Below are 71743 nucleotides of genomic sequence, written 5' to 3'. Positions count from 1 at the left end.
ACAATGATGTAGAGGCCGGAAGTTTTAACACCCTGTTCGAAAAAAGGGAGTTACCAAAATCCTCCTGTGAATCAAGGAGCTGGATCATTGGTAATAAAATGAAGCATACTTTTCCTTGCATAAAAACGAAGAAAATCATACTTTCCAAACTAGCAAGCAACTGACAGGGACATGAAATATCTCACAGAAATGACATATGAAAGAGCAATAAAGCTGCTTGAAAAAATCTCAGGATTGCCTGCCAAACCTGCTTTCAGTTTTGTCATACTAAATTCTGTTGCTCGCGCTGCTACCCCAAAGAATCTTCTTTGGTCGATGTTCTGTCATGTGTAATGACTATATCTTATGACTAAAGGGCAGCCCGGTGCATGTAGCTCCCGCTTGCGCAGGGTCGGGGAAGGGTCCGACCACTTTGGGTCTATAGTACGCAGCCTTTCCCTACATTTCTGTAAGAGGCTGTTTCCAGGACTTGAACCCGTGACCTCATGGTCACAAGGCAGCAGCTTTACCACTGCGCCAATGACTATATCTTATGACTGTAGCACTAAAATCTCCATTTATTATGGATCATCTGAGTTATTGCTTGTAAATGTCTGTTTAATTTTACACTTTGGGTTCATTTAATTAATCCAGGTTTCATCCTTTTGAGGAGTATGCTTGCTCTGTTTCTGTGCTCCAGTCTATTGATTTCTGTCATCATTACTGATGCTCCTGTCGGTCTTTGGGTTGTACAGGTACAATTTCCACTTGTTTCCCAGAGATGAACTACAGCTTGGAATGCCTTCTTATAGTTTCTCCTGCCAATCATCTTACTTTTCATTGATGGCCCGTGATGGTTTTGATTTTAATATGTGCATTTATGATGGTGAGTCCTACATCATGCACCCAAACAAATGGCAAATTTGGTTATTTGATAGAGGGCTTAATTTTTATATTGGCAGGTATATCTTATCTATCAAGGGTGCAAGAATCCTTGGCTAGGCAAAAGACTTTCACCCCTCATCTTCAGCAGCCATCTCCATCAGCAAGTGCATCCGTTGCTGATTCAGTTTTTACAACTAGAATTAAGTTGAGAATTCAGCATTGGCGTAAAGGATGTGCAGAACCCAGTAAAACAGCTGATGGTAGGGCACTTTCGATAAATAATACTAAAGCTACTCTGTGTATTATTTAGATAGTTAGATGTCTCCTAACATGAAGTCTTACCGTGCAGGATCTTTAGTTAGTTCTCTCAGGGAACTAATCATGGGCAGTGAATCATATGGTTCAAGGCCCAGTATGACCATCGATGTTTGCAGTGATCGCCAAGTTCAACTTGTTTTGGAGGTGTGGTTTCTCCACTTTACATTTCATGGTTTGTCCAAAAAAAATGTCATTTTCTTAACACTATTAGACTCTTTTTTTTTGGTGCGAATGTGACACTATTACACTCCTCCAAGGAAAAACATAATATATTCACTTTCTCACGCTCTTTAGTATTTTTACTGTTGTTTTGGCTACAAGAGCTAGGTGCTGTGATAAAGAACTGACAAATGTGAAATAGATGACATGCTTTTAGCAGGGTCTGATTTGTATGTGCTCACCCGTAGGGCGCAATCTGTATAAAATATAACTCCAAATCATTGATGATGTTGAGCTATACTGCAGACAGTAAATGGTACCTCTGGTGATCTTGTACCTCTTGTTGTTCCGGATAAAGGTGGGGTGCCTAGGGCTGTGCGTGTGATCTTTACTAGTTCTGCAGAGGATAAAAATCTTCTCCTGGTTTGTATCCCTAAAACTTGGCAACACCATTTAAATGTAACTAAATGGCGTAATCTTAATCTTGTTTCATTTTTTTTCCTTTGGGAACTCTTTTTTTCAGATGGACATCCAAAAATTGGAAGATGAGCAGAATTTGAAGTTTCGCGGATTTCGGGAAGTTATTGATCTAGTAGCATCTTCAGAGAAACCAATCATATCATACAATTGCTTGAATGGTATGTTAATGCATCACTAATTTTTTATCGACCTGTCATTTCTAAAATAGTATAACTTATTTTTTTCTTCTCAGACCTAACAATGATGCACACACAATTTATTGCGCCTCTTTCGCCGAACTTGCATGAATTTATGTGTTCTTCGAGGCTGGTTTTCTCTAGTGTTGTTGATATTGGCCACTTGTGGCGAGAAATTAGCCCTTTGAGAAAAGCGAAGAATATACAAGCGGCTCTGAGTTACTTACAGAGACAGTACTTTGTGCCAATGGAAATAGAAATACCACTGCAAGGTACAGTTCCAGCTAACTTAATTAACACACCATGCTGCTAATAAACTAGGGAAAACTTTGTTTTTGCCACTCTAGTTCTTGCCCACTTCACTTATGCCACTCTAGAATTCAACATCTCATTTTTGCCATTCTTAAATTTTGACAATATATCACAAATGCCATTCTATTAGGTCAATGGACGTTTTGACCAAACGGACCAGGGAAAAGACCATATTGCCCTTCATTATTTGTTTTGCTTTTGCCACTCCTGTTTTTGCCGAATATTACTATTGCCATTAAAGTAACGTTTAGGTTCACCATATAGCTGATGTGTTACAAATTTTGGCATGACCTATTTGAAAATATAACAACACACATAAATACACTATTTTGACCAGAAGTAAGCAAAGTAATAACATCATGACCAGTAGCATAGTAAAGAGGTTAAGACATTTTAAATATCAACAAATTATTTCTTAGGAGTACAAATCCACAACTAATCTAAACAGCAAGGTTCACATGCATATGAACCACCCAAAAGTCAAGCTCCACACAAGTTGAACATAGCACAGTAGTTGCATCAGCTACAGCTACACAACAAGGCATGGTGCTTCACAATATGTAATTGCATTAGCTACACAACAAGCTACACAACAAGGTTCAAATATGCATGGTGCTCCACAAAATTACATGCAGTTGCATCAGCTACACAACTACACAGCAAGGTTCCATATGGCATGGTGTTCCACAAAATAACATGTAGTTGCACAGGAAGGTTCACAACTTTTTGCTTCTTGTGCTCTTCGATGGAGGACATTGTTTACTTCTTGTGTTCTTTGCTGGACTATCATGTGTAGCAGAAGTCTTCTTAGATGCTTCAAAAACTGGGCTAGGCTTTGCCCTTTTACCACCTCCTTTTCTTTAGAACTGAGAATGAATGAAAATAAGAGTGTTGAAATGCAAATTTACAATAGGAAATATTAGACCATTATGGATTGTTTAAAGCCAAACAAGCATGTTTACCTGCTAGTACCCATAGTTTCAGCATCTATGGCATTGGCTTGTATATCTGCTGGCTCAACATTTTTTCTTTTCCTAGCAGTTTACAGATAGAGAATTAAGTTAGACTATGCATGTCATTGCATTTAGATTAGATGATGGATTTGCACAGCAAGGTTCACATGTATATGTACAATTCTAGGTCAGTGGATTCTTGTAAGAACGCGCCCCGTATGTCACAATCTGCTTATAAGGCGGCAGCTCTAACCTACATTGACACAAATTGGACATCCGTAAAGTGTGGAATTAGGCTAGCTAGCTAAGTCATCAACATATATGACATGGAAAATACTGAACAAAATAATCTTTTTTTTGCACTGTTCCATTATCTTGTTTCTATATTACCAGGGATCCCATATTGCAATCAGCATGTATGTATGACATATATGTACCAATGCCATGACTTTTTACTGAAAAAAAAATGCAAATGAGATAACAGGTTACTCCATTGATCTAACTAGTAGTGAATGAACTAGTGTAGGTTACTCCATTGATCTTTTCTTCCTCTTTATTTCTTTTTCTCTTTTCTCACGATTACAAAGTATACACGGCTGGTGTATATATATACACGCAGCCAGCACCAGCGGATACAGGTCCTAGTCGAATCGAATTCACCTATTAACAGACTTGGACTACAAATTCCTAATCCTAGTACTACTTCTACCAACGCAGCTAGATAGCTAGGCACAAGTCGTAGCCAGACTCAACTTAGTATTTTTCCTAATCTAATTATACGGCCACGTTGATCACACCTTACTAATTCTGGCTGAACACTAGTAACACAAGAAAAGAAAACCAACTCAAGCTAGCTTTCCTATACTACTACACCGATGTAGATTTGTAGACTAACAAGTTTGGATTAAGCTAACAATGTTTACTGTTACTGTACGCAGCCTGGGTAATGACCAGACTAGCATGTGCTTGCAATACTTTTTCTAGGAACTCTGCTTGCAGATATCCCCTACTAGCAACTTCCATAAGAAATCAAATGAACCATTTGCTTGCATCTGACAGGAATTATTAAACTAGTTGCTTCACCATCATATCTCACGAATCCCTAATTGCTCCTGTTATGCACACACGAATCAGGGCATGTGTACAACTAGACAAAGCAGCATCCCCATGAACAGATCAAACTCCAACGAACCAGCAGGAGCATAAAAAGAAATTTACTCTAACAGATAAAATGCTACACATCAGGGAGAGGAACCCGCAGGGTTGAGGTCTTCTCGGCCGTCCCTGCCGACGGCGCGACTCCCTCATCCCGTGTGAGCTGCTCGGGGAGGGGGTGGAGGCCACTGGTGTGGACTGCATCGGCGAGGGAGGCCGACGAAGGGAGCCGCGGAGGGGAGGCCGCAGATGTGTGAAGCGTCGGCGAGTCCAAAGCAGGGCGCCGCGGCGGGGAGACCGGACATGCGGATTGCGTCGGCGAGGCAAGATCAGGGCGCTGCGGAGGTGAGGTTGTAGGGGACGTGGATGCGGCGGCGGACGCCGGGGTGTGGACGCGGCGGCGGCGCGCCGGGGCATGCGGACGCGGCGGCATAGATGGATGTGGCTAGGTCATTCCTGGGATGGGGATTGGGACGGGTGTGTGTACAAATTTTCTTTTACTTTGTGTGGAGTGTGTATGGGTCACTTACAAAGTGGCCCCACAAGTCAGTAGGGGCAACTAATGTCATTTTTGCAAATACTGACAGGTCTTTTCTTGGTCAACTAGCAAGAATAAACGGTCAACTAACGGATGTGTAACAGAATGGCATTTGTGATATATTGTCAGAATCTAAGAATGGCAAAAATGAGATGTTGAATTCTAGAGTGGCATAAGTGAAGTGGGCAAAAACTAGAGTGGCAAAAACAAAGTTTTCCCAATAAACTATGGAGTTTCTCCTTGCTCATCATATTTTAAAAATGGAGTATATTATTTGTAACTAGTAGTAGGTGTGAGCCTTAAATTGTTGCATACATCATTATAATGCTTTCTTAGTGGCATTTTGAATTGAACCCCCGTTCTCTCTTTCTCGGTTTGCACAGATGGTACCAAGGGTGTCACAAAAAGTGGAGAAAATGTTCTGAGAATAACAAAATTATTTGCTAAGCTAAGCAAGTTACTTAAAATCAGTCCCAATTGTCAACCTCAGTCTGGTGAGCAGCATTACACAGTTGAAGATCACCGTAACATTCTTTATCCCGGTTGCATGGTGGAAGAATCTGATGGTGTTGACTGCACTAGTGAGCCAGATACCACAAGGACAGTGAGCACCCAGAGTGTTGTTTTCTTGTGGGGCTTTAGGGAGACATCTGCAGAAGAGCTGAGATCCCGCCTTGCAAGATTGCATCATGTCTTCTCAAAGGATTTTGATCTAAGATTGTTGGATAAGACATGCTCAGCTCTGATATTTCGTAGTTCTGATACTGCAAGTGAATTGCTAAGAGACATAAGCTTGGAGAGTCCCTCACTAAATAATTTCTTCTCAGAAGGTCTGAAAGCTGCAGGTTTTGATGTCTACAGGAAGGCTTGCAGTTCAGGGCTTTGGGATTCAGCTTTAGCTGAGGCCCTGGAGAGCGCTTCATTGGAGCCAGCTACTTCAACAATTTCTGAGCATGGTAGCTCTGAGATATACTGGAATAGTTCATTGAAGCTGGATCTAAAGGAGTATCTGGAATGCTAGAACGTCATGTAGCCTTCTGCTCAGGTAATCTTAAATTAGTGAGTGCACACCTCTAGATAGCATTCATAGCAGGCAAGTAAAATCAAGAAAGGAAGGGGAAGCTTGCTTCTTTGAACTACTTTCTCCCTGGACATAAGTTTCACTCTAGGTGAAATGTTATTTTGGTTTGCCTCAGAAATCACCATGTGCATATTTGAGCCGAGCTTCTGGACCTGATCTACCAGTCGGCATTTCCTGGGATTTCTTAGTTTCCATCTTTCATCTTGCTGTGATGGTAACTTGACAAATCAGTGACACCTTAGGGTGGGTCTGTTTGCGATGCAATAGGGTAGAATAACGGCATGGTTTTCAACCCAAATTGTTAGCCGGGCCATGAAATTGTAGGTACGTCAATTTCAAGGAGGATTCCGTTTACTATTTTTTCATTACTAGAGTCTTTCTTAAAAAATGATACTGAAAGGGCATCTTGTATATTATAATTATCAAGAAAAAGAATAGCTAGTACAATGGAAAGACAATGAAAAATAAAATTACATCAATGACTATGTTTATCTCCTGACTTACTCCTCCTAAATTAGTTATCTTTTACATGTCAATCTGAACCGTTCATTGCTGTTATTTGTTGTTGCTTAATCTAAGCCATTCCTTTTCTTCTGCCTTAATAACAATTCCCTTATTTTAGAAGATAGATAGATAGATAGATGTTATATTCCAGAGACAATTCCTCTCTGTAGTTGTGCGGTATTCAGCTCTCACTTCCTAATCGCAGGTACCTTTTAGACACATCGTATGCTGACCCGGGACAGGCCAATCCGCTAAATCCAAGTCCCCGCCTGCCCAGCGATCCTGGCGCACCCGGCATACCCAAGCCGTAAAATGCCGACTCAACGCACAATGAGTGCCCCCTCCATAGCGATCATCTCAACGCAATGGCCATAAACGGAGTACCCCGACACGGAAACTAGACGGTCTCACTGCAGCCCACACTCTCTGGGCTGTCGAGCTTAGGAGTTTACTCTTCATGGGAGTAGCCATTATCGTCGCTCAGGTCCAGTACACTTCTTCATCTAGAGTCAATATCGTCGCTCCCGACTGGAATGGATGTTCTTTTTTTTTTTTGATAGAGAACTCCCTCTCCGATTTCTATTAACAGAAACCAGAGTGTCTTATAAACCACCAGGAACTAAAGCGAAACTGCCATACATAACAGCAGCAAAAGACATGATGCGCAAACCCACATGGTGCAGAACTGGGCTATCCCCATCTGCCCATCAGGATTGCAGGGAACTGGGACTACGCGAGCCTACACGCGGCCGGAATGGATGTAGATTGCTTTCCTCTTAGGTTGAGCAGATCAGCATCTTCTATTGCTGCTGAACCGCTAACGCAAATCGAGGCCGCTCCTCTTGTTGAAGGGGGATTCCCTCATCTTTCGTACCTTCTTCGCAGGAGAAGGAGCACTGCAGTTGCTTCCTCTTTTGCTTGGCTCGTTCCTTCTTTTCTTTTCCCTTTTCTGCTGTCCTTCTGTATTCTCAGTTTCCGCGCCTGCACAAGTGGTCACACCATCAGCTTAAGCTTTTGTAAGAGATGGATATTTCATGTGCACACACAAGATTGTACATGGGCATTACCACTACGTTCTGGAGAGGATTCATCAAGATTATAAGCAAGCAGACGATTTTTTAGTTCGAAAGCTTCGTCCTCATCATCTCTCACCGGTGCACTTGCCTATGAAATTGTTAAATTGAGTTACAAAAGCAGCAAATAAACCATGACTCGAATATGTTTTATTTTTTAGCAAAGAGCAACATGTACTGCCTAGTACTCTCTAACTTAAGAACTTTATCAGTTGTGTTACTCTGTACCTTCTGAGATTTGACCAGAGTATTCCAACGCTGTTCCTTGTGTAGTGCTGCTTTTTTCCGCACCTGTTCTTCAGCTTCAAATTTGGCATCAATCACCTGTATCAAAATCAGCGAGTGAGAAGAGGTGAAACACATTACAGGAAAAACATTAGAGAGAAACACTGCTTAATTACATCCAATTCCTTTTCAAGAGCATCAAGGTCTCTCAGCCAAAGAGTCTCTGGAGTTGTTTTGCAGAGACTTTCAACTTTGTCCTCTAAATTCTTCTGCAGTGCGATGAGCTCCTGTATCTTCTCCGGAGTCAAGGTACCATCTGTCATTGCGAGAAGATACTCATATTCACTCGCATTAACTCCTGCTGCAGCTTCATCTACTGCTGTAACTCCTACAGCAACCGGCTCGGCCGTGATTTTTTTCCTCTGGGAAAGGCTCATACCCCTTCTGCTTAAGCTCCAGGAATAGCTCTGCCCTCTTCCTGTTATTGACTATGATGTCCCCAGAAATAACAGCAAGAATAAACCTCACTTTGTTCTTCGGCATCAACAACTCTTTTCTGATGTTTTCTAACATTACTTCCTGCACAACATAAATCAGTCAATGTGGCAGTTTGCATTTGAAAGACATCATCGCTAAGGAAAAGGTTTAACATGTACTCCCTCCGTTCACAAATATAAGATATTTTGAATATTTCAATATGGAATACATCTAAAACGTGTCTATATACACCCGATTCAGGAAAAAGTTAAAACATCTTATATTTGTGAACGGAGGAGTACCTTTCTTCTGCCATAGAATTTGCGCCTCAGTTTGAAGAACTCTTTAAGTACTGAAAAGGTAACACTATTTCAGATTCAAATCTACAAGAAGAGAAGGGGTTTGTAGTTGCAATCCATGTCCATATTAGATAGAGATACTCACTGTCCTCTGGGGTGTCATATTTTCGAATCTTCCCATCCGAGTCAAGCAAGTGCATGTTTGTTGTTCCTACTCTTCTTATCAACTTGAATTTCTTCTCAAGGCCTTCTTGCTTAGCTATATTCATGTTTTGCTCACTCAAGATGACATCAAACTCCACATTTGCATCATCATCATCACATTGTGACGATATTCCCTATACATTGGTTGCGGTCGAATAAAGTCAAATCATCTGAAACCCAGAGAACGAACTATTTGTATGACTATTACCTACCTCTAGGGGACGGGGCTAGTTTCAAGCTGCCTCCCGGGTCGCTCGTGGCGACTCCGGAGGCCCCTCGCCGCCACCACCAAACCAACCCCCCACCACCGCTCCCTTCCCTGGCCGTCGCCGGAGGATGTCGCCGGGCTAAGCCCTGTGCGACGGACGGCGGCGGCGGGGCCTTGCTTGGGCTGCTCTCACGCCCGCAGGCTTCCCCCTCCCCAAGATCCAAAAGCTTCATCACTGTGCGCCGCCTCGATCTGCTCGGCTCCTGCCGGCGCTAGTCGCTGCTCGGCGCGATGGGCTCCGCCGGTCTTCCCCATCCTTCCTCGACCTCCATCCGACTGGGCCGGGAGCGCAGCTTTGATCTGCTCTGCCGCGGACGGTCCTCGCCGCCGCTCGCCGTGCTAGCATCCAACGGGCTCCCTCGACCTCCCTCCAGCTCGCCTGCCGCGCTCCGCCTTCACCGCAGCTCCCCCGCGCCTCGACTCCAAGCCTCTGCTCCACGACCCCGAGCACCGAGCTGTGTGCCTCGGCTCTAGATCTGCATCCGCTGCTCTGGGATTCAACCTTCCCCTCTTGCGCATGGCCTGCACCAGCGCGGCTTGGCTCCATGCCGGGTCTTGCTCCTCCATGCCCCGACCAGCTCTTGCCTCGCTCCATCTCGCACCGCCGCGCGGAGTCCACTTCCATCATGCCCATCGGCGTCCTCCACCGTTCAGATCAGGCCGGGGCTCGCCGCTCTCGACCTGCGCCACCATCCTCCGCGTCGACCCTCCTATGCTCCCCCACCCTCTGTCCACCTCCGACGACGCACCACCTCGTCTCCACCCTCCCCACCGGCGGCCTGCTCCACTCGTCCTTCCCCGGTTCACCATCCGCCTCATATGTCCGTCTCGGTCCTGTCCTCTGTCGCCCTTCGACTCCACTTGGATGGCGGCCCACCATTGACAGATGTGCTACGGGAGAAATCCCCGCTGACCTTGTCAGCTGACCACGGCGGCGCTACTCCAGCGTCGCTTACCCTCTTGGGGCGTGGCTCATGTGCCACTCTTGTCTCTCGGTCCGGATTCGCAGCTCTCGGCTCTGCCCTCTGGGAATTTAACCGGTTATGCTCCAGGCGAAAGCTATGTGACGGCGTCATCCTCGGATGTCGTCCACCTTCTTGAAGGCGTCACTAGGGAGCTCCTTGCCGCCATTCATCCTTCGTTGCCCTTGGGGATTGGTCATCCTCTGCTCTGCTAGCTCAAGACCCTCTCATGCCTGTCGTCCGTTTTGGTGAGCTTCGTGCTCTTCGTGCTATCTCGGTTCATCTTTGCTCAACAACGACGCAACGATGCCTCCCCACCTTGCTAATCGTGTCGGCTTGCTGTGGCGGAGTTTCCAGTCAAGGTTCGTGATGGGTCACTCGTTGATTGGTGTTGCTCCTCTGTTGTGCCAAGGGGTTGGTATGCATGCAGGTGTGGTGCGTTAGGATAGTTGTTTAGTGTTGGTATTGTGTTTCCTCGATGACACACCACTTCCTCTCGACTTTTATGGTGGTGGTCTCTTGGCTTGCTGGCTAGGTAGTGCTTTCTTCGGGGCGTCCATATGCTCTCACCCTATGTAATCTTTCCCCCCTGTGTGGTTTTTCGGCACGGTTTCCCTTATAAACCGGGTCAACCTGTTAAGGTTTTCGATCCGGTTTTTCTTATAAACTGGATCAAACACTTGGCATTTTGGCCACTTTGAGCAATATATTCAGGTGGGGAATCTCTCCCCCCCCGGTGACCGTTCAAAAAAAATTACCTACCTCTAGAAATGGTGGTTCCTTGTCCTTGTCCTCATCATGCCACCAAGGACACATGGATTCAAGGAACTCTTGGTAATCTTCAGTCCAGCAGCGGATGGGAAGCTCCGTAATTCTAAGCTTGGTGTCATCAACTTCCTCTATAACACCAGTGATGGTATATGTGACACCACCTTCTTTTGAACTTGTCTCCTTCAAAGAGCCCTGTCAGGTTATGAACAGAAAATTTGCATGAAAAATCAATGTTTAATTAAGGAGCCAAATTTGCATAAAAAAATGTGACAGGACTAGCTGACCTTGAACCCCTTGTACCAAGGGTCCATTGGTATCACAGTCTCTCCATCTAGTAACCTTTTCAGATTAGCAATAATGTCTCTAGGATTATAGTTTGGAACATAGCTGCTCCATCCAGTGCCAATGCCTTCACTTCCATTGACCAAAACCATGGGCATGATCGGCATATACCTGAAGAAAAGGTGGCATATTTTAGGCGCACAAAAATCAGTCCATTTGCAATCATGCAGGGTGAATGTTCAAGGAGATAACATTACCAACTGGGTTCAACCGACTTTCCATCTTCATTCAAATAATAGAGAAGAACATCATCATCCTTTGGAAAAATTAAACGGGTGATAGGTGCTAATCTGGTGTAGATATATGCGGCATCAGCAGCATCTTCGCCCCCTCGGCACCTGGTGCCGAACTGGCCGCGGGGCTCCAAAAGGATGATATTGTTGCTGCCAACAAAATCTTGAGCCATTCCTATGATTATGTTGGCCAGACTCTGATCGCCATGGCGGTATGCTGCGTGTTCTGACACATAAGCAGCCAAGTGCGACACCTGTAGCCAACGAAGGTATAACGAATTCAGGAATATGCCATGATTGATGACTCTAAACGCGCAAATTCAACAACTCTTTTCTCCCACAAAATAAATTCATGAACACTTTGGCGCGCGCACACACCTTAGTTTCTTCAATCAAGTTCCTCTTGAACGAGCCGAACAAAACCTTCCTTTGCCCTGGTTTAAGGCCGTCCACCATTGATGAAGGTGTTGACCGTTCAAGGCCTGCCTCTGCCATCGAGAACGGGGCCGAGGTATGCCGGCACCTGCGAGGATCGCGGGAACTCCGGCGAATGGGAAGAAGCTGTTTCCGGCCGGTCTCGCCTTCGCTGCCCGAAGATGAAGTGCCGGGGGTGGAGTGCTTGGCGTCCGTGGCGACGGCTGGCGGTGAGCGCGTGGTGGTCGTGAATACTCTCTATATCAGAATCCAGAGTCGAACACGGTGGCAGTGTTCGTTTCCATTCCAGGACGTCCATTGACTCCATTCCATTCCATTCCAGGATACGCGGTTAGGACGGATACGTATCAATCACGATTTCCTCGCCATGGCAACAAGCCAACAAGTCCGTTCCGGCGTACGGCGGGTCCACCAAGTCTCGAAGCGCTACGGGTGATAGGAGGCGATCGCCGAGGCGACCGCGTTCTCTCGCTAGGGTTAGGGTTTCGGAGGACTGGGGTGGTTGGAATCTGGCAAGCTAGGGGCGGCGACGGCGTCTCCCTTGAGTCAGGCCAGTCTACCTGATCCTCCGCGCGTTGGAGCGGCGCTCATTGCGGGGGGAGAAGGAGGGAAAGATGCAGCTGCGGTGAAAAAAACCTACACCGATCCCATCTGTGGCGGCGGCGGCTACGCCGGCGCGGAGGGGAGCCGGATCTGCTGGCAGGGAGACGAGCAAGTCTCCTGTGGAGAGCAAAACGCCGGATGCGGCGGCAAGCCTTTCAGCGAGATTAGGAGGCATGGTGCTTATGGACAAGGAGGAAGAGGGCTTTGTCTTTGAAGATCCACAACCGCAAGTCCGTAAAGATCACCGATGGTCTGCTGTAGGTAAAGTGTGCTCCCCGCGTCCGATGAAGATGTCCGTTGTGGAGAAGACGATGCCTAGGGCTTGGGGTTTGCACAAAGAAGCTAAGTTTGCTGAGATTGGGCCTAATATCTTCGAAGTACACTTCGGTTCTGAAGGGGACTATAGGCATGTCATTCAAAACGGACCGTGGCAGTTTGATTTCAGTGTCCTGGTGATGAAGCAATATGAGGGAGACAAGAGACCGTCTGAGATGATATTTGATAAAATTGATGTGTGGGTAAGGATCTCGGACTTGCCACCAGATAGAAGGACATAAGCCTTCGGGAGGGCTTTGGGAGATTGGTTAGGGGAGACGGTGAAGGTTGATGTGGATAAAGATGGAGTGGCTCAAGGACAGAGCTTCAGGATCCGGACTAAGATCTTTGTGTTTGAACCACTAATGCGTGGAATTTACTTGAGGAAGAAGGATGATGATGAGAAGACATGGTTTGATTTTTACTACGAAAAGATACCGCATTTCTGTTTTGATTGTGGCAGGCTGGTACATAAGGAGGGTGAATGTGAACCACCAGTTGACTCGACGTCACAATGGGGAGGCTGGTTGCGGGCATCCCCAGGAAGGAACAATGGGAGCAAGGACGGGTCAAGGGCTGGTGGGATGAGTAGCTATAATAGCTATGGTAGCTCTCACACTGGTGAGATGGCTAATAACAATAACATGCACCCGAGGGTAAGAGATATTCCTACAAAGAGGAACCTGCAAGCTGATTTTTCGCGCACGTCCGACGGTCGCACTGGTGACCGCCGGGTGCATGAGGGTGGGGAAGTTTCCAGTCCAAACAAGGGTAGAGAGAAGATTGACACAACACAAGGGAGAGACCTCAGGGACAGCCTTGAGGCAAGGAGGGAGAAGGAGATGAGGAGCAAACTGATGGAGCAACGTGTGGAGAGTCAAAGGGGTGATCACAGGGAGGTGGAGCGGGCAGTGCAAACCAATGAAGGAAGCAGGGGGTACAGCAAAAACTATGGCTCGGGGGGCCATAACGGGCGCCATGCAGATCTGGAGCGGGTCGACCCACTAGGGGGATCCGGCATGCATGGGAACCGAGAGCGCCAGAGGGGCTATTACGTAAGAAAGGATAGAGAAGTTGATCGGGATAGACGCCGCTCGGAACCAACACCTTGGAGAGAGGCAGAAAGTGGGAAGAGGAGGCCGAAGCAGGTGTGGGTGCCAAAAGGAGATGCAGAAGGGAGAAGTAGGGAGGATGAGTTCATTCGCGAGACGAGGAGGAAGACCACCTCGGTGTTTGACCGAATCCAAGAAAGAGATGATAAAGCGGCGGACCCTGGAGCCCAGGGCCGCCGAGAGCAATGAATCTCCTCGCCTGGAACTGCCGAGGATTGGGGTTGGACTCGGCGGTGGGTGAACTACGGGACCTCATTAGGTCACACAACCCAGCGGTGGTTTTCTTATCTGAAACTAAAAAAAGGTCGGGGGCAATGGAGAGACTCAAGTGGAGTTTGGGGTTCAGCAAGGGGGTCGCGGTGGATTGCAAAGGAAAAAGTGGAGGCCTTGCGCTTTGGTTCGGCCATGGTGCCAATACTATATAGATGCCAAGATAGTACACGAGGGAGTTACCTTTAGATTCACTGGAATCTATGGGGAGCCAAGTGTTGAAAAGAGGTCGAAGACATGGGAAATCCTCCGCTACCTCCGGGCACAAGATAGGTTGCCATGGCTTTGCGTGGGCGACTTTAATGAAGCACTCAGACAAAGCGAGCAACAGGGAGGCAACCCGAGATCACTGCAACAGATGGCACTATTCGAGGACTGCTTATCCGACTGCGGATTAGCGGACTTGGGTTTCTCGGGCTATCCGTTTACATGGGATAATAAACGAGATGCGGGGGAAAACATTCAGGTGCGGCTAGACAAAGCGACGTGCGATGCGGAGTTTGCGCAGATTTTCTCAGCGGTCGATGTGCAGCACATTATGACGGAGGAGTCCGACCACCAAGCGCTTCTTGTCCGAGTGAGGACGACGCAGGCTGAGAAGAGGACAGTGAGCCAGCGCCCTTTCATTTATGAAGCTACGTGGGTCCGGCATGAGGGCTACGACGATATGGTGGCCTCTGCATGGGGGGAGGCCCATGCAGCCAATCAGGAGGGAGGGCCACTCCGGGCGGCATGCAGCAGGTTGAGGGCCACGACGGGAGCCATGCACGTATGGAGTCGTAGGGTTTTCGGGTCAATTAAAAAACAAATCGCTCATTTGAAGAACCAATTAGTAGATGCCAAGGAGCGAGCTGCGCGGTCAGGTTACAGGCATGAGGTAAAGGAGATAGAGGACCAATTGCATGAACTGTTTGAGAGGGAGGAGGTATACTATAAACAGAGGTCTCGGGTCGACTGGCTCACAGAAGGAGACCAGAACACCTGGTATTTCCAAAATCGCGCCTCGCATCGTAGAAGGAAAAACATGGTCAAGGCTCTAAGGAGGGAGGATGGTTCCAAATGCACTGATTATGAAGGAATGCGGACTATGGCAGCACAATTCTACGCTCATCTGTTTGCTACAGAGGGATCAACAAATGGTGAAAGAGTACTGCAACATATTGAAAAGGCCGTAAATGATGAAATGAATGCGAAGCTTGTAGCACCATTCACAGATGAGGAGATTGAAGCGGCCCTCTTCCAAATGGGACCCACGAAGGCTCCTGGTCCGGATGGGCTACCAGCTATGTTCTACCAACGGCACTGGCAGTTGGTTAAGAACGATGTTTGTGCTGCGGTTCGGGAGTTTTTGGCAGGACGGGAGGCTCCTAATGGCTTTAATGATACGGTCATCGTAATGATACCAAAAGTAAACTCACCGAAGTTGCTTTCACAATTTCGCCCAATTAGTCTCTGTAATGTCTTATACAAAGTGGCGGCAAAGGCACTGGCCAACCGTCTTAAACTTGTTCTTCCTTTTTTGATAGCTAACGAACAGAGCGCGTTTGTGCCAGGTCGCCTGATTACGGATAATGTTCTGGTAGCCTACGAGTGTGTACACGCAATCAGAAAGAGGAAAAGGAAAAAGCCTATGTGCGCGGTGAAGTTGGACATGATGAAGGCTTACGATAGAGTGGAATGGGATTTCCTGGAGAAGATGCTGCTGAAAATCGGCTTCTCTTGTCACTGGACAGAGATGGTTATGAGATGTGTAAGATCAGCAAGTTTCTCCGTCAAGTTGAATGGCGGCCTCTCTCATAGGTTTGACCCGACAAGAGGGCTAAGGCAGGGTGATCCCCTCTCGCCGTACCTATTTTTATTCTGCGTAGAGGGATTCTCGGCGCTCTTGAACCATGCACAGAAAGAAAAGAACATAAAGGGGCTGGGTTTTGGGAGCACCGGGCCAACAGTGACTCATCTTCTCTTTGCGGACGATAGTGTGGTCTTTGTTGAAGGATCACGGCAGAACTTTGAAGCCCTTCGCTCTGTTTTACAGGAGTATGAGGCTGCATCGGGTCAAAGAGTTAACCTCCAGAAATCTGCGATATTTTTTGGGAGAGGTACCTCTGAAGAAAGCAAGGAGGAGCTCAAGCAAGTGCTTGGGGTGGCGGAGGAGGCGTTGAGTGAAAGATATCTTGGGTTACCTACGGTGGTGGGGAGATCAAAAGATGGCACTTTCAAATATGTCAAGGAGTGTGCAAAGGGGAAAGTCTCGGGGTGGAAGGGGCAAGGACTCTCCAAAACTGCGAGGGAAGTACTTGTCAAATCCGGGCTGCAATCTACACCAACTTTTACCATGAGCTGCTTCCAACTCACAAAGAAAATGTGCGGGAATCTGTCAACTATATCTTCGAACTTCTGGTGGGGGGAGGCAAATGGTAAAAAGAATGTGCATTGGATAGCTTGGGACAAAATGTGTACTAGAAAGCGAGAAGGGGGGATGGGTTTTAGGGACCCCGAGGCGTTTAATCAAGCTATGTTGGCTAAGCAAGCGTGGAGATTATATCAGGAGCCAAACTCGCTGCGTGTGAGAGTGTTGAAGGCTAGATATTATGTGGACGGAAGTGTGCTCAATGCAACTTGCCCAGCTGGAGGCTCTTATACCTTCAGGAGCATATTACACGGGCGAGATCTACTGCTAGATGGCTTGATATGGAGGATCGGCGATGGCTCGAAGATTAAGATACACATGACAACTGGATACCTAGGGATGGATGCTTGAAACCACTGGGCCAAAGCTACATCGCTGGGGTTATGAGAGTAAGTGATCTTTTTTCAGCAAACATCTATGTGTGGGATGTTGACAAAGTGCAGACTATGTTCTCCCCTGATGAGGCCCGGGAGGTGCTGCAAATCCCGATTGGGGGGCCGGAGACGGAGGACTATCAAGCGTGGAATTACACGAAGAATGGAATATTTACGGTCCGGGCGGCTTACCACTTACGCATGACCCAGAAAAGGTTGCGATCGGGGCGAGCAGAGTCTTCCTTCTTCGGTGCAAGACCACAAGGCGTGGCTAAGCCTGTGGGATACGGTCGCTCCGGGCAAGGCCAAAACACATATGTGGAGGATGATCCGAAACGGGCTAGGTGTGGGCTCGGAACTTCTAAGGAGGAGGATAAAAGCGGGTGTTTTCTGCACGGCTTGTGGATGGGAGGAGACAAATTATCACATGTTCTGGGGTTGTTGCCATTCAGCAAGATTCTGGAAGATAATGCATTCAGAATTGGGGGTACCGGTGGCGATCCCACCGGAGACAGTTAGCTCTCAGAATGTTTTATCGAGATGGCTACTTTCCTGGTTTGCAGAAGCTTCTGATGATGCGCGCGCTGTCCTGGTACAAGGAGCATACGCGCTATGGTTAGCAAGGAACAACGCTCGAGATGGGCAGAGGATAGAGGAAGCGGATGCAATCGCAAGGAGGGTCTTCAATCTCATGGGTGAGTGGCAGGCTATCCACGGGAGAAAGGCTAAACCAGCAAAATCTGTGATAAAGGAGAAGTGGAAACCCCCGGAGGTAGGATGGGTAAAGGTGAACGTAGATGGTGCGACGATGAAGGGAGGCGAAGGGGGAGGCACTGGAGTGATTTTCCGGAATCATGAGGGCGCCTACATGAGCGCAGCGTGTCACTTCATCCCACTGTGCAACAACCCAGAAAGAATGGAGCTCTTGGCGTGTAGAGATGCTGCGGCCATGGCGGCAGACCTGGACATTCCAAAGCTATACATCGAAACGGATTGCAGAGAGATAGTGGGAAAGCTTCAGAGTAGAAACAGGGATCTATCAGTGCTGGGACCGATCATAGAGGAAGTGAAGCTGCTGCTCGCATCGAGGGAGAGCTGGAAGGTGGCATGGATTAGGCGTGAGGCTAATAAAGCAGCTCATTTGGTAGCTAGGGAAGCTGTAGTAAGTAAATTAGACTTTGTTTGGCGTCATACGCCCCCAGACTTTATTGCCTGTAGTGTCGGACGAGATCCCCATGTGGGATGACTGAATGAATAAAGTTTGCTGAGTTTCAAAAAAAAAAAAACAAGTCCGTTCCGATTTCTAATCTCGCGGGCCCAAATGCTAAGGAATGTGCGTCACCGTCACACCTGGTGCTACGATAAGCCTGAAGAACGATGCGGTTTACATTCAGTTAACGAAGGGCTGAGATCGCTCCAAGTCACCTCATCGTCCACGGTCGTGATGCGTCATGACAAACCAGTTACTATTTACGGTTAAGTGGTTGTCTTGGACGTTTTACGTCTGCCTTTTACTTACCCAAATGATAAGTGCCACACGTGTGGCACGATGCACTCCGGCACTGACGTTTTTTACAACTAAAGTTGCCGGCTGAAAAGAAAAAAAAGCTGAACTTGTTGTCTAAAAAGAAGTTTTCATGGTTGATAACTAACGTTGCCATCCTCGTGTCACTAAATTTTCCATCAAAAAAATTGGAGTTGGCATGTGTTCGTGCCACACATGTGGTATATTAGGTTCCTATACTTAAGCTTCTCTCTCAAGTTTGATTCTAAAAACCCAAAAGACAGATAAACCCCGTGTGCTTGCTTCGTGGCCTGCATCGTATTTTGCATATTTGCATCTGTGGCTCATCTTGGACACGTTGAGCAAATAGACTAAAAACTATATCGTGCACATGGTTTGGTAGCCTGCATTTCATGTCGGCTGTTTGGTAGCCTGCATTATGCTTCAGGGGTGAGCAAATTTTTTTTTTTGAAACAGAGGCAAAAGATTTGCCTCATCTATTAAATAAGGAGAGAATGGAGTTTAGAGTTTTACATAATCCCCTACATACAAGCGGCATGAAAAATTACTCGCACAAAATTACAGTCCCAAGTTTCTTTGCGCCGGCAGAAACCCATAACTTTGCTTCTTCAAGAATGGATCTAAGAAGAACAGGCGGTAGAGCAAATTTTTGACGAAACACTCTAGCATTCCGCTCATTTCAAACGGTCCACGAGATGAGCATGGCGAGGGAGGTCATTGCATGCCAGTTTGGCTGTCGGTTATCGGTTCATTTGCCCCACCACTCGTTGACGGATTCATCAAGATGCCACCCAGAGGTGTTGATGTGAGCTAGCCCAAGCTTCTCGATGATAGATCTCCATAGCCTAAGCGTGTACCGACACTTGAAGAAGAGGTGAGGCCCCGTTTCTTGTTCTCTCTTGTGTAGTTGGCAAAGGCCACAGTTAGCCCAACCGAGCCTCTCCAACCAATTTGCGGTCCAAATACGGTCTTGTAGAGCTAACCAAGCGAAGAATTTAACCTTGGGGGGGGGGGGGGCAAGCCTTCCAAACCATGCAGTCCATGGGCGACAGAGTCAAACCAAGGAACTGAGCCTTATACGCGGTGGCGGCCGAGTAGATCCCATCATTCGCATACTTCCAAATGATACCATCTTTAGCCTGCCCATCAAGGTGGAAATCGTGAACAAGCATCCAAAGAGTGAAGAATTCGCGAATGTGACCAACGGTGACAACGCTGCTGGGATTGATTTTGAGAATCCAAGCATTTCCTTTAAGAGCCTCCCGCACCTTCCAATTTTTTCTCCTTGAGGCCTCGAAGATTAACGGTGCAATATCCTTGGGCTTCCGCCCAAGCAACCAAGGAGAGTCCCAGAACGGCGTCTTAGCGCCATCACCAACGGTGATAGTTGTAGAGGTGTAGAAAAACTCCAGGTTGTCATTAGTGCAAGGGTTACCAAAACCCACCCAAAGCTTGTGGGGCGCCTTCCATTCGTACCACAGCCACCGGAGTCGTAAGGCACGCGCAAACTTGTCGGTGTTGAGTACCCCAAGACCCCCATACTCCTTGGGTCTACAAACCATTTTCCAATTCACTTTGCATTTGGCCCCCGTTGTCTTGTCCGTGCCGGACCATAGGAACACCCTCTCCAATTTATTGAGTCTGTTAAGCGTGCTTGGCGGCACGATGAGAGGCGTGATTGAGTAGATTGCTTGGGAGGAGATGACCGACTTGACAAGTGTCGTGCGACCGATAGTAGTAATGTTTTGGCCGTCCCATGTGACCAACTTGCCAGCCGCCTTGTCCTCAAGGTATTGGAAGTCCACCTTCCTAAGTTGCCACACGGAGAGTGGTAGTCCTAGATACTTCACCGGGAAAGTAGCACGAGATGCCTGCATGCTCTGAAGAATGTGCCCAAGATTAAGATGATTGCATCGAATTGGCACGACAGAGCTTTTCTGAAAGTTGGTGTTAAGGCCAGTCACGTCCCCAAAACCTCTCAAGATGGACGCAAGGTTGTCGATATCTGTTTTGATAGGAGCACAAAAAACAGCATCATCATCTGCATATAGGGAGGTTCTCACCATGGGGCCTTGCCCACGAATCTTGTGAAGAAGGCCTTTCCGGGTTGCCAAATCCAGAATCTTATGGAGCAGATCAATCACGATGACAAAAAGGAGTGGGGAAATGGGGCCACCCTACCGGAAACCACGACCGTGAATAATGGGGCGGCCGGGGATCCCATTCAAGAGAATGCGAGACGAAGGCGAGGAAAGCAGTGCGACAATCCAAGCCCGGAACTTGTCCGGGAATCCCATACGCTGGAGGAGATCCAAGATGTATTCTCACTTAACAGAGTCAAAGGCCTTTCTTATGCCCAGCTTGAAGAGCAAAGCAGGGGTCTTGCACTTGTGTAACCGCCTAGCAAAATTCCAAACGCACAGGAAGTTATCATGGATACTACGCCTCTTGATGAAGGCACTTTGTGCGTTGGAGACAAGGTCATCCATGAGAGGAGCAAGCCGAAGCGACAAGACCTTGGTAATAATTTTGGCTAGGGCATGAATGAGACTGATAGGTCTATAATCAGAGATGCCTTCCGCACCCTCCTTTTTTGGGCAATAGAACAACATTGGCGGAATTCACCCAATGAAGGTTGGAGGTTTGAAGGAAGTCGAAACGCTGGATGACCCTCATGACCGTATGCTTGATGATTCCCCAACACTTCTTGAAGAAAATACCCGTGAAGCCATCTGGACCGGGCGCCTTATCACCAGACATCTCTTTTATGGCCGCCCAAACCTCATCCTTCGTGATGGTGTTACCCAGGTCGCGCAAGTCATGGGTCTCCACCCCAAGCTCATCCCAGTTGAAGTCTTTGTTGCTACTACGCCCCTACTCATAACCTCGGAGAAATGGTCATGGATGATCTTCTCTTTTTCCTTGTGCTCAGTCACCCACCCATGCACGTGTTTAATCCGGTGAATGTGATTCTTCCTTCTTCTGGCATTGATGCAGCGGCGGAAGAATTTTGTGTTTGCATCCCCATGCCTCAAGTTTGCCAACCAAGCGCATTGGCTCTTCCTATTCGTCTCAAGCACCGCCAAACTGATCACCCTCCGCTTGAGCCTCGAGCGTATGTCACGTTCCTCTGGAGAGAGGACCCTCGCCTCCTGCGCAATGTTGAGGTGAAGAACCACAAGTAGGGCCGCATGGAGTTAGACCTTCGCCTTGGAGAACAGCTTCTTGCTCCACTCAGTAAGCCGGGTCGTGGTTTTTTTGAGCTTGTGGAATAGGACTTGCTACGGCTTCGAGAGCCCGACATGCTCGTCCCATGCCTTTTGCACCACCTCAGAGAAGCCAGGCAAAGAAGCCAAAATCACATCTGTTTGGTTGTGTTGATTGTGTTGTGCTGCTCACCGCTTTTAAATTTGATGAACTAATGCAACACACTTCACAACAACACCAGACATATCGAGTAGAAACACAATCAACAATACTCCTACACAAGTTGATCTTTGAGATGGCTCTTGCCTATTGAAAGTATGGTATCTCATAAATGTTCCACGCATTTACACAATTCACATTACCACACAATTAACATTACATCTGTTTTATGACAACAGGGCATGGGGTGCCCCTAGGGTGCTGATCTCTGGGTAAAATATACAGTTTACAGCAAAAAAATAATAACAGTCCAGACAGGAGCAAGTGTACGAGTTGGGTCACCTTGATAGTAGTGCTTGGTGCACCTGAGCCAACAAATGATGGAAGTGCCGACGCTGTAGATCTCCACCTTGAAGCCGAGACACGATAGCTTGAGGATGAGCAGGTCGTTAGGGACGATCTTGTGCTTGTTGCAGCAGTAGTTCCAGCCACTCGCCAGCACCATCTCCCCCTGAAAGATCTGCACCTGAACTCATAACTTGCACCACTTGTTTTCACATAGTCTGATGACATGTGGAGGTTTCAGGATGAGCTAGTGCTTCATCATGGTTCCCGAAGGCCTTGGGAATCACCAACATGGCAATGTCCTCGGCGTCTTTGATTTGCATGTAGAATCCGAGTGGCTCCTTGCTCCCACCTCATGGCCAAGCCTTGGCCTGAGGCCAACTTGCATAGGCTTGCTCATCTTGGCGATCTTGCCTGGCACAACCGCCCTCTTGAACCACCGGTTTCTTGGGGTGATGTCCTCAGCGTCCTTCATGCTAGCAACGACATGGACCCGTTGACCGGTGGTGTTCCACTCCGTCTTCACAACCTTGTCAGTTCAGTGGACCACAATAAGTAATCAACGCAATGCCATGATGCAATGATCATAGCGATGCCCAACTACAACTTCATGATCAATGCACCGTTGTGTATCATGACAATTGGAGTTGGGCATTGCTGTGATGCACCATTTAGCCTTTGTCTTCGGGAAGCTATAGCCATGTTACAACAGTTGGAGTATTCACCGGAAGACCAATTGTCAGATTTAGGGTTTCGGGAAAACCCTTGAGGTTCAAACACTGGGGTGCGCACGAAGATTTCCCCCTAGCGAATCACGCTCTCAGCCTCGCTGCGATCCCTAAGCTTAGCTCGATGAACTCACACTAGTGCAGAACCGGGCTATAGCACCGGTTCGTAAGGGCTTTTAGTGCCGGTTTTGTAACCGGCACTAAAGGGTGGGGACTAAAAAGGTCCCCCCCTTTAGTACCGGTTCGTCATGAACTGCCACTAAAGTGCCACCACGTGGCACGAGCCGGGGCCGGGTGCGGGGAGACCTATAGTACCGGTTGGTAACACCAACCGGTACTAAATGTTCGGCTGGTTTTTTCCCTTTAGTTTTGTGTTTTCAATTTAATTTAGAAATTGTTTTTACATTATAATGAGTTGTTAAATCATTAGGTGAAAGTACCCGCAGATTAGTTTCAACTGGATGCATGCATGATCCTAGCTAAGTGATCAAAGTATATATGCCATATCTATATATATTACTTGATCACTTATATTAGGTGAGCAAGTAATTAATATGGATATGGCATATATATACTTGATCACTTAGCTAGCTAGGATCCATCCACTTGAAACTAATATGCGGTTTCTTTCATAAATGATATAATAACTCATCATCATCATATTAATATAAAAACTATTGCATCATATATATCATCACACCAACAAGTTAACGGTATACTAGCTAGCTAAAAATCATTATAGTCGTCATTACCACTATTTAATCATCATAGTCATTACCGCTATCTAATCACCACCAATACCAGTTTAAAGAAGAAACATTCACTTTGTACCAGAAGGAAAGATATCATCAAGTTCAACATGATTACTCTTTGAGATTAAGTTCAGGACGAAGAATACGGACATGAGACGACAAGTACTAAGAGCATGCTAATCACTCCTGCTGCTCTCTCTCAGGTAAAATGGCATAGAACATGTGTAGCTCTCCTGATTCATCATATTGGAGCATGCAGATGAACCTGTATCCTAATCATGGGTTGCGCTTCTGCTTGTTGGCTCCTAGTACTTCTCTGCGATCATTCACAATTTTGCTCCTGTCTTTCACTATTAAGCATTCCTCGGTTCCAGAAATCTTGAATGCACTCGTGTGCAATGTAGGATGTCTTGGCCGTAAGCTAACAATTGACATGCGACCGTTAGTCGAGATCCAATGAGGCACAACTATCATCGGGAGTCCCTGAAGAGAACATCGTATAGTATCATACTTAGCAACATGAAGTTTAGCTTAAAAAATAATGTATGCAAAAGATGCACTGAGGACAAATAGTAAAAATCTTACCATCTTTCCTAAATACATGTGACCATAGTTCAATACGAACATTATTGATCGCACGTTTTGAGTACTAAGATTTGCAAGTCTAGGAAAATAATTTCTCTTGACAGCATCAAGATCCTCAAGCCATGAAACATATTGACTTATCTCCTCGCAGTTTAGTTCAGCCCCGGAACAGTGGACGGTCCTATCTACCAAGCGCTGGACATGTTTGCTTGAATGAAAATAAGCTATCAATAGAAATTAGTTGTCAACTATTTTGAAAAAACAATATCAACATAAATATGGCATGAGAAACTCACATAATGGTAGAATTGGAGGTGTCTGCACATCGACCCAAATGTCTCTATTACCTTCAATATCATCTTCGGGATGAATATAAAAGGTGATAAACATATCAGGCTCAAATGCATAAGCCTTGCATAGTGCTTGCCAAGTTTTGCATTCAAAATGGGTGTAGGTTTCTTGATTGTATAATTTGACGTTGAAGGTATAACCATGCTCGGTCTTCAAGTAAACTCTCTTTACCTCCATAGTTTTGTCACGACTGAAACCTATCTTATCCAAGACAAAAATTCTTGCATGGCAGGGGATACGCTAGTAGAATAGTGAAAATCTAAAATAATAAGTTGAAGCAAATGAAGCATATATAAGTCATGCTTAATTACGAAAAAAGACTTGTCGTTGTGACTTACTGTATCCACTTCGAAGGTCTCATCCAGCTTGATGCTGAAGCGCCTATCATCAACTAGGAAATTTCTGTCGCACAGGCCGCGTTGGTCTTCGCAGTCTTCGCACATAATGAAATCGTTTTCGTCATCAGACGACATTTCCTATGTTCATAGGTGAAACATTAAACACTTATTAGTTATATATTAGTTCAACTAATTAGACTAGTTCTATTAATTCAACTAGCTAGTTCAACTAATTAATTCAACTAAGCACTTACTAAAAGTATACCTAAATAAAGTATAGCTCCTAATTCAACTAATTAACTAGTTCAACTAATTCAATTAATTCAACTAAACTAGTTCTATTAATTTTCTTACTAAAAATAAAGTAGCTAGTTCTATATACTAAAATTTTAATTAGATGATCAAATCTCATATACCTAAATTTAGTATATATTAATTCATCTAACATTAATATAAATTCATCTATAACTAAAAGTATAAAAAACTAACTTTCATCTAACATTACCTAATTCTTATATAATCTAACATTTTGACATTAAACATTTGTGTGTGTGTGTGTGTGTGCAGGAGGCCGCCGGCGAGCGGCAGTCGATCTTACAGCGCGGGGGGGGGGGGGGGCGACGACGGCGATGGGGCGGCGGGCCAGGGGGCGGCGCGACGTACGGCAACGGCGGCGACGGGGGCGGCGATGACGGTGACGGGGGCGGCGCGCGCGGGGACGGGGCGCGACGAAGATGATAACTGAAAATTTTCGTAAGTGCTGGTTATATAGGGGAGGCCTTTAGTACCGGTTGGAGACAGGAACCGGTACTAAAGGTTAAATTTGGCCAGGCGAAGTGGCGGGAAGCGACCCCCTTTAGTACCGGTTCGTGGCTCCACCTGGTACTAAAGACCCATCCTTTAGTGCCGGGTTGAGCCAAGAACCGGTACTAAAGGGGGTGCGCTCCCATTCCGCGATGCTCATTGTTTAGTCCCACCTCGCCGAGCGAAGGGCAGCCACACTGGTTTATAAACCCAGCTGCGGCTGCTCCTTTGAGCTCCTCTATAATGCAGGTCTCTGGGCCTAATTTTGCCGAGCTGCCCTGTGAGCCTACTGGGCCTTATGGGCCTACATATGCACATGCAAGGCCGGGCAGGCCCACTGGGCAGCGCGGAAATAATTTTTTTCATATAGTTATTTTCTTTTGTGGTTTATATATTTTCTTCTATTTGTGAGTAGTTTTTTGCTGTATTTAGAGTTTCTTATATTTAATATTAGTATATTTTATCATTATATTCATATTTGTAGTGATTTTTCAGTTCATTTTGTACTGCTTTTCACTTTCAAGGTGATTTAGCTCTAAGAACAAATCAGTAAATGCATCGAAAATAGCAAATTGTGTCAAAAAAGTTTGAAGTTGTACGAAGTTATTAAAATATTGAATAGCCGGTGTAACAGATGAGTTTTTGTCTGAAACCCTGATACTTCCTAAGAGATTGTCCAGTTTGTACACGAAGTGCATCCAGTTTTTGCCGTAACCCTCTCTACTTTTTTGCACATGCTATGCGGGTGAAATGATGATACCTTGCCAAATTTCAACCTTTCCAGAGTTCATTTTGTACTGCTTTTCACTTTCACGGTGATTTAGCTCTGAAAACTAATCAGTAAATGCATCGAAAATAGCAAATTATGTCAGAAAGGGTTGAAAGTTGATGACGTGGATTTGAATTATGCATCTGAACGCAAAAAACGTCCGGAGTTGTACTAAGTTATTAAAATATTGAATAGCCGGTGTAACAGATGAGTTTTCGTCCAAAACCCTGATACTTGCTAAAAGATTGTCCAGTTTGTACACGAAGTGCATCCAGTTTTTGCCGTAACCCTCTCTACTTTTTTGCACATGCTATGCGAGTAAAATGATGATACCTTGCCAAGTTTCAACCTTTTCAGAGTTTATTTTGTACTGCTTTTCACTTTCACGGCGATTTAGCTCTGAAAAGTAATCAGTAAATGCATTGAAAATAGCAAATTATGTCAGAAAGGGTTGAAAGTTGATGACGTGGATTTGAATTGTGCATCTAAATGCAAAAAAGTCCGGAATTGTACTAAGTTATTAAAATATTGAATAGCCAGTGTAGCAGATGAGTTTTTGTCCGAAACTCTGATACTTCCTAAGAGATTGTCCAGTTTGTACACGAAGTGCATCCAGTTTTTGCCGTAATCCTCTCTACTTTTTTGCACATGCTATGCGGGTGAAATGATGATACCTTGCCAAGTTTCAACCTTTTATGCGTTCATTTTGTACTGCTTTTCACTTTCATGGTGATTTAGCTCTGAAAACTAATCAGTAAATGCATCGAAAATAGCAAATTATGTCAGAAAGGGTTGAAAGTTGATGACGTGGATTTGAATTGTGCATCTGAATGCAAAAAAAGTCTAGAGTTGTACTAAGTTATTAAAATATTGAATAGCCGGTGTAATAGATGAGTTTTCGTCCGAAACCCTGATACTTCCTAAGAGATTGTCTAGTTTGTACACGAAGTGCATCCAGTTTTTGCCATAACCCTCTCTACTTTTTTTGCACATGCTATGCGGGTGAAATGATGATACCTTGCCAAGTTTCAACCTTTTCAGAGTTCATTTTGTACTGCTTTTCACTTTCACGGTGATTTAGCTCTGAAAACAAATCAGTAAATGCATCAAAAATAGCAAATTATGTCAGAAAGGGTTGAAAGTTGATGACGTGGATTTGAATTGTGCATCTGAACGCAAAAAAACTCCGGAGTTGTACTAAGTTATTAAAATATTGAATAGCCGGTGTAACAGATGAGTTTTCGTCCGAAACCCTGATACTTGCTAAGAGATTGTCCAGTTTGTACACAAAGTGCATCCAGTTTTTGCCGTAACCCTCTCTACTTTTTTGCACATGCTATGCGGGTGAAATGATGATACCTTGCCAAGTTTCAACCTTTTCAGAGTTCATTTTGTACTGGTTTTCACTTTCACGGTGATTTAGCTCTAAAAACTAATCAGTAAATGCATCGAAAATAACAAATTATGTAAGAAAGGGTTGAAAGTTGATGATGTGGATTTGAATTGTGCATCTAAATGCAAAAAAAGTCCGGAGTTGTACTAAGTTATTAAAATATTGAATAGCCCGTGTAGCAGATGAGTTTTCGTCCGAAACCCTGATACTTCCTAAGAGATTGTCCAGTTTGTACACGAAGTGCATCCAGTTTTGGCCGTAACCGTCTCTACTTTTTTGCACATGCTATGCGGGTGAAATGATGATACCTTGCCAAGTTTCAACCTTTTTAGAGTTCATTTTGTACAGCTTTTCACTTTCACGGTGATTTAGCTCTGAAAACTAATCAGTAAATGCATCGAAAATAGCAAATTATGTCAGAAAGGGTTGAAAGTTGATGAGGTGGATTTGAATTGTGCATCTGAACGCAAAAAAAGTCCGGAGTTGTACTAAGTTATTAAAATATTGAATAGCCGGTGTAACAGATGAGTTTTCGTCCGAAGCCCTGATATATATACTTCCTAAGAGATTGTCCAGTTCGAACTGGCTCTTGTGTAAACATGTAAAAATATACATAAAATATATTGATCAGTACCGCCTTTCAGCCAAAACGCGCTATTACTACAGAGAAATACATCAAAAATACATTGATCATCAATGATCTTTTTGTGTACAATCTGAATTGTCAATATGAGTCCACTCCGGTAGGAACCGGAGAAGACTCATATTGCGGCCACAAAATCTACACATAGAGTTCAATGAAGATCAAGCGGTTGTGATAGTTTGAGAAGTAACATATTTAAGGTGGTAAAAACTCTATTAGCGGAGCGAGGTGGGACTAAAAAACCAATGTTAACTAGGAACCTCTAGTGCCGGTTTGTGGCATGAACCGGTACTAAAGGTGTCGGTGGGCTCCCAGCCTGACCACAGCCTGCAACAGCCACTTTAGTACCGGTTCGTGGCACGAACCGGTACTAAAGGGTCGCCACGAACCGGTACTAATGATCTCCGCCCACCTAGCCGTTTGGACCGGCACTAATGATCACATTAGTGCCGGTTTTGTTACAAACCGGGACTAATGTGCTTCACATTAGGCCCTTTTTCTACTAGTGTCACAACACAAGAGACACAAGATTTATACAGGTTTGGGCCACGGTTGTGGTTTAATACCCTACTCCTGTGCGGTGGTGGTGGATTGCCTCTTGGGCTAATGATGAACAGTACAAGGGAAGAACAGCCTCCTGAGGAGAGGTGTTCTTGAGCTGGTGTGTATTCTACTTGTTCTGGTCTCGGTCAAGATGAGATCGATCTCCCTCCTAGTGTGGTGGCTAGCCCTATTTATAGAGGCCCTGGTCCTCTTCCCAAATATTGAGCGGGAAGGGATCCAACAACGGCCAATTTGAAAGGGGACAGCTAGTACAAGCTATCCTGACTAAAGGTGGTCTTCGTCTGTCAAAGACGCTGGTGGTGACGCCGTCTTGGGCTCCACGATGACCTCCGTCCTGCCGTCCTGCTGGTCTTGGTCTTGTTGCACCGATATGGAAACCTTTGCCTGATCCCTCGGTACTCCGCGCCTGCGCTTGCCCCCTTAGCACCAAAGGGGAAATGAGGACACTGCTCGCACCGGCGTCCGCCTAGCCTTGGTCATCATGGCTTGCGCGGGAACCTCACGACGTATCCCTTGCTATGATCTCTCTGCCTCCCTCGTGAGCCTGCCTGGTGAGGCCGCTCCTGAAGAGGCCTTGTGTCGTTCGCCCCGCGAGGGTTGGCCCCTCGCGAGGGTCTTGAGTGTTGGTTGACGAAGAAGGGCCGTACTGGGCCATTGGTGGAGCCACATCGCGGGCCGCAGGCAGGCAAGTCTGGGGACCCCCGTTCCCAGAACACCGACAGAAGCCCCCGGGCCCAAGGCGGGCTGGGCTTAGCGGCGAAGCCGAAGGGCAAGTGCAGAGCGCCGCGCGCCCCAACAACCTGTGGCCTTGGTCGACGCGTGGCGACTGATTGGACGTGGGCGTCTCCGCTTCCCCACGCTGCCTCGGCAATTGCCCGACTTGACAAGTCCCTGCTGCATGCAAAAAGGGTTATCATTACCCACGACCGTGGAGGTCGACGGTTGGCCTTCCTTGGGCTATAAATGAGGAGGGGTGAGAGCCCCCGTCGCCCATCTCTTCCAATTCCGCGCACTTCTCCTCCCTTGCTCTGTTGCTTGTAGCGTCCCCTATGGCGCCTGCGAAGAGGTTTTCGGCCACGGAGAAGGGGAAGGCTTGCCAGGAAGGGCCTGGCTCTCCTCTGCCCAAGCGCAGACGCGGTCGCCCTCGCAAGCACTCTATGACCCCCGTCGTGGCTCCCCGTGGCCGCGGCGGTGGCCCTTCACGTGGTGGGGGCCGCCCATGTCGAGGCAGCCCGGTTGGTGGAGGAAGGAATGCTGTGGCCGCGCGGCCTCCCCGGTCGCGCTTCCACTCAGCGGAGGTGCTGCCGGAATTCGTCGTGTGGTCGGAAAACCCGGCCGGCAACTGGCTTCAGCTCCCGTGCTCCTTTGTCAGCGAGCTGCCGGCCGCTGGCCCAGGCGGGCTCTGGCTGCAGGCGGACTGCTGCTGCAGCAGGGCCTCCTGGGTCACGGTGGAGGTCTCCGCCGCCGGCAATGCAGCCCTGGCCCGAGGCTGGCAGACGTTTGCCCGCGCGCGCGGTCTGTCCAGGCGGTGCACCCTCCACTTCAAGTACGATGGCGACGCGATCCTCTACGTGAGGGTGTTCGGAGAAGATGGCTGCCGCGTTGGGTGCTGCCTTAAAGACAACGACAGCGACGAGGTGCTCGGTCTTGGCGACAGTCGTGATGAGGGTGAAGGCGAACTTGCTCCCGGCGGCGACCGTGGCTCGTCAAGCTACGGCGGCTCTTCCTCCAGCGACAGCTCCTCCAGTGGCGGCTACGATCAACCGCCACGCCGCTGTGCCTGCCTTGAGGGCGGCAGCGGGTCGTCCCGTCGCCGCGCTCCGGTGAAGCGCGAGGTGGGGTCTGGCTGAGCTCAGGAGGATGCTGTAGATCCCTCCTCGTGAACTGCTGCAAGGCACGTGCTGCTTTTGTTTTATTTTCCTTCCTTCCTACATTGAGAGAGACAAGTATGGGGCCCCGTGGGGGCGTGCAACAAACTATGATTTCCTAGTTAACATGCTGCATTTATTGTTCCTGTGCTGTGTCATGGCGTCGTTGCTATACGTCAGCGTGTAGGAACAACTTAGCTTTGCATGTTTGAAGTAGTTTCCGCCTCGCGAGGTGCCTGCTTCAGGCCTAGCCGGGCGCCTTAAGAGCTGCAAAAAACTCGTTAAGAGACTACCATTTTCCGAACCCTGGTCGCAAGGGCTGCAGGCCGTGGCCCGGCGCTTCGTGCCGTGGTACCCGAGGGGCACAGACTGAGAGGGGTGCTCCCGCTGCGAGTTTGAACGAGAGGGCCTCGCAAAAATCAGAAGAAAAAGGCTCACGAGGGCACCCGTACAGCCCCCTCACGAGGCTTGCGAGAGTGAGCAAGTCAGACAAAGAGTTGAAGACAGAAAACGGGGGCTGGAAGCGATTGAACAGAACTGGCAAAGAACATCAGAAGCAACTTCAATCAAAGTTCAACCAAGGAAGAGCGAGCCAACTGCAGAAAGCAAATGAAAAGCCGCGTCCGACACCTAGTCTATTCTTCAAGTCTTCTCGCCAGCGTGGAGCTAAGTGCTGCCACTGGGCGTGGGAGGGAGCCCCCGAGACCCAAGGGCGGCACTCCTGAGACTCCAGGGTGTGTACACCCCCACTCATTATTATGTGAGAGTGTCACGGGCGGCGAGCTTCACAGGCACCGGGCCTTCTTCACAGGCATCGGGCCTTTCTTCAGGCGAGCTTCACAGGCACTGGGCCTTCTTCACAGGCACCGGGCCTTTCTTCAGGGGTAGAACTTCCAGAGGTGCTGGATGTTCCAGGCGTTCGGGATGGGTACCCCGTCCTAGGTCTCCAGGCACGTGGCGCCAGGCCTGGAGACGTGATGACCTTGAACGGGCCCTCCCACATGGGTGAGAGCTTATGCAGCCCTTCAGAGCACCCGCCTCAGGACGAGGTCACCTACCTCGAGCGTTCTGGGGCGGACGCTGCGACAGTGATACCGCACAGTGCCTACTGCTATCTTGCCGCCCGTAGCGCGGCTTCACGGCGGCGTTCCTCCCCCAGCACGAGGTCCATCCCCCGCATGGCGTCATGCTGCGCCTCATCAAACGCCAGGACCCGTGCGGAGCGACGCCTGACCTCATGAGGGAGAACCGTCTCCGTTCCGTAGACGAGGAAGAACGGGGTCTCGCCCGTTGGCTTGGTGGCGGTGGTGCGGATGGACCACAACACAGACTGGAGCTCGTCATGCCAGCCCCTGCCGCAGGCCTCCAACTTCTTCTTGAAGGTCCTGGTGTTGAGGCCCTTCAGGACCTCCGCATTGGCGCGTTCGGCCTGGCCGTTGCTCTAGGGGTGCCCCACCAAAGCGTAGCAGATCTGCGTTCCAAGGTTAGCACAATACGTCTTGAAGAGATTGCTAGTGAACTGCAAACCATTGTCGGTGATGATGCGGTTAGGGACCCCAAATCAGCTCACGAGGCCCTTGATGAACTTGACCGCGGGGCCGGCTGGGATGGTGCGGACGGCTTCCACCTCCGCCCACTTGGTGAACTTGTCGATGGTGACGTAGAGGTAGCGGTAGCCCCCATGCGCTCGAGGGAATGGGCCCAAGATATCCAGCCCCCAGACCACGAACGGCCACGAGAGCGGGATGGTCTGCAGGCCCTGAGCTGGCTGATGGATCTGCTTGGCGTGGAATTGGCAGGCCTCGCAGGACTTCACCAGCTCAGTCGCGTCGTTGAGTGCCGTAGGCCAATAGAATCCGCTGCAAAATGCCTTGCCGATGAGGGTCCGTGACGACGAGTGGTGCCCGCAATCTGCACCGTGTATGTCGGCCAGCAGCTCTTTCCCCTGTTCCCTGGAGATGCAACGTAGGGAAACATCATGCGACCACTTCCGGTATAACTCACCGTACTAGATCCAGTAGGTCGTGGCCTGCCCAGCCATGCGCTCCGCGTCCTCCTCTTTCTCCAGCATCGTCCCTTGCGTCAGGTATTCCTTGAATTCCTTGGTCCAGCACCCCTCCTGAGGCTCCAGCGCCAAGAGTAGGCGCGCTCCTGAGGTCGGGCCACAGGCCGGGGCTCCTGTGGTAGGTGGCTGAGGGAGTTTTTCCCGAGGCTGTGCCGTTCTTGAAAATGGTGGTGCCGCCGATGGCTTGAAGAGTCGTTCCTCGAAAACGCCAGGCTCCTGAGGCAGCCGTTTGGACGCCCTTCTAGCGATGTCATAAGCCTCTTGGTTGGTGCCGCGGGGCACATGCTGCAACTCCAGCCCCTAGAACTGCTTCTCCATCTTGCGTACTTCCACAAGATATGCTTCCATGTGCTTGTCCTTCGGCCCATACACCTTGTTGTAGAAGTTGACGAGGAGTTGTGAATCACCCTTGATGACGAGGCGCTTCACTCCCAGTGCTGTTGCAGCTTTCAGGCCTGCTATGAGGCCGTCGTATTCTGCTATGTTGTTGGAGACCTTCTCGCCCTACCGGAAACAGAGCTGTACGGTGTAGTAGAGCTTGTCCTGAGTGGTCATATAAGCACTGCACTAGCCCGAGAATGCACCATCGAAATACATGACCCAGCCATCTGGTACCTCACATCCTGGGGAGAGAGACCGACCCTCGCCCACCTTGAGTTCTGGTGCTTCCGTCCATTCTGCCACGAAATCAGCCAGTGCGGCTCCCTTGATGACCCTAGTTGTGCTGAACTCCAATTGAAACGCCCGCAGCTCAATGTTCCATTCGGCAACTCTCCCAGCGGAGTTGGGGCTCCTGAGTACCCTTTCCAATGGGTAGGCCGAGACGACCTTGATGGGGTGACCTTGAAAGTAGTGCCGCAGCTTGCGCGAGGCCACCAAGAGCGCGAGTAAGAGCTTTTGAGGCATGGGGTACTGTGCTCTTGCATCCCGCAACACCGTGCTGACGAAGTACACCGGGTGCTCGACGAGGGTGGGGGCGCTGACGTGGCCTGCGTCTTTCGGAGGTTGAGGCGCCTCCTGAGATAATGGAGCCCCTAGCGCCTTGTCGCTTGGTGGGGCCTCTTCACCCCCGGGGGCATCGTCCTGCTGAGCTTGGTCTCTTGCTGCTGTTGTCATGGTCCTCGCGAGGCTTTCTTGGTCTTGTGCTGCCCCAGCTGAGGTCGTAGCTAGTCGGGGCATGGCCTTAGCCTGGCGCTCCTCCCGAACCGCCACCAGGGCTGCGCTGGCGGAGTAGGGAGTGGCGGCAAGGCAGAGCACCAGGGGCTCAAGAGGGCGTGGCGCCACCATCACGGGAGGGCTGGTCAGGTATTCCTTGAGGTCTTGAAATGCTTGGTCGGCCTCTTGTGTCCACTCAAACGGGCCCTTTTTCTTCATCAGCTTGAAGAACGGTAGGGCACGCTCCCCCAGCATGGAGATGAAGCATCCTAACGCGGTGACGCGATCGGCGAGCTTCTGCATTTCGCTGAGGGTTTGCGGCGGACTCATGTCTTCGATGTCCTTGACCTTCTTCGGGTTGGCCTCGATCTCCCTATGGGACACGAGGAAGCCCAACAGCTTGCCGGAAGGGACGCCGAACACGCACTTTTCCGGGTTGAGTCGCAGGTCCACCTGGCGGAGGCTCGCGAAGGTCTTCTCCAAGTCCTGGATCAAGGTGCTTGCCTCCCGAGATTTCACCACAATGTCGTCGACGTAAGCCTCGGCATTTCTCCCGAGCTGCCGGCCCAAGGCAATGTGCATCAGCCATTGGAAGGTCGCGCCCGCATTGCGTAACCCAAACGATATGCAAGTGTAGCAGTATACCCCACATGAGGTTAGGAAGGCTGTCTTCTCCACGTCTTCTACTGCCATCTTGATCTGGTGATAACCTAAGAACGCATCCAGGAAACACAGCAGGTCGCACTTTGCGGTGGAGTCGACAATCTGGTCGATGCGGGGAAGCGGGAATGGATCTTGGGGGCAGGCCTTGTTGAGGTTGGTGAAGTCGACACACATGCGCTCCTTTCCCCCCTTTTTTGGCAAGACAACGGGGTTTGCCAGCCATTCCGGGTAGCGAACCTCGCGAATAACTCATGTTGCCTCCAGGTTGCGGGTTTCTTGGACGATGAAGGCCTGCTTCTTGGTGGACTACCGCCTCGCCTTCTGCTTCACAGGGCGTACATTGGGGCACACATTCAGGTGATGCTCAATCACCTCCCTTGGGACCCTCGCTAGCTGCTTGGGTTCCCATGCGAACACCTCATTGTTCGAGCGCAAGAACCTCACCAACGCCTCCTCTTGGTCGGGGTCGAGGCCGGCACCTATGGTGAAGGTGGCTCCCGAGGACCCGTCTTCCTCAACTGGCGCCTGCTTGGTCTCCGCCTTATCCTGGGTGAACAACTGCTTCTTTTTGGTCGGTGTAGCTTCCTTGGCCTTGGAGGCGTCCGTGTCGGCGGGCTGTGCCGCCACGGCGGACTTGAGGGCAAGCTTGAGCACCATAAGAGCCTCCTTGGTATCTCCGGCTATGGCGAGGACGCCCTTGCTTCCGGGCATCTTCACGAGGTTGTAGGCCGGATGGATTGCTGCCATGAACTGAGCCAGGGCAGGGTATCCAAGGATGGCGTTGTACTGGAGGCCGATGTGAGCAATGTCGAAGTCGACCAGCTCCGTGCAGTAGTTGTCGCGAGTGTCGAAGGTCACGGGAAGGCGGATCTGCCCTAGGGAACTGGAGGAACCGCCCCCGACGCCTGAGAAGGGCTTGCTGGGTTGGAGCCGCTCCGGCGTTACGTGGAGGAGGCTGAAGGCCTCCACCGAGAGCACGTTGAGGCCGGCACCGCCGTCGATGAGGGTTTTGGTGACGGCCACCTGGAAGATGGTGGGCATGTAGAGCATCGGGAGCGCACCCGAGCAGGTGGTGGTGACGGGGTGATCTTCTGAGTCGAAGGTCAGGTCGGCCTTGGGCGCCACCCAACCCGGGGGAGCTCCTTGCCGTGCGAGGATGGTGCTGATCTGGCGAAAGAATGGCCCAGGAGAGCTGCGACGACCGGGGGCGCCGGCGCTACGTAGTGGGCGAGGAAGAGGTCGCGCAGCTCCTCCCAGGAGGCCACAGAAGATGCCGGCAGGTTGAGCAACCAAGCGCGCGGGACGCCGGTGAGGGCCATGGGAAGCCAGTTGGCCATGACCCTGTCGTCGCCCCCGGCCTTAAGGACGGCCTCCTCGTACGCCAGCAAGAAAGCCACCTCGTTTGCCGTGCCGTCATAGCGCGGTGGCATCTCTGGCTTGAACTTAGGCGGCCACCGCACCCGCCGCAAGGCGGGGGCCAAGGCTCGAAGCCCCCTGGCCCCAGCACTTGTACCGATCGCCGGGGCCAGAGGCGCGATGCCCGCCATGAGGGTGAAGCACGGTGTTGGCGGAGTGAGGGTCGGCCGAAAGAAAGTTCCGGCACACCCCTACCTGGCGCGCCAAATGTCGGATTTATGGTGCTGGGAAAACCCTTGAGGTTCGAACACTGGGGTGCGCACGAAGATTTCCCCCTAACGAATCACGCTCTCAGCCTCGCCGCGATCCCTAAGCTTAGCTCGATGAACTCACAACACAAGAGACACAAGATTTATACAAGTTCGGGCCACCGTTGTGGTGTAATACCCTACTCCTGTGTGGTGGTGGTGGATTGCCTCTTGGGCTGATGATGAATAGTACAAGGGAAGAACAGCCTCCTGAGGAGGGGTGTTCTTGAGCTGGTGTGTATTCTACTTGTTCTGGTCTCGGTCGAGATGAGATCGATCTCCCTCCTACTGTGGTGGCTAGCCCTATTTATAGAGGCCCTGGTCCTCTTCCCAAATATTGAGCGGGAAGGGATCCAACAACGGCCAATTTGAAAGGGGACAGCTAGTACAAGCTATCCTGACTAAAGGTGGTCTTCGCATGTCAAAGACACTGGTGGTGACGCCGTCTTGGGCTCCACGATGACCTCCGTCCTGTCGTCCTGCTGGTCTTGGTTTTGTTGCACCGATATGGAAACCTTTGCCTGATGCCTCGGTACTCTGCGCCTGTGTTTGCCCCCTTAGCACCAAAGGGGAAACGAGGACACTACGCGCGCTGCCGCCCGCCTAGCCTTGGTCATCATGGCTTGCGTCACGGGAACCTCACGAGGTACCCCTTGCCTTGATCTCTCTGCCTCCCTCACGAGCCTGCCTGGTCAGGCCGCTCCTGAAGAGGCCTTGTGCCGTCCGCCCCGCGAGGCTTGACCCCTCGCGAGGGTCTTGAGTATTGGTTGACGAAGACGGACCGTACTGGGCCACTGGAGGATTCACGCCGCGGGCCGCAGGCAGGCATGTCTGGGGACCCCTGTTCCTAGAACGTCGACACCAATGGCTCCACGACACTAGTACAAGGTGATGCTTTGTTATGGGTATTCACCGGAAGCTATAGGCAAAGCTGTTGGTGAGACAGAGAAGTTTGCTTCGACCTACCACACAAGGAGGATCTTCGATGCAATGAGCGACTTGATCTTCAATGTAATGAGCTACATGGGCAGCGCAATGCACATGGCACAGTGCAAGAATCTATATACTTTACTTAAACTAGATCATCAAGTATGCCTAGTTCTTGGAAAAGAAGAGTATGCCTATTTCTGTTATTTCTTTAAATATATCTAGCATCAGTGTGGTGCTTGGGACGTCGGTAGGATAATGATACTGAAGAGCCTCTTTTTTCACTTAAAAACTAGTAGAACGAAGAGCATTTAGGTGAGAATTTAAATTATAGTAACAATTTAGAGGTTGATGATGCGGATGGCTCGAGGGGGAAACAGGATATGGTTCAAACACTTGACATTTTCAATTGGTGTCCATGGGTCGGCTTCAGATCCAAGGGTTCTACAAAATGTACTTAACCGTGGTTTTGAAGTACCTCCTGGTAAATTTTATCTTGTAGATGTTGGCTATATACAATCACGCCACAATTTTTACTAGATATCAGTTACAAGAACAAGGGCTCGTCAGAAGCCCAAACGATGACCAGGAACTATTCAACCTTCGCAATCCACAACTTTGAAATTATATTTAGAGGACTATTGGTATGCTGAAAAATATTCCTATACTAAAAGTTGTTTCATGTTGCATGTATGCAACATTTCACATTACTCGGTTCACAAAAAGATTGCATATCTGTTGCTGCTTGTGTTATTCATAATTTCACGCGACTGCATAATGGAGAGATGTCCTAGCCCAAACAATGCTCCACATTCATCTACAAAGGATTGTTGCTGTACCAAACGGAGACCACAACTATAATGGAGATATTCATGCATTTAATTACTCCAGAGAAGTCAGAAATCAAAAGGGGATGCTATAGCAGATGTGGGTTCAATACATAACACAAAGTCCTCAGAAAATGTAATATGAGATGCAAGTTCATTACCATTACTTGACACATTATTTGTTGATGTAAATTATTTTCTCACGCCTTGACATGATATATGAATCTTACATATGAAGCCACCACAATGAAAGTTCCGCCATCTAGGTACTACCAAAATAAATATTTGCCATCTGGGCCACTACGACTGATTAAACAGACCAAAAGTATTGCTACCTACTGGATAAAAGCTTCACTAATGCGTGACCGCAATTGGCTGCGCACAATCTCCCTTTTAACCCAAGCCAACCGAAGAGCATCTGTAGAGAAGGATAAGAAAAGTTCCCTATTCTTCTTACTTTTGAAGATATCTGCTGCCACTAAAATATCACCTACTTGCAGACCTTGTAACTTTTCGATTGTTGTGATACACTTGGTAATGCTGCATGGATGCTCCAGCTTCCTCTCCTCAATTGCAGCAAACTGATCAATTTCTTCCAGCTTCAGTTTTAGGTATCGCTCAAGGAACACATCGTCATGGTCACGTTTCTTGGTTTCTCTATCATGTTGCATAGGAGTAGATGAATGTGGGAGAGAATCCAGATTGTCGTCCTTGCTTAGTTTAGACTCGGCCAAAAAACAGAGATTGGTGACAACACCAGAGCAAGCGACTGCAATTGTAAGAAATGAACATGAGCATTAGTGCTGCAGCCACAATAGACAAATCAAGGATACCAAATATTAACTTATCACATACCCTTCTTAAGAAAAACTTCGGAGAGCTCACACTTGGACCCAAACTTCCCCTGACGAGTGATCAAGGTCTCTTTGGTCGGTGAATCAAAGGCAGGGTCTTCAATGAGAGCATTAACAAATACCCATAGGTAGCGATTTGCAGTATCCAAATTCATGTTAGCGTGCTTGTTTTTCCTGTTTACAATGCCCCTCAAATAGTTGGCGATTTGGTCTGCAACATAGTCAACATGAGTTCCACCTCTTATGGTCGCAATTCCATTTACAAAAATGACCTGCAATCCAAACAAAATATCTGAGGTATACCTGTAACAACACGCTACAACGGAGCTGTACAGGAAACTAGCCCACACTAACCTGCTGAAACTGGCCTTCACTTAGACTCACACACACCTCCCAGTGATCATTTACCTTCTGGTAGATTCTGAAAGAAAAACAAATTTGGATGATCGGAAATAGTACTTGTCAGAGCTTTTCATGGACACACACAAACCCAGAAAAACTATGCCAAACCTTGGTAGATCGGGTCCTTCTTTGGAAGCAGGGTAAGTATAGAGTTGCACGTAGTCGGAGAAGCTTTTTGCTGCTACCTTCTGACCATTCAACTCAACCTTCACGGTTTTGCCAAGGGTGCCCGCCATATCGACTACTCTCTTCCTCATGAGTGCCACAACATCATTGTCGAGCTCGGTCATGTTGAACTTGGCAAGATCAGGCTTGAAGGTAACTCTGGTCCAGTTCTCAGACTGCTCGCACTTTTTAATCTCAGGCTCTGACTTCTTCCCCATGTTTTCATAGAAAACCTGCACAAGCATTTAAGGAGGAAAGTCATGAACTCGTGATATATCATGCACTTGGTGGAGTAAATAGCACTGGCGGTCTATGAACTTGCACTGCGGGTGCACTTTAGTCACACAACTTGCAAACCGGAAGAACCCGTCACAGAACTTGCATTGCGGGTGCAATCAAGTCACACGCGCCAGCTGAACCGCGCCGACACCTGGTTTTCTCTGATTTCAGTTCACACGCGTCGCACGTGATGGCCGCTTTTTTTGCAGATAGCCCCCTGAAGTCTCAAGCAATGCCGCATTGAAACACTCCTCTGTTTTCTCTTGCTGCCTTTGTTCGTTGCCGATGGGAGAGGAGACAGGCGGCACCGCGCCGTCATGGAGATCGTCGGCGGACAGGGTGCCGGTCCAGATGGTGTTCCATCCGACGGTGGAGTTGCCGGTTCTTCGCACTGAATGGCACGGGGGTCCGACTTATGGTTAGTTTCCCCCTCGCCCAATTTTAGTTAGGGTTTTCTCCTTCATGCAATAGATGAAATACTGGTGGTGCATCTAACTAGTTTTAGGTCTGAGATGTGCAGTACTAGGTACTTTACATGGTTGGTACCTCTTTTTGTATGTTGGGCTGCATCCTAGGGTTAGTTCATATTGCCTCCGCTCACAATCAGTCCACTTTGCAAATGTAGGATATGATACGGTGAAATTCAGTGTGGAGGTGCATCATGGTGGGTTTTTTGCGGGAAAAGGAGTGAATCTGACATATTTGGATGAGAAGATAACATGGTTTGACAACCTGGACAGGAATACACTATGTACTGATGTGATCTGCTATATGCTAGCACAACTTAATTATCCTGATGAGGAGAAAATTATGCTATGGTGCCCACCTGGTAAAACTCTTGCAGATGTGGTGGAAATTAACTTGGAAAATGACTGTTTAAAGATGGCTAGAGCATCTGTGTACTCCAAGGTACTGGTTCTGTTTGTTAAACATATCAGAGAACATGATCAAGAGGAGGAAGATGACATTGCAATTAAAGGTTCCCATGCACTACCTACAGTTATAATGAGCCCTTTTAGCACAGAGAAGATTAGGAAGATGAAATCAGAGACAGTGGCAGGTAGTTCAGAAAATGCATCTACTGTAGAGCAACAAGCAGATGCAGATGGGTCAGAGGGCCAAGAAAAATCAGATGTGTCAGAGAATTCAGAAGTTTCAGAAGAAGAGTACGATTGTGATTCAGACATTGATCCTACTTGGTACGACAGTGATTATGGAATGGAGGAGCAGGATGATAAGGACTATGATAAGAATGTAGATGATGTTGTGCATGATGCTATGGTTGAGAAGGGCAAAAACATAGGAGCTGAATATAGGCATGTTCCTAGGTCAGATGATGTTCATGAGGATGATCTGCAACTGCCAGAAGAGGATGACTTGGAGAAAAGACATAAAAGTGACTCCGATGATGAGGAGTACAAGGCAAAGAAAAAGAAGGAGAAACCTATATATAGGTTTAAAACATTTAACCCTTCTGTTGACATGGAAAACCCTCAGTTCAAGCTAGGAATGGTATTTGATTCAGTGGATCTACTTAGGAAAGTTGTAGCACAATATGCAGTAAAGAACAGGGTGCAAATTAAGAAGAAAAGAAATAACAAGCAAAGGTTTGAGGTTGTGTGTTCTGAGGGTTGCCCTTGGAAGCTTGTGGCTGTCAATGACAACAGGACACAGTCCTTCCTTGTAAAGACTTATGTTGGAGAGCATACATGTGAAAAAGTTTGGGATGTGAAGGAACTAACAGCCCCTTTTCTTGCCAATAAATATGTAGAGAAGTTCAGAGACAATGACAAGATTTCACTGTCTACCTTTTCAAGAAAAGTCAGGAAGAAATTCAACATGGAAGTTAGCAGGCACAAGCTAGGGAGAGCTAGGAAAGCAGCATTGGAAGTTGTGCGTGGGGATGAGGTGAAGCAGTACTCATTGCTTTGGAGATATGCAGAGGAAGTAAGACATAGCAATCCAGGGTCATCTTTCTATCTGAACCTAGAGAATGGCCTATTTAGTACTTGCTACTTAAGTTTGGCAGCTTGTAAAATAGGTTGGCTGAAGGGCTGCAGGCCAATCATTTGTATTGATGGCACGTTCATTTGGAGCCGGCGGTGAATGTGTGTTCTCGTCGTCGGAGTCTGGCTTCCATGGCCCCGTAGGAGGTGCAGGAACAGCCACGGTGAGCACGTTTGGCACACCTGAAGGGTTGCGCAGCCACGCGGTCACCAGCAACACCCACTTGTCGGTGGCCGGGAGCATGTCAATGAGCTCGCCGTCGACACCGGCGAGCACCAGGTTGACGGTGTGTGGATCCCAAGCCTCCTCCGGCAACCCCTCCAAACTCAGCAACGTCTTGTACTTGAGCTCCCCCGGCTTGCCACGCGAGAAGCTTGACCAGCGCTGAAAAGAAATCCTGCTGCCACAACAACGAAGCTGCTCCGACGCGTGCACCACACGAGTGCAATCATCTGTCGACTCGAAGCGAACGAAAAAATGGAATGGTGGGCAAGTGACCTCCACCTTGGTTGTCGTCCGTCGAACAGCACAGTGAGACTCCATCGCCGCCGCTAGTGCCTCCGGCGTCACCACGCTCCGCGGCTGTCCAATGATGGTGGCGTACAGGACACGGCCATAGAAATCTCCCTCGAGAGCCGCCATGCCAGCAGTGCGAGCGATGACAACCCGCCCGCACTCCGGCCGCAACTCCGGCTTGCCCCGCTGCCACACCTCTTGAGGAAACAAACATGAGTCCCGGATGCGAGGCCATGCCACAGCGGGCGCCGGAGACCTGCCATCGCGGACGCCGGCGACGACGCGGCTGGCCAGTGCCACGCTCTCCGAGCTGCCGCCTGCCATACTGTCCGCCATGATGATGGCGGCACCACGGCTACTTCCGGCGAGGGAGGAGGAACAACTCCAGCCAGGAAAGCCGCCACCGCTCGAGCTCTCGCTGCCGTCACCACCGCCGCCGCCCATCTGCCGCCGCCGTAGGTGTGAGAGGAGAGACGAGAACTAGGGATTTGGTTTCGATTTGGGAACTATGGTTCGATTCGGTTATAAATCTACAGAGATTGCAATACGGCCCTCAAACAATATCGCGAAGGACTTTTCTGCAAAAGTACTGAGAAAACCGTGCGTCGGCGCGGTTCAGCTGGCGCATGTGACTTGATTGCACCCGCAATGCAAGTTCTGTGACGGGTTCTTCCGGTTTGCAAGTTGTGTGACTAAAGTGCACCCGCAGTGCAAGTTCATAGACCGCCAGTGCTATTTACTCCACTTGGTGAATTGGGTGGCTGGGCCTCAAGAATGTACTAAACCTACAGTTGTAATGTACAAGGGAAATTAGTTAATATTGAGCGTACCCTCTACAAACCTAATACTCAGTTCAAATTAGATATGTGTCGTCATGTCAGTTTTAAATTAGATATGTGTCTTCACGGTAAAGCTAACTGAAAACTTATGCAGTCAGGTCATACAGACGAGCAATTTTGGACTGACCCTGCAATTTTTTTCATCCGTTTTGCCCGTTTAAACAGCGCAGATACTCCAATCTACTATCAGCAAGGTCCACGTATGGTCTATAAAAGAAAAGAACTACGGTCTCGCACCCCATTGTCACCAGATTCTGAACTCTGGTGTGGTCACAACCAAACGCACGTAATTGCAATCTCACATGGCACATCGAAAAGCAAAATATCAAACTGTAAAACGCTCAGTCTCACCTGCTTGTACTTCTTCTGCCGGCGCCCATCAGCGATCTCGATGACGTACTCCCTCGAGAAGATGTTGGTGAGTTTCACGCCGTAGCCATTCCGCCTGCCGGTGGTCTTCCGCTCGTTGCCATAGTAGTCCCTGCTAGAGATGAGATGGCCGAAGAACACCTCAGGCAGGTAGACGCCCTCCTCCTGGTCGATCTCAACGGGTATGCCCTCTCCGTTGTTGTAGACAGAGATACAGCCGCCCTCGACGTCGATGTCGACCCGGAGGGAGTCCATAGAGGGGTCGCGCCGCTTGTTGTCGGCGGCGTTGACGAGGATCTCGTCGAAGATCTTATAGAGGGCGGGGACGTAGGTGACACGCCGTTCCACCATGCCACCTTCCTCGTAAACACAGATCATCTGCGTGTGCTTCGCGACCGATCCGACGTGGGTGTCCGGGCGCAGCAGGATGTACTCCAGCTGCGTCTTCGCCCGGTACACCTCCTCGGTGGTCTCCTTGGCGCCGCTCGCCACGATGGAGATGGGCTTCAGCGCGGGATTCGTGGGGGCGGCGGCCATGGCGGCACAACGAGGCTGTGTGCCGCTAGGGATTTGGTGTCGGGGATTGCGGGATGGGGGAAGGAGAAGGGGCCGGGTTCCAAATTTAAATTTCGGAGTAGGGTCCTCGTGGTGGGGTCGCGGAACGGAAGGCTGAGATCCCGTGGCAATATTGCGGTTCCGGTGGAAATCAAAAAGGAACGTTGGGTTTAAGAGTTCTTTTTTCAATAAATATAAAGGGTGGATTTTACGAGTTTAAAATGATGCATCAAGAGGATACAAACACGATGAGCATACACCCGACCTCTACGGGCTTATGAGTTTTAAGCTATCAGAGTAGTACATATGAAAATGATAGTGGGTCCCTTATGTAAGCCCCCCTGATTACTTTATCATTCGCGTTATGTTCGCACATGAATACGTCATTGTGTGTGTCGGCGGGTGATCTCCAGACCCGGGGATCGAGGATGCCCCGTATTTGTTAGTTCGGCCAGGGGCTAAAACACTAAGCCAATCAACTCACGAGGATTACCGGGAAGAGCACGAACACAAAAGGGGTTTAGATAGCTTCGGGCCGCCGCCGAGGCATAAAACCCTACATTATGTTGGTATTTCATATCAGCACAAAGATACAAGTGTATGGGTATACAAATGTATGATGGTCGAGGTGTGATAGGAGGTGGTCGGGGTACTCGCTAGAGTGACCGGATGACTACCTCTCCTTTATCTTCCTATCTTTTGCTAAGTGCTTTTTGTGCGAGTGTGCTTCCAAGAAAAAATCTCCCCCTCGGTTCGACCACGACCCTCCCCTTATATAGACCCGGGGTACCACACTTGGTCTCACTAATAAATTTGACACACTAAACAGATGGAGATACTCGTCGCGCCTCGTCCACTTGCTCATGTCGACCAGTCAGGAGATAATCTGACACTGTACCAGGTCAGGCTCTCGAGTACCTTCCCCGACGTGACGCGTCACACCGCCCTCCTGTCTTTATTGATGGCCCGCATCATGTCTTGTATTGCGCCTCTCAGGTCATCACGATGATGGCCCTAAACGTAGCCCTGCGTCGGGCTACGTTTGTAGTCTGGTCGGGCATTCAAGGCCTGGTAGGTGAAGTGAGCTGCAAGGCCAGCCCTGCCTTGTCGACGCTTGTCGTTGCTAGCTCAGGAAGGTAGCCCACGTGTGCGTCACGGATGACGTTGGGGTTACCTCACCGCGTTTTATCTGTTTTTACTTTCTTTACTATGGCTTCTTCTGGGCTAAAAAACATGAAGTGTTTCTACCATCGAACGGGTGCATATATTTAGTAAATCAAGTATCCCCATGTTTAATTACTCCATCAGCAGCCCCCGGGCCCGCCCGCGGCGAGCTTTGATTCTGGTCAAAGAAAAGGGGGGAGGCGCGCCCGAGCCTCGGTGGGGGTGGGCCTAGAGTGTTGGGGAACGTAGTAATTTCAAAAAAATTCCTACGCACACGCAAGATCATGGTGATGGCATAGCAACGAGAGGGGAGAGTGTATGTCCACGTACCCTCGTAGACCGTAAGGGAAGCGTTATGACAACACGGTTGATGTAGTCGTACGTCTTCACGATCCGACCGATCCAAGTACCGAACGTACGGCACCTCCGAGTTCAGCACACGTTCAGCTCGATGACGATCCCCGGGCTCCGATCCAGCAAAGCTTCGGGGATGAGTTCCGTCAGCACAACGGCATGGTGACGATGATGATGTTCTACCGGCGCAGGGCTTCACCTAAACTCCGCGACGATATGACCAAGGTGGAATATGGTGGAGGGGGGCACCGCACACGGCTAAGGAACGATCCGTAGATCAACTTGTGTGTATGGGGTGCCCCCCGCCCCCGTATATAAAGGAGGAAGGGGGAGGTGCGGCCGGCCCCCTAGGGGTGCGCCTGGAGGAGTCCTACTCCCACCGGGAGTAGGACTCCCCCCTCTTGCCTTGGTGGAGAAGGAAAGGGGGGAGGGGAAAGAGGAAAGGGGGGCGCCGCCCCCCCTTCCTTGTCCTATTCGGACTAGGGGGGAGGGGGCGCGCGGCCTGCCCTGGCCGGCCCTCCTCTTCTCCCTCTTGGCCCACTAAGGCCCATTATCCCCCAGGAGGGTTCCGGTAAACCCCCGGTGTTCCGGTGAAATCCCGATTTCACCCGGAACCATTCCGATGTCCAAACATAGGCTTCTAATATATCAATCTTTATGTCTCAACCATTTCGAGACTCCTCGTCATGTCCGTAATCACATCCGGGACTCCAAACAAACTTTGGTACATCAAAACTTATAAACTCATAACAAAACTGTCATCGTAACGTTAAGCGTGCGGACCCTACGGGTTCGAGAACTATGTAGACATGACCTAGAATCATTCTCGGTCAATAACCAATAGCGAGACCTGGATGCCCATATTGGTTCCTACATATTCTACGAAGATCTTTATCGGTCAAACCGCATAACAACATACGTTGTTCCCTTTGTCATCGGTATGTTACTTGCCCGAGATTTGATCGTCGGTATCCAATACCTAGTTCAATCTCGTTGCCGGCAAGTCTCTTTACTCGTTCTGTAATACATCATCTTATAACTAACTCATTAGTTACAATGCTTGCAAGGCTTTAGGTGATGAGTATTACCGAGAGGGCCCAGAGATACCTCTCCGACAATCGGAGTGACAAAACCTAATCTTGAATTATGCCAACCCAACATGTACCTTCGGAAACACCTGTAGAGCACCTTTATAATCACCCAGTTACGTTGTGACATTTGGTAGCGCATAAAGTGTTCTTCCGGTAAACGGGAGTTGCACAATCTCATAGTTGCGGGAACTTTGTATAAGTCATGAAGAAAGCAATAGCAATATACTAAACGATCAAGTGCTAGGCTAACGGAATGGGTCAAGTCAATCACATCATTCTCCTAATGATGTGATCCCATTAATCAAATGACAACACATGTCTATGGTTAGGAAACATAACCATCTTTGATTAATGAGCTAGTCAAAGTAGAGGCATACTAGTGACTATCTGTTTGTCTATGTATTCACACATGTATCATGTTTCCGGTTAATACAATTCTAGCATGAATAATAAACATTTATCATGATATGAGGAAATAAATAATAACTTTATTATTGCCTCTAGGGCATATTTCCTTCAGTCTCCCACTTGCACTAGAGTCAATAATCTAGATTACATAGTAATGATTCTAACACCCATGGAGTCTTGGTGCTGATCATGTTTTGCTTGTGAGAGAGGCTTAGTCAACGCGTCTGCAACATTCAGATTCGTATGTATCTTGCAAATATTCTATGTCCACAATGCTCTGCACGGAGCTACTCTAGCTAATTGCTCCCACTTTCAATATGTATCCAGATTGAGACTTAGAGTCATCTGGATCAGTGTAAAAGTTTGCACCGATGTAACTTTTACAACGAACTCTTTTATCACCTCCATAATCGAGAAACATCTCCTTAGTCCTTACTAAGGATATTCTTGACCGCTGTCCAGTGATCTACTATTAGATCAAAATTGTATTCCTTAGCCAAACTCAAAGCAAGGTATACAATATGTCTGGTTCACAGCATAGCATACTTTATAGAACCTATGACTGAGTCATAGGGAATGACTTTTCATTCTCTTTCTATTTTCTGCCATGGTCGGGTCTTGAGTCTTACTCAATTTCACACCTTGCAACACAGGCAAGAACTCCTTCTTTGACTGTTCCATTTTGAACTATTTCAAAAATTTATCAAGGTATGTATTCATTGAAAAATCTTATCAAGCGTCTTGATCTATCTATATAGATCTTGATGCTCAATGTGTAAGCAGCTTCACCGAGGTCTTTCTTTGAAAAACTCTTATTCAAGTATCATTTATGCTTTGCAGAATAATTCTACATTATTTCCGATCAACAATATGTCATTCACATATACTTATCAGAAATGTTGTAGTGCTCCCACTCACTTTCTTGTAAATACAGGCTTCACCGCAAGTCTGTATAAAACTATATGCTTTGATCAACTTATCAAAGCGTATATTCCAACTCTGAGATGCTTGCACCAGTCCATAGATGGATCGCTGGAGCTTGCATATTTTGTTAGCACCTTTAGGATTGAAAGACCCTTCTGGTTGTATCGTATACAACTCTTCTTTAATAAATCCATTAAGGAATGTAGTTTTGACATCCATTTGCCAAATTTCATAAAATATGGCAATTGTTAACATGAGTCGAACAGACTTAAGCATCGCTACAGTTGAGAAAATCTCATTGTAGTCAACACATTGAACTTGTCGAAAACCTTTTTGCCACAAGTCGAGCTTTGTAGATAGTAATACTACTATCAGCATCTGTCTTCCTCTTGAAGATCCATTTATACAATATGGCTTGCCAATCATCGGGCAACTCCACCAAAGTCCACACTTTGTTCTCATACATGGATCCTATCTCAGATTTCATGGCCTCTAGCCATTTTGCGGAATCTGGGCTCATCATCGCGTCCTCATAGTTCGTAGGTTCATCATGGTCTAGTAACATGACTTCCAGAACAGTATTACCGTACCACTCTGGTGCAGACTGTACTTTGGAAGACCTACGAGGTTTTGTAGTAACTTAATCTGAAGTTTCATGACTATCATCATTAGCTTCCTCACTAATTGGTGTAGGAATCACTGGAACTGATTTCCGTGATGAACTACTTTCCAATTCGGGAGAAGGTACAAATTACCTTATCAAGCTCTACTTTCCTCCCACTCACTTCTTTCGAGAGAAACTCCTTCTCTAGAAAGGATCCATCTTAGCAATGAATAACTTGCCTTCGGATCTGTGATAGAAGGTGTACCCAATAGTTACCTTTGGGTATTCTATGAAGACGCACTTCTCTGATTTGGGTTTGAGCTTATCAGGTTGAAACTTTTTCACATAAGCATCGCAGCCCCAAACTTTAAGAAACGACAACTTGGGTTTCTTACTAAACTATAGTTCATATGGTGTCATCTCAACGGATTTAGATGGTGCCCTTTTGACGTGAATGCAGCTGTCTCTAATGCATAACCCCAAAACAATAGTGGTAAATTAGTAAGAGACATCATAGATCGCACCATATCCAATAAAGTGCGGTTACGACGTTCGGCACACCATAACGTTGTGGTGTTCCAGGTGGCGTGAGGTGTGAAACTATTCCACATTGTTTTAATTGAAAACCAAGCTCGTAACTCAAATATTTGTCTCCACGATCAGATCACAGAAACTTTATTTTCTTGTTACAATGATTTTTCCACTTCACTCTGAAATTCTTTGAACCTTTCAATTATTTCAGACTTATGTTTCATCAAGTAGATATACCCATATCTGCTCAAATCATCTGTGAAGGTGAGAAAATAACGATATCCGCCACGAGCCTCAACATTCATCGGACCATATACATCTGTATGTATGATTTCCAACAAATCTGTTGCTCTCTCCATAGTACCGGAGAACGGTGTTTTAGTCATCTTGCCCATGAGGCACAGTTCGCAAGTACCAAGTGATTCATAATCAAGTGATTCCAAAAGTCCATCAGTATGGAGTTTCTTCATGTGCTTTACACCGATATGACCTAAAGGCAGTGCCACAAATAAGTTGCACTATCATTATCAACTCCGCATCTTTTGGCTTCAACATTATGAATATGTGTATTACTACTATCGAGATTCAATAAAAAATAGACCACTCTTCAAGGGTGCATGACCATAAAAGATATTACTCATATAAATAGAACAACCATTATTCTCTGATTTAAATGAATAACCATCTCGCATCAAACAAGATCCAGATATAATGTTCATGCTCAACGCTGGCACCAAATAACAATTATTCTGGTCTAAAACTAATCCCAAAGGTAGATGTAGAGGTAGCGTGCCGACCGTGATCACATCGACTTTGGAACCGTTTCCCACGCGCATCGTCACCTCGACCTTGGCCAGTGCTCGCTTATTCCGTAGTCCCTGTTTCGAGTTGCAAATATTAGCAACAGAACCAGTACCAAATACCCAGGTGCTACTACGAGCTCTAGTTAGGTACACATCAATAACATGTATATCACATGTACCTTTGTTTACTTTGCCATCCTTCTTATCCGCCAAATACTTGGGGCAATTCCGCTTCCAGTGACCAGTCTGCTTGCAGTAGAAGCACTCAGTTTCAGGCTTAAGTCCAGACTTGGGTTTCTTCTCTTGAGCAGCAACTTGCTTGCTGTTCTTCTTGAAGTTCCCCTTCTTCTTCCCTTTGCCCTTTTTCTTGAAACTGGTGGTCTTATTGACCATCAACACTTGATGCTCCTTCTTGATTTCTACCTCCGCGGCTTTTAGCATTGCGAAGAGCTCGGGAATAGTCTTGTTCATCCCTTGCATATTATAGTTCATCACAAAGCTCTTGTAGCTTGGTGGCAGTGATTGGAGAATTCTGTCAATGACGCTATCATTCGGAAGATTAACTCCCAGTTGAATCAAGTGATTATTATACCCAGACATTTTGAGTATATGCTCACTGACAGAACTATTCTCCTCCATCTTGCAGTTGTAGAACTTATTGGAGACTTCATATCTCTCAATCCGGGCATTTGCTTGAAATATCAACTTCAACTCCTAGAACATCTCATATGCTCCATGACGTTCAAAACGTCGTTGAAGACCCGGTTCTAAGCCGTAAAGCATGGCACATTGAACTATAGAGTAGTCATCAGCTTTGCTCTGCCAGACGTTCTTAACGTCGTCAGTTGCATCAGCAGCAGGCCTGGCACCAGCGGTGCTTCCAGGATGTAACTTTTCTGTGCAGCAATGAGGATAATCCTCAGGTTACAGACCCAGCCGTGTAATTGCTACCATCATCTTTCAACTTTGCTTTCTCAAGGAACGCATTAAAATTCAACGGAACAACAGCACGAGCCATCTATCTACAAACAAACATAGACAAGCAAAATACTATCAGGTACTAAGTTCATGATAAATTTAAGTTCAATTAATCATATTACTTAAGAACTCCCACTTAGACAGACATCTCTCTAGTCATCTAAGTGATCACGTGATCCAAATCAACTAAATCATAACCGATCATCACGTGAGATGGAGTAGTTTTCAATGGTGAACATCACTATGTTGATCATATCTACTATATGATTCACGCTCGACCTTTCGGTCTCCGTGTTCCGAGGCCATATCTGCATATGCTAGGCTCGTCAAGTTTAACCTGAGTATTCTGCGTGTGCAAAACTGGCTTGCACCCGTTGTAGATGGACGTAGAGCTTATCACACCCGATCATCACGTGGTGTCTGGGCACGACGAACTTTGGCAACGGTCCATACTCAGGGAGAACACTTCTTGATAATTTTAGTGAGAGATCATCTTAAAATGCTACCGTCAATCAAAGCAAGATAAGATGCATAAAGGACAAACATCACATGCAATCAATATAAGTGATATGATATGGCCATCATCATCTTGTGCTTGTGATCTCCATCTCCGAAGCACCGCCGTGATCACCATCGTCACCGGCGCGACACCTTGATCTCCATCGTAGCATAGTTGTCGTTTACGCCATCTATTGCTTCTACGACTATCGCTACCGCTTAGTGATAAAGTAAAGCAATTATAGGGCGTTTGCATTTCATACAATAAAGCGACAACCATATGGCTCCTGCCAGTTGCCGATAATTTCAGTTACAAAACATGATCATCTCATACAATAAAATATAGCATCACGTCTTGACCATATCACATCACAACATGCCCTGCAAAAACAAGTTAGAAGTCCTCTACTTTGTTGTTGCAAGTTTTACGTGGCTGCTACGGGCTGAGCAAGAACCGTTCTTACCTACGCATCAAAACCACAACGATAGTTCGTCAAGTTAGTTCTGTTTTAACCTTCGCAAGGACCGGGCATAGCCACACTTGGTTCAACTAAAGTTGGAGAAACAGACACCCGCTAGTCACCTGTGTGCAAAGCACGGCGGTAAAACCAGTCTCGCGTAAGCGTACACATAATGTCGGTCCGGGCCGCTTCATCCAACAATACCGCTGAACCAAAGTATGACATGCTGGTAAGCAGTATGACTTGTATCGCCCACAACTCACTTGTGTTCTACTCGTGCATATAACATCAACGCATAAAACCTAGGCTCTAATGCCACTGTTGGGGAACGTAGTAATTTCAAAAAAATTCCTACGCACACGCAAGATCATGGTGATGGCATAGCAACGAGAGGGGAGAGTGTATGTCCACGTACCCTCGTAGACCGTAAGCGGAAGCATTATGACAACGCGGTTGATGTAGTCGTACGTCTTCACGATCCGACCGATCCAAGTACCGAACGTACGGCACCTCCGAGTTCAGCACACGTTCAGCTCGATGATGATCCCCGGGTTTCGATCCAGCAAAGCTTGGGGATGAGTTCCGTTAGCACGACGGCGTGGTGACGATGATGATGTTCTACCGGCGTAGGGCTTCGCCTAAACTCCGCGACGATATGACCAAGGTGGAATATGGTGGAGGGGGGCACCGCACACGGCTAAGGAACGATCCGTAGATCAACTTGTGTGTATGGGGTGCCCTCCCGCCCCCGTATATAAAGGAGGGATGGGGGAGGTGCGGCCGGCCCCCTAGGGGTGCGCCTGGAGGAGTCCTACTCCCACCGGGAGTAGGACTCCCCCCTCTTGCCTTGGTGGAGAAGGAAAGGGGGGAGGGGAAAGAGGAAAGGGGGGCGCCGCCCCCCCTTCCTTGTCCTATTCGGACTAGGGGGGAGGGGGCACGCGGCCTGCCCTGGCCGGCCCTCCTCTTCTCCCTCTTGGCCCACTAAGGCCCATTATCCCCCGGGAGGGTTCCGGTAAACCCCCAGTGTTCCGGTAAAATCCCGATTTCACCCGGAACCATTCCGATGTCCAAACATAGGCTTCCAATATATCAATCTTTATGTCTCGACCATTTCGAGACTCCTCGTCATGTCCGTGATCACATCCGAGACTCCAAACAAACTTTGGTACATCAAAACTTATAAACTCATAACAAAACTGTCATCGTAACGTTAAGCGTGCGGACCCTACGGGTTCGAGAACTATGTAGACATGACCTAGAATCATTCTCGGTCAATAACCAATAGCGGGACTTGGATGCCCATATTGGTTCCTACATATTCTACGAAGATCTTTATCGGTCAAACCGCATAACAAAATACGTTGTTCCCTTTGTCATCGGTATGTTACTTGCCCGAGATTTGATCGTCGGTATCCAATACCTAGTTCAATCTCGTTGCCGGCAAGTCTCTTTACTCGTTCTGTAATACATCATCTTATAACTAACTCATTAGTTACAATGCTTGCAAGGCTTTAGGTGATGAGTATTACCGAGAGGGCCCAGAGATACCTCTCCGACAATCGGAGTGACAAAACCTAATCTCGAATTATGCCAACCCAACATGTACCTTCGGAAACACCTGTAGAGCACCTTTATAATCACCGAGTTACGTTGTGACGTTTGGTAGCACACAAAGTGTTCTTCCGGTAAACAGGAGTTGCACAATCTCATAGTTGCAGGAACTTTGTATAAGTCATGAAGAAAGCAATAGCAATATACTAAACGATCAAGTGCTAGGCTAACGGAATGGGTCAAGTCAATCACATCATTCTCCTAATGATGTGATCCCATTAATCAAATGACAACACATGTCTATGGTTAGGAAACATAACCATCTTTGATTAATGAGCTAGTCAAGTAGAGGCATACTAGTGACTATCTGTTTGTCTATGTATTCACACATGTATCATGTTTCCGGTTAATACAATTCTAGCATGAATAATAAACATTTATCATGATATGAGGAAATAAATAATAACTTTATTATTGCCTCTAGGGCATATTTCCTTCATAGAGAAGCTAATGATGGTGCCTGCCTCAGGAACCGGCGACGCATGCGGGTGTTGTATGAAAGGAAAACGGCTTGTGCCCTTGATGGGATGTCGCGACGGCTCATCTTCGCAAGGACTGTGCCAGTTCATCTCTCCGGGTTTTAAGTGCAAAAGTGGGGCATAATGTCACGAAATGGAAGGAGTTTCTGCGAAGGAAGGACAAGGCTGCGCCACAACCGACTGCTCGTTGGATCCCTCCCCCTATGGATGTCATCAAGATTAATTTTGACGCATCATTTCATGTTGTGGCGAAAACGGGAGGGTGGGGTGTGCTGGCTAGGAACGCAGAGGGGGAAGCAGTTATGGCTGCGGCGGGCTCTCTCGATTTCATGCAAGATGCCATGCACGCTGAAACGTGCGCGCTGGTAAAGGCTATTCAGCTGGCAGGACAGTTTGGGATGGGCCGAGTGATTTTTCAGATAGACTGTCTGCCCCTGCAGCAAGCGATGTCCTCGTCTTCGGTTGATCGAAGCGCTATTGGGGTCCTGATCCGGGAGGCCAAGTTCCAGATGCAGCTAGGGTTCATGGAGGCTAGTGTAGTTCATCAACTTAGAAACTGTAATCAACCAGCGCATGTGCTGGCTGCCTATGACTGTCGGAACTTTTCGAATAGCCATCTTGTTTGGCTATTGGGTTTCCCCCTGGATGTAAGCCGTGCTGTGGCCTCCGATTTGATTGGTCCACCGTAATCTTGGAATGCAAGGTGTTCCAACTCAAAAAAAAAATTCCCTCGCTCCCCAAGGCCGCGCTTGATTTTCGCGGGCAGTAACTTCCCTGAATGCAAGGGGGTATGGAAGGAGGGAGGCCTGCCTATAAATTTGGTTTCTTTTCACCGTGGCGCAACTTATCATGTTCTCTCATCATGGCTTCTCCTCCTAGGCCTTCCACCGCTACTCCCCATAAGGCCGGGGTGCCTCTTCCTTGCTTCGTCCTCCTCCCCCAGGGGTCTCGTCGCCATATCCAACCTTGGCATCCATCATGTCTACAGGTGTCACATCCTAGTTAACCATGCATTAGAGTGTTGCATCATGTTTACTCTTTCATCAAAAACTTGAAATGGGGATCTGTGAAACCGTCAGCATCTTTTTGAAAATGACCCAAATAAAAATTTCTCCAAAAGGGTCCAAGAAAATGCTCATGTTGCTCTCTGAAAATATTGGACAGAGATAAAAATCAAACCAATATTTTTAAGAGCTCATAGGTATTTATTTTGGGCATTTGGAATTAATGCATAAATATTTGCATTGGAAATATATTAATTATATATATTAATATATGTCCAAATATTATGCCATTTATAAAGGAGCTCTGGAATAATATATCTAGCTCCTGCAAAAATTGGCATAAGGAAATAAAATGATTTAATATTTTATTTAAATCAAAACAAATGTCAGAAATTAGAAAACAGAAAATAATTAAAAGGGAGAAGCTTACCTGGGCTCCTCCCTGTGCAGCCCAGCCAGCTGGCCGGCCCAGCCAGCAGGCGGCCCAGCCCACCACTGCAGCCCTCCGTCGTCTTCCTCCCCTCGCCCCGAAGCTGCTGCGTGCTCGCACGCGCACGGCCGCGCGGCCACCTCCTGCTTGCCGACGAGCTCCTGGCCGCGTGGACGACTCCCGCAGGCCGTCCCGATCCCCCCTGCTCTCTCTCACTCTCCCCCGGCTCTTCCCTCCTCTCCCTCGCTCTCTCTCTCACACGGCCGAACACCACCGTCGCCGCCGTTCGCCATAGCAGCCGTCTCCGGCCACCCCTCGCTCCCCCGACTAGCTCAGGAGCTCCGCCTCGACCCCCTCTTCCTCCCCACCGCTCCACGGGTCCCCGGAAGCCCTGCATCGCCGCCACGTCGCCGTTCCCCTCTTCGGGCTCCGACCATCGTCGCCGTCGAATTCGTCGTCTCCAGCGCGTCCCCGAGCCCGCTAACCATCCCTGCAGCTCCGCGGTGAGCCCCCGGATCGTTTCCCCCTTCTCCCCTGGTCTTTTCGACCTCTAGGCCCTAGCCCCACCTTGGCCGAGAGCTCCACGCCGCCGGCGATGTCGCCGTCGTGGCCACGGTCACCGTAGCACCCAACCGAGCACACTATCGTGCTCCACACCTCACTAGGATCACGCAGCACACACTAACGCCTCCCCAAACCCTCTGCAACACCGATCCCGACCGCACCCGAACTCCGGCGGCCGCAGCCGAGCTCGCCGCCGTCGACTCCGGCCACCCCAGGCCCAGCCACAGCCACCGTTCGATGCGCGGGAGCAAGGGCTCTCCAACGAGCCCAAGCACGGCCTTGCCCGTGCCCTGTAGCGCGATCCCGCGTCGCGCCGCCGTCTCGGGCCTCGCCGGCGTCACGTCGCCGGTGGGTTTGACCCACTTTGACCACGGCAGGACACCCCCTGAGTCCCTGACAGGTGGGCCCAGCCCTGTAGCTAATTAGGATTAGTGCTAACCACTGTTAGTTAACCCCTGACACTGACCAGTGGGCCCCAGTGCCACTAATCCCTAATTAGGATTAATTTAAACCTGTTAAACCCCCCTGTCACTGACGTGTGGCCCCCACACGTCAGGTTTGACTCCAGACAGCCGCAGTTGACCACTGACGTCATGCTGACGTCATGCTGGCGCAATAATTATAATTTCTGGATTTAATTTAAATCAGGAAATTCCAGAATATTATTTAAACTTCAAAAATTCATAACTTTTATTCTGTAACTCCAAATTGGACAAATTATATATGAAAAATGATCAGAAAAATCCAATCTATCCATCTGTACTATTTTCATGCATGATCAAACAAGTTAAATTGATGTTTCAAGCAGAACAAGGAAAAGCACTTTAAGAGGCCATGTTTGAGTTTGAAATTTGAATCTTTGATTCAAATTTGTTCAAACCCTTCTGGTTTTAGTTGCATTAGCCCAACACACTCATATTGCCATGTTTCATGCATGCATCATATTGTTGCACATTGTTTGGTGATGCTTGTGTATCGATGTCCTTGCGACAGGTTCTGCCCCCGAGGAGTACCGTGATTACCCTAACGAAGAATCATATCCGTGCATCGAACCATCAGGCAAGCAACCAACCATTTGATCATATCGATACAATCCCATGTTCTCGCTCCTGCTCTCTTTTACTGCATTAAGACAACGCGTTTCAAACTGCTGTGTGCTACGGTAGTTGAACCCATTTCCTCTGCATGACCTGTCATTGCCACAGTAACTAGATGAAACCCACTAGCATGTGTAGGAGTTGATTGAGCCATATGTATGTGTTGTTCCTACCTTGCTATGCCTGCTATGCTTAGAGTCGTGTCAGGTCTGGTTCATCTGGGTGATGGGCTAGAGTGAAATGATTATGTCGGTAATGAGAGTGGTGTGGTGAACACGATTTGGTAAAGGTATCGATGAGAGGCCATGTAGGAGTACATGGTGGGTTGTTTCATTGAAGCCGACCTTAAGCACTGAGATCTGTATGTGTGATTTAAGAATCAGCTACTACCATGCATTGGGCCCGAAACCAATGGACCCTCTCGGCTTCTTATTCACCCTAGTTCTCCGTCCAGGAGTTGCAAGTAGTTTCTGGTGTTTGTAGCCTACTGGAGGCCGTGGACAGCGCTGACCGTAGGGGTGGGCTGTGATGCGGTAGGTACGTGGCCGGGTGTACCGAATACCCGTTAGGTATCTCGGGAACCCTGTTCACATCGTTCGGGGCCGTATGGGAAACCTCGGCCGGACTCCCTGCGGATGGAACCTGAATAGGCGATAAACCTGGACTGGAGGCTTAGGTGATTAGGTAGGTCGTGGCCGACACCCACGTTGGGCTTCCGCTTGAAGGTTGCCGAGTACATGTCGTGTAAACGACGGTAAGTGGTGAGAGCGTGTATGAAGAAGTACACCCCTGCAGGGTTAACATGATCTATTCGAATAGCCGCGTCCGCGGTAAAGGACTACTTGGTTGCCTATACAGTTCATAGACAAGTAAATGGAAACTACTAAAAGCCTCAAGATAAGTGTGAGTGCCGAGGATGGCTCTTCCGTAGGAAGACGGAGGTGGATCCTCGGTAGTGTATTGAAGTGGTGAGTAGTGGACTCGTGTGCGCAAAACCATTTCAAGTTGGAGTATCGTAGGATAGCCTAGCCAAGAGTCAAAGCTGGCTTGCTGCAATAACTCCACCAACCCTTCTTGATACTATGCATGTATGTAGGATCTGATGTAAGTCTTGCTGAGTACCTTTGTACTCATGTTGCTATAATCTACATTTTTACAGAAGACGCTGCAACCCCTTCTGATGGGTTCTATGTAGACGTTGACATCAACGAGTAGGCTAAGGACCCAGGTGGTGACCCTGAGCTTGTGATGGACCACGTAGTATAGCTAGGCTTTCCAAGCCTCTTTTATTTTACTAGTTGTCTGTACTCAGACAATGTACTTCCGCTGCTGGTTTGTATGACTGTATGACTTGTATGTTGGGTCGTGAGACCCGTACCTTTGTGTATGTTATGTATGGCTCCCTGAGCCTTAAATAAAGTACTTGTGTCGTAGAGTCATGTTGTGATGCTTCGTTGTATTTGCACATATCGAGCATATTGTGTGTATGATTGAAATGCTTGGTATGTGTGGGATCTGACTATCTAGTTGTTTATCTTTAGTAGCCTCTCTTACCGGGAAATGTCTCCTAGTGTTACCGCTGAGCCATGGTAGCTTGCTACTGCTCTGGAACACTTAGGCTGGCCGGCATGTGTCCTTCTTCGTTCCTGTGTCTGTCCCTTCGGGGAAATGTCACGCTTTGAGTACCGGAGTCCTGTTAGCCCGCTACAGCCCGGTTTACCGGAGTCCTGCTAGCCCAGTGCTACAGCCCGGACCCATTTGCTGATGACCGACACGTTCGGAGCTGGGTCATGGATGCCTGTCCCTGTAAGTCTGTGCCACTTTGGGTTTACGACTAGTCATGTCAGCCCGGGCTCCTTATCATATGGATGCTAGCGACACTATCATATACGTGAGCCAAAAGGCGCAAACGGTCCCGGGCAAAGGTAAGGCGACACCCGTGGGAATACCGTGCGTGAGGCCGCAAAGTGATATGAGGTGTTACCGGCTAGATCGATGTGACATCGAGTCGGGGTCCTGACAGCGTTGGCATCAGAGCCGGACTGCCTGTAGGTTCTCCAAGCCAAACTGGTCGATGTTGAGTCTAGAAATTCTTTAGTTATATGTAGGGGAATTGTTTGTGGGTTGGAACGTAAGGCTCTTTTTACTCCTTTATCTTATGACATTCTGATCTGAGTCATTCCATTCTTCCACCGGGGGTTAAGGAATTAGGATCTATTCTCTCTATCAGGATCACGTGTTACTAATCAGTAGTACCTTATAAGTGTGATGGATACAAGCCTAGTTCAGTTCTACTACCACATTATGTTGCTAGAATGGTTTCAGAACTTTGATATGATGATGTTGAGTGTGTACGAAATCCTTTGTCAAATGTCTCAAAATCCTTTTTGAGCATTTACAGCTGTTATGCTGCCGAAATTTTGCTAGAAATTCTAATGCCCTTGCATTATGATTGTGCTTTCAGATGGCCACTCGCGACCTCAATCAAGTGGTTCGCCTGACTCGATGTCTAGATGTACCCGGCCATACTGCCAAGTTGGTCAGGGTAATGACTGAGGCTGGATACCGCTGGTATCCCGAGTACACGGTCGAAGAGCAATTCCGAGACTTTAACCAAAGCCAGTATCTCTGCACTGTCAGGATATTTCCATCTTATCCTGGATCCACCGAGCCTCTTCACTGCTCCTATGGACTCGGGGTTACTATTGAGATGGCTGTGCAGGACGCCGCCTACTCTATGATGACCATTATGCGAGTCAGATCTGGTTTATTTCGGGACTCTGATTTCCGGTATATGCCAGGATCACTTCCGGGAGCACAAGGGTATCTCCAGGCTATTTATGCTGACCCCACTCAGGAGGATTCACGGACTCGCACCACTGCTGAGATGCTCGAGGATAAGGACCGTGAAAATCGGGCCTTGAGGTTAGAGCTCTTCAATACCCGTGCTGACCACTGGGCCACTTTGACTCGGTTCGCACCGGCGGTGCAAGCTGGATATTCAGATATGCGCGATCTCTATCCTGTGAGATCTGCTCTGCCGGACATGATGGTTTGGCGTGATGTAGGAGGCATCACCCCACCTCGCGGTCCCCGCAGGCCACCGTCTGTTGGTCCAAGGCCTCATCCTAGCCCCTATGGTCCACAAGCTCCGCGAGACCGTCTGTTTCCGGATGATCATGTTGAGCTTCCAGGCTATGGAGGTGACTTCTACGAGGACTACTACGGATCGGTCTGAGTTAGTGGTAGTATCACTAGTTCGCACTAGCTGTGTCTTCTATCGTCCCGCGTGACTCGTGGGATATGACCTAGTTTGTACTCTTCCGGAGGTGTAGAAAAATAATGTATAGGAGCTTGGGATGCCTCCGATGAGATGTAATCCTCTTTTCACCGTATTAGTACTTTGTTTGGTCTTGTACTAAACCCTGTATGGTGTGTATGACGATGGAATAAAAGAAGCAGTTTCTGTATCTACCATGTCATACGGATGATCATCTTGCATTCCGAATTATTCCTTACATTATGTATCCTATGTCGGAATTTTATCATCCTGACTAAATCATTGTCTTGTTTACCTAGGATGGTCAACACGCGCACTAACCCTGCTCCTCAAGAGCAGGCCGAAGGCAGTGAAGTCAGGGATGCAAATCTGCCTCATCCTCCTTCACTAGCCGAGGTTATGATGGAAGCTGAGAGAAACAAGCGGGAGACCAACCGTTTGTTGGAGCGTATTGAACAGAACACAGCACACCATCAGAGGACTAATTTGGTGTCACTCAGTGATTTTATCAAATTACATCCACCCACGTTCCACCACTCCGTCGAGCCTCTCGACGCTGATGACTGGCTTCGCAGTATCGCTCACAAACTGCGTTCCGCGCTGGTAGCGGAGGCTGACAAGGTCACCTTTGCTGCATATCATCTTGAAGGCCCCGCCAGTCTATGGTGGGAGAATTATGGAGCTATGCGCCCAGCGGGCCATGTCACTACTTGGGCTGAATTCAGCGAGGCTTTCCGTGAACATCACATTCCGGAGGGTCTCATGGACCGTAAACGTGAGGAATTCTGCAATTTCACCCAAGGCCGACTTTCTGTGGATGTTTATAGCAGGGAGTTTGGTAATCTCGCACGATATGCAACCGAGGAAGTTTCTACTGACGCCAAGAAGCAAGCAAGGTTCCGTAAGGGCCTTAGTCCTGAGCTTCGCCGCGACCTCCGTCTGCATGAGTGCACATCTTTTCAGAAACTTGTCAACAAAGCCATCAGTGCTGAAACTGGTCAGACTGACTATGACGCAACACGCAAGCATGGCCGTGATATGGGTTCCTCATCCGGTGCTGGTCCTCAGAAGCGCCGCGTGTGGGTACCCAACACCGCCCTGCCACCCAGGTTCACACCGAGGCCATCTTTCCAGGCGCCTCGCCCTGTTCAACAGTCTGCTCCAGCCAAGCCCTATGGGGGTCCAACTAACAATGCTCCTCCACGTACCAGTTCCGTGACTTGTTTCAAGTGTGGGGAATCTGGTCACTATATGCGTGAGTGTCCCCAGACCAACCCCAACCAATCTGCTAAAGCTGTTGGCCGTGGCAAGCCGACAGGAAAAATATTCCACGCCAAACCGGTCACCGCTTCACGTGGCCATGTCAACTGTATCTCTGCCGAAGAAGCTCAAGAGGATCCCAACGTCGTTCTCGGTACGCTTCTTGTTAATTGCCACCCGGCATCTGTTCTTTTCGATACAGGAGCCTCTCATTCTTTTATATCCGAAAATTATGCTCGTTTGTATAACGTTGCATTCTGTGACATGCCAACCTCTATGGTAATTTAAACTCCGGGATCCAAATGGCAAACTTCTAGAGTAAGCCATGGAAATGAAATCCAAGTCGACAGACTTGTTTTTCTCGCGTCTTTGATAGCCCTTAAATCTTCAGATATTAATATCATTCTGGGTATGGACTGGATGTCAGCTCATCATGCCCAAATTGATTGCTTCTCTAGGACTGTTCAACTCACCCATCCTTCGGGGAAGATAGTCAATGTCTTGACCCGAATAGCCAAGCGACAATTATATTCTCTTAACGCCAGCCCTTTGCCAGACCTTGAGGACATTCCGGTAGTCCGTGACTTCCCGGATGTCTTTCCAGAGGAATTGCCAGGTGTTCCACCTGACAGGGATGTTGAGTTCGTAATCGACCTCATCCCCGGAACCGTTCCGATTGCTAGAAGACCTTATAAGATGGCACCACTAGAACTAGCCGAGCTTAAGAAACAACTCGATGAATCCTTGAAAAAGGGTTTCATCCGCCCTAGTTCATCTCCGTGGGCTTGCCCCGTCCTATTCGTCAAGAAGAAGGATGGTACGGACCGGATGGTTGTAGATTACCGACCTGTCAATTTGGTCACAATCAAGAACAAATATCCACTTCCCAGGATCAACGACCTGTATGATCAGCTCGCTGGATCCTCAGTCTTCTCCAAGATGGATTTGAGGTTGGGCTACCATCAAATCAAAATCAGAAACGGGGACATTCCTAAAACGGCCTTCGTTACTCGTTATGGCCAATACGAGTACACCGTCATGTCCTTCGGTTTAACCAACGCTCCAGCCACCTTTTCTCGGTTAATGAACTCAATCTTCATGGAGTATTTGGATAAATTCGTCGTAGTTTATCTCGATGATATACTCATCTACTCCAAGAACGAGGAAGAACATGCCGAACATCTAAGGCTAGTGTTGAAGAAACTTCGAGAGCATCGCCTTTATGCCAAATTTTCTAAATGTGAATTCTGGTTGTCAGAAGTGACCTATCTAGGTCATGTAATATCTGGTAAAGGTATTGCTGTTAACCCTGAGCGAGTTCAAGCCGTCCTTAATTGGACTCCACCTGAATCGGTCAAGCAAGTTCGGAGTTTTCTAGGCTTAGCGAGCTATTGTCGTCGCTTTGTCGAGAACTTCTCCAAAGTTGCCAAACCTCTAACCGAACTCCTCAAGAAAGATAAGAAGTTCGAATGGACTCCACAATGTGAGCACAGCTTTCAGGAACTGAAAAGACGCCTGACCTCTGCTCCCGTGCTGGTACCGCCAGACTTCTCCAAGGACTTTGTTATCTACTGCGACGCCTCGCGACAAGGACTAGGTTGCATTCTCATGCAAGATCGACACGTAATTGCTTACGCTTCACGGCAATTGCACCCACATGAGGAGAATTATCCTACTCATGATCTAGAGCTTGCAGCCGTAGTCTATGCACTTAAGACCTGGCGACATTACCTCCTCGGTAATCGTTGCGAAATATTCACTGATCACCAAAGTCTGAAGTACATTTTCACCCAACCGGATCTGAATCTCAGGCAAAGACGTTGGGTTGAATTGATCACAGACTTCGACTTAGGAATAACCTACACCCCAGGGAAAGCCAACGTCATGGCTGATGCGCTAAGTCGTAAATCTTATTGTAACAACCTGATGTTACAACAAAGTCAACCGCTTCTCCATGAGGAATTTCGGAAGCTTAACCTTCACATTGTACCTCAAGGTTTTCTTTCCACCTTTGGTGGCAAAACCTACCCTTACGGATCAAATTATCAAAGCACAGAAGGTAGATCCGGGAATCTCCCGCATCAAGAGAAACATTCAGAAAGGAATTGCGAATTGCTTCTCCATTAATGATCAAGGGGTCGTATACTTCGGGGATCGACTAGTGGTTCCCAAAGTGCGCAACCTGAGGTGATTAATCCTTAAGGAAGCTCATGAATCTCCTCTCACCATTCATCCCGGTAGTACTAAGATGTATCAGGACCTTCGCCAGAGGTTCTGGTGGACTAGGATGAAGAGAGAAATTGCTCAGTATATTGCTAATTGCGACGTCTGTCGTCGTGTAAAAGCAGAGCATCAACGGCCTGCTGGCACCCTTCAACCCTTAGCTATTCCTGAATGGAAATGGGATAAAATTGGTATGGATTTCATTACCGGTTTTCCCAGGACCAAGAGAGGGAATAATGCTATCTTCGTCGTGGTCGATCGTCTTTCCAAAGTAGCCCATTTCTTACCTGTTCGTGAGAGTATAACCGCTAGCCAGCTGGCAGACTTATACATCTCCCGAATAGTGTCCCTCCATGGTGTTCCTTTGGAAATTAACTCGGATCGAGGAAGTCTTTTCACCTCTCGATTTTGGGAAAGTTTCCAAAATGCTATGGGAACCCGTCTCTCCTTTAGCACCGCTTTCCACCCTCAGTCAAGTGGTCAAGTGGAACGCGTCAATCAGATTCTAGAAGACATGCTTCGAGCCTCTGTTATCTCATTCGGAATGGACTGGGAGAAGTGCCTTCCATTTGCCGAATTCGCTTACAACAACAGCTATCAATCTAGCTTGGGTAAAGCCCCTTTTGAAGTTCTTTATGGACGACGATGTCGAACACCCCTTAACTGGTCAGAGACCGGGGAAAGACAATTCTTTGGCCCGGATATGATTCAGGAAGCAGAAGAACAAGTTCGTATCGTTCGTGAAAAGTTGAAAACAGCTCAATCTCGTCAAAAGAGTCAATATGACCGAAAACATAAGGCTATGACTTTCGAGGTTGACGAGAAGGCTTATCTTCGGGTCACCCCTCTGAAGGGAACCCATCGTTTCGGTATCAAAGGCAAATTGGCTCCTCGTTACATTGGACCGTTTCGCATTCTCGCCAAACGAGGGGAAGTTGCCTACCAATTGGAACTACCTCCGCACCTCTCCAGGGTCCACGATGTCTTCCACGTTTCTCAACTCAGGCGTTGCTTCTCGGATCCTATCCGTGGAGTGGACCACGAAACGCTTGATCTCCAAGATAATCTTACATATCGAGAGTACCCCATTCGTATCCTCGATCAAGCCGAACGTACCACCCGACGTCATAATATCAAGTTTCTCAAAGTTCAATGGTCGCACCATTCTGAGGATGAAGCAACTTGGGAAAGGGAGGATCGTCTTCGACTCGAGTATCCCGCCTTCTTCCCGGAGGAACCCAAATCTCGGGACGAGATTCTTTTGAGTGGGGGTGAGTTGTCACATCCTAGTTAACCATGCATTAGAGTGTTGCATCATGTTTACTCTTTCATCAGAAACTTGAAATGGGGATCTGTGAAACCCTCAGAATCATTTTTTGAAAATGACCCAAATAAAAATTTCTCCAAAAGGGTCCAAGAAAATGCTCATGTTGCTCTCTGAAAATATTGGACAGAGATAAAAATCAAACCAATATTTTTAAGAGCTCATAGGTATTTATTTTGGGCATTTGGAATTAATGCATAAATATTTGCATTGGAAATATATTATTATATATATTAATATATGTCCAAATATTATGCCATTTATAAAGGAGCTCTGGAATAATATATCTAGCTCCTGCAAAAATTGGCATAAGGAAATAAAATGATTTAATATTTTATTTAAATCAAAACAAATGTCAGAAATTAGAAAACAGAAAATAATTAAAAGGGAGAAGCTTACCTGGGCTCCTCCCTGTGCAGCCCAGCCAGCTGGCCGGCCCAGCCAGCAGGCGGCCCGGCCCACCACTGCAGCCCTCCGTCGTCTTCCTCCCCTCGCCCCGAAGCTGCTGCGTGCTCGCACGCGCACGGCCGCGCGGCCACCTCCTGCTTGCCGACGAGCTCCTGGCCGCGTGGACGACTCCCGCAGGCCGTCCCGATCCCCCCTGCTTTCTCTCACTCTCCCCCGGCTCTTCCCTCCTCTTCCTCGCTCTCTCTCTCACACGGCCGAACACCACCGTCGCCGCCGTTCGCCATAGCAGCCGTCTCCGGCCACCCCTCGCTCCCCCGACTAGCTCAGGAGCTCCGCCTCGACCTCCTCTTCCTCCCCACCGCTCCACGGGTCCCCGGAAGCCCTGCATCGCCGCCACGTCGCCGTTCCCCTCTTCGGGCTCCGACCATCGTCGCCGTCGAATTCGTCGTCTCCAGCGCATCCCCGAGCCCGCTAACCATCCCTGCAGCTCCGCGGTGAGCCCCCGAGTCGTTTCCCCCTTCTCCCCTGGTCTCTTTCGACCTCTAGGCCCTAGCCCCACCTTGGCCGAGAGCTCCACGCCGCCGGCGATGTCGCCGTCGTGGCCACGGTCACCGTAGCACCCAACCGAGCACACTATCGTGCTCCACACCTCACTAGGATCACGCAGCACACACTAACGCCTCCCCAAACCCTCTGCAACACCGATCCCGACAGCACCCGAACTCCGGCGGCCGCAGCCGAGCTCGCCGCCGTCGACTCCGGCCACCCCAGGCCCAGCCACAGCCACCGTTCGATGCGCGGGAGCAAGGGCTCTCCAACGAGCCCAAGCACGGCCTTGCCCGTGCCCTGTAGCGCGATCCCGCGTCGCGCCGCCGTCTCGGGCCTCGCCGGCGTCACGTCGCCGGTGGGTTTGACCCACTTTGACCACGGCAGGACACCCCCTGAGTCCCTGACAGGTGGGCCCAGCCCTGTAGCTAATTAGGATTAGTGCTAACCACTGTTAGTTAACCCCTGACACTGACCAGTGGGCCCCAGTGCCACTAATCCCTAATTAGGATTAATTTAAACCTGTTAAACCCCCCTGTCACTGACGTGTGGCCCCCACACGTCAGGTTTGACTCCAGACAGCCGCAGTTGACCACTGACGTCATGCTGACGTCATGCTGGCGCAATAATTATAATTTCTGGATTTAATTTAAATCAGGAAATTCCAGAATATTATTTAAACTTCAAAAATTCATAACTTTTATTCTGTAACTCCAAATTGGACAAATTATATATGAAAAATGATCAGAAAAATCCAATCTATCCATCTGTACTATTTTCATGCATGATCAAACAAGTTAAATTGATGTTTCAAGCAGAACAAGGAAAAGCACTTTAAGAGGCCATGTTTGAGTTTGAAATTTGAATCTTTGATTCAAATTTGTTCAAACCCTTCTGGTTTTAGTTGCATTAGCCCAACACACTCATATTGCCATGTTTCATGCATGCATCATATTGTTGCACATTGTTTGGTGATGCTTGTGTATCGATGTCCTTGCGACAGGTTCTGCCCCCGAGGAGTACCGTGATTACCCTAACGAAGAACCGTATCAGTGCATCGAACCATCAGGCAAGCAACCAACCATTTGATCATATCGATACAATCCCATGTTCTCGCTCCTGCTCTCTTTTACTGCATTAAGACAACGCGTTTCAAACTGCTGTGTGCTACGGTAGTTGAACCCATTTCCTCTGCATGACCTGTCATTGCCACAGTAACTAGATGAAACCCACTAGCATGTGTAGGAGTTGATTGAGCCATATGTATGTGTTGTTCCTACCTTGCTATGCCTGCTATGCTTAGAGTCGTGTCAGGTCTGGTTCATCTGGGTGATGGGCTAGAGTGAAATGATTATGTCGGTAATGAGAGTGGTGTGGTGAACACGATTTGGTAAAGGTATCGATGAGAGGCCATGTAGGAGTACATGGTGGGTTGTTTCATTGAAGCCGACCTTAAGCACTGAGATCTGTATGTGTGATTTAAGAATCAGCTACTACCATGCATTGGGCCCGAAACCAATGGACCCTCTCGGCTTCTTATTCACCCTAGTTCTCCGTCCAGGAGTTGCAAGTAGTTTCTGGTGTTTGTAGCCTACTGGAGGCCGTGGACAGCGCTGACCGTAGGGGTGGGCTGTGATGCGGTAGGTACGTGGCACGGTGTACCGAATACCCGTTAGGTATCTCGGGAACCCTGTTCACATCGTTCGGGGCCGTATGGGAAACCTCGGCCGGACTCCCTGCGGATGGAACCTGAATAGGCGATAAACCTGGACTGGAGGCTTAGGTGATTAGGTAGGTCGTGGCCGACACCCACGTTGGGCTTCCGCTTGAAGGTTGCCGAGTACATGTCGTGTAAACGACGGTAAGTGGTGAGAGCGTGTATGAAGAAGTACACCCCTGCAGGGTTAACATAATCTATTCGAATAGCCGCGTCCGCGGTAAAGGACTACTTGGTTGCCTATACAGTTCATAGACAAGTAAATGGAAACTACTAAAAGCCTCAAGATAAGTGTGAGTGCCGAGGATGGCTCTTCCGTAGGAAGACGGAGGTGGATCCTCGGTAGTGTATTGAAGTGGTGAGTAGTGGACTCGTGTGCGCAAAACCATTTCAAGTTGGAGTATCGTAGGATAGCCTAGCCAAGAGTCAAAGCTGGCTTGCTGCAATAACTCCACCAACCCTTCTTGATACTATGCATGTATGTAGGATCTGATGTAAGTCTTGCTGAGTACCTTTGTACTCATGTTGCTATAATCTACATTTTTACAGAAGACGCTGCAACCCCTTCTGATGGGTTCTATGTAGACGTTGACATCAACGAGTAGGCTAAAGACCCAGGTGGTGACCCTGAGCTTGTGAAGGACCACGTAGTATAGCTAGGCTTTCCAAGCCTCTTTTATTTTACTAGTTGTCTGTACTCAGACAATGTACTTCCGCTGCTGGTTTGTATGACTGTATGACTTGTATGTTGGGTCGTGAGACCCGTACCTTTGTGTATGATATGTATGGCTCCCTGAGCCTTAAATAAAGTACTTGTGTCGTAGAGTCATGTTGTGATGCTTCGTTGTATTTGCACATATCGAGCATATTGTGTGTATGATTGAAATGCTTGGTATGTGTGGGATCTGACTATCTAGTTGTTTATCTTTAGTAGCCTCTCTTACCGGGAAATGTCTCCTAGTGTTACCGCTGAGCCATGGTAGCTTGCTACTGCTCTGGAACACTTAGGCTGGCCGGCATGTGTCCTTCTTCGTTCCTATGTCTGTCCCTTCGGGGAAATGTCACGCTTTGAGTACCGGAGTCCTGTTAGCCCGCTACAGCCCGGTTTACCGGAGTCCTGCTAGCCCAGTGCTACAGCCCGGACCCATTTGCTGATGACCGACACGTTCGGAGCTGGGTCATGGATGCCTGTCCCTGTAAGTCTGTGCCACTTTGGGTTTACGACTAGTCATGTCAGCTCGGGCTCCTTATCATATGGATGCTAGCGACACTATCATATACGTGAGCCAAAAGGCGCAAACGGTCCCGAGCAAAGGTAAGGCGACACCCGTGGGAATACCGTGCGTGAGGCCGCAAAGTGATATGAGGTGTTACCGGCTAGATCGATGTGACATCAAGTCGGGGTCCTGACAACAGGGCCCTTTTCTCCCCCGTTGGCCCCGCCGGCGGATGCTTCCGCTCCTCCAAGCACCATATACCGCCCGGTGGCACGACTCGCTTCCTCTCCTTCCCTGACCCCAAGGAAGGAACTGGTGCCTTATCTCTCGACCCATCCGGAGAAGGTTGGCTTGGTCAAGGCATGGGGCTCAACTATTCGGACGCGGCGAGCCACATATCCTGAGCCGGGCTTTAGCAGATTCAGAAGTCGTTTCCTTGGAGCTGGAGGCGGCAAGGCAGCGGTGCGAGAAGATCCTAGCCTGGGCCAGATTCTTCATCGGGAACTGGCTTTTTTCCAGTGCCGCGCTGACTGTGATATTTGCCCAGCAGTTGAGTCAATCAACCATTTGGTTCTGCGTTGCATCCATGATTCTGCTATTTTGGACATGCTCAACCTGACTGATTCTGCTTGTGTTTCCTCCGATTTCCTGGATTTCATGCAACGTGCTCATCTAAGATGGCCCTCGTCAAGTAAGTTGCACATTCTGGTTGCTGTGTGTGCCATCACTCTTTGGCACGCCAGGAATTATCTTGTGTTTAATCATAAGCATTGGACGCCGTCATACACTAGCTTGTACGCAATTGAGCTGTTATCGGTTTGGAGACACACAGCACGGCGCCCAGAGGATAAAGCATTGTTGTTTTCATGGGTGCAAAAAATGGTTGGCTAGCCTAGCATAGGTCTTTTCTCCTTCTTTCTTTTGTTATTCTTCCTCTCTGGCAGCTCATGGCCTATGCTTAAGCGTGTAATATGAGCTTCATGTAATTGACCTATGGTCTTTGGGCTTCAGCCTGTTTTGAAATATATAAAGTAGAACGTGATCTATCTTTCATTTAAAAAGGCATAACCTAGTGGTGGAAAGGGGTTGATGCCTTCCCACCCACTCAGGTTCAAGACATGTACTTGCAATTTGGGTTTGCTGCACTAATTATACTGCAGCGGGGCCCTTACAGTCTTTCTGTAAGAAATAGGGAGGGAGGACGACACAGGGGCCGACCGATACTGGGTCGACGGTTGCCGCAGGAGGACGCCGCGGACGCACGCGCAAAAGTGCGTCGCCCCGCGGACGAGGAGCGCGTCGACGTCGAGTGGAGCCTCCTGAAGCCAAGAGGAGTCGTCGGCGATGAACGTGAGCGCGCCGAGACGGATCTCGCGGCCCTCAACCAAAACTCCGCCTAAAACCATGATGAAGGAGATCGTAAAAATCGCAACTCCTCCAATATGTCGCTAAGACACCTGCCCCAAGGTGAGCGCCAACTGTCGTGGTTCTAAGTCTGACAGTAGAATAGGGGGTAGGAATGGAGAGGCAAGATCCTAGCTATGGAGTAGTTGTATACGCAAGATGTTTACGAGTTCAGGCCCTTCTCGGAGGAAGTAACAGCCCTACGTCTCAGAGCCCGGAGGCGGTCGACTGTATTATGTGCGTATGAGTTACAGGGGTGCGAACCCTTGACACTGAGGAGGGGGGTGGCTTATATAGAGTTCGCCATACCCCTCCGGCCCTCAGTTATGTAGGGTTTAAAGTACATTAAGATCGGGGGTTACTGTTAACGTCCTACATAAAGTGTTGTGATGACCATAAAAGCTACTTAATGACCGACCGTTTGTGTGTAGACTGACTTTAGATCTCCTGGCGGTCGAGTGGTTGGCTTCATGGTCGAGTGTCTTCAAGTCCGTCGAGTGGAATCCTTCCAGGTCGACTGACAAGTGGTTTCTTCTAGAGATGTCCTTGGGGAGGGTATCTTGGACAGGTCCATGACCCTACGCTAGGTACATGGCTTCATCATTAGCCCCCGAATGGATCGAGGTTTGAGTGAGGAAGGAGTTGAGAACTCTTCCGACCCATTTTTCGTGCTTTGAGCATGTCTTGTTGTGGATCAATGAACTTAGGTGACGGCACCAACTTCTTTTTCAGTCGCCTTGATCCATTCTTTGTATCCGTCGAATGAATTTTCTGTACTTGGAGAACTCCGAACGACAGAGCGGAGGAAATCTCCCGTCTGACAAGTTGCTCTGCAGTTCGTGGATTTAGCGGGATCCGAATTTCGGGAAGTGCGTGGGGCGGAGGAGGCCGCAGTACTCGGATGGGATAAGGCAGGAATGCCTCGATCTCCGTGCCACCTTTTTCGCCATGTATCGCGCGCGCGACTGTTGCGGGATTTGACAGGATCGCCCGGGCCTACAAGTCAGTCACTCGGAAGCAACCTCATATAAGGCGCCGGACGGGGGTTTTTGAACAGTGCGCTCTCATTTCCTCTCCCTCTTCCTCAGACTTATCCACCGCGTTCGCCTCCATCTCAGTGCTGCTGCTCTGT

The 71743-nt window shown here is 48.3% G+C and overlaps 2 protein-coding genes and 1 pseudogene across 4 annotated transcripts in view; 1 reads left to right on the top strand and 2 right to left on the bottom strand.

The window, feature by feature from the left end:
- Window positions 1–8110, top strand: part of LOC123110467 (poly(A)-specific ribonuclease PARN-like) — a 9305-nt gene extending 1195 nt beyond the window's left edge. Inside the window, exons 2-9 of one of the 3 annotated variants that reach the window (XM_044530994.1) lie at window positions 735–865; window positions 942–1124; window positions 1214–1326; window positions 1648–1764; window positions 1865–1979; window positions 2054–2269; window positions 5339–6000; window positions 7887–8110. In XM_044530994.1, the coding sequence (XP_044386929.1) occupies window positions 735–865; window positions 942–1124; window positions 1214–1326; window positions 1648–1764; window positions 1865–1979; window positions 2054–2269; window positions 5339–5976 (1513 nt within the window). In that variant the 3' untranslated portion in view covers window positions 5977–6000; window positions 7887–8110. Of the gene's footprint in view, window positions 1–734; window positions 866–941; window positions 1125–1213; window positions 1327–1647; window positions 1765–1864; window positions 1980–2053; window positions 2270–5338; window positions 6400–6745; window positions 7793–7886 lie in introns of those variants that run through there. The other 2 variants (XM_044530993.1, XM_044530992.1) reach the window with 2 other exon arrangements.
- On the bottom strand, window positions 2829–9855 carry LOC123110469 (DNA topoisomerase 2-like; annotated as a pseudogene).
- Window positions 9856–38387: 28532 nt separating this feature from the next.
- LOC123110468 (DNA topoisomerase 2) lies at window positions 38388–44243 on the bottom strand. The gene is made up of 5 exons (XM_044530995.1): window positions 43659–44243; window positions 39610–39899; window positions 39454–39520; window positions 39101–39371; window positions 38388–39014 (listed from the first exon to the last, which is right to left on the bottom strand). Exons 1-5 carry the CDS (start codon window positions 44211–44213, stop codon window positions 38581–38583), a joined length of 1617 nt encoding a protein of 538 aa, XP_044386930.1. The 5' UTR covers window positions 44214–44243; the 3' UTR covers window positions 38388–38580.
- Window positions 44244–71743: the final 27500 nt, after the last annotated feature.

The sequence above is a fragment of the Triticum aestivum genome, chromosome 5B (genome assembly GCF_018294505.1).
Source record: "Triticum aestivum cultivar Chinese Spring chromosome 5B, IWGSC CS RefSeq v2.1, whole genome shotgun sequence".
NCBI classification, from domain to species: Eukaryota; Viridiplantae; Streptophyta; class Magnoliopsida; order Poales; family Poaceae; genus Triticum; species Triticum aestivum.
The sequence above is the reverse complement of the archived record's forward strand: the minus strand, read 5'-3'. Positions and strand labels throughout refer to the sequence as shown.

Coding starts and splice junctions, on each gene's coding strand:
- LOC123110468 (XM_044530995.1), bottom strand. CDS start 44,213: ATGGCCGCCGCCCCCACGAATCCCGCGCTGAAGCCCATCTCCATCGTG. Junction 39,900..43,658: donor GGCAGAAGAAGTACAAGCAG/GTGAGACTGAGC, acceptor ATGCTTGTGCAG/GTTTTCTATGAAAACATGGG. Junction 39,015..39,100: donor CGAAGTTTTTCTTAAGAAGG/GTATGTGATAAG, acceptor TTACAATTGCAG/TCGCTTGCTCTGGTGTTGTC.